This window comes from Cynocephalus volans, chromosome 7 (assembly GCF_027409185.1).
Source record: "Cynocephalus volans isolate mCynVol1 chromosome 7, mCynVol1.pri, whole genome shotgun sequence".
NCBI classification, from domain to species: domain Eukaryota; kingdom Metazoa; phylum Chordata; class Mammalia; order Dermoptera; family Cynocephalidae; genus Cynocephalus; species Cynocephalus volans.
Genome location: NC_084466.1, coordinates 129,105,420 through 129,176,252, shown reverse-complemented (window position 1 = coordinate 129,176,252; position 70,833 = coordinate 129,105,420). Strand labels below are relative to the sequence as shown.

Genomic DNA, 70,833 nt, shown 5'->3' with positions numbered 1-70,833 from the left:
GTTTCAGAACCTTGCTCCCAAGTAAGCCATGGCCCTGATTTCCTATTAAATTAGCCAGTCACGAGGTGGCCAAGTCCATGTGCAAATACTTCACTGAAAATGTGCTTAAAGGCAGGAAGCAAGGATGGCACCTTAGAGCACTCCAGCCTTCTCCCTCTAAAGTCCTTTGGCCTCAGCAGTCCAGTCACCGTCACCACAACCCAGAGGGGTGACCATCATGTCTTCTAGCTAGAGGGGTATAAGTAGAGGCCCAGGGAAGTTCAAGGACTTGCTCCAGGTCACACTGGTGGGGCCCGGACTCGAACCTTGGCTCCCAAGTGCATGCCCTTGCTTCTACCTGCAGAAGGAATTGTGCCCTCGTAGGCCGTCCTGCACGTGGGATGCAGGTGTGTGGAATTATTAGCCTGTAGCAATAGCTGGTCAATAGGGACAGGCATTTTAGTCAAATTTATTCAGGGAATAATTTGGTGGGGAGGCTAATGGTCAGCCTTTTCTTCAGAAAAAAACCCACTCTCAGGAGACAGCAGTCTTTAAGAGGAGCCAAGGTGAGAGCTGCCTCTCTCTCACCTATGTGTACCCTACAGACTGGCACAGAGTACAACTCTATGAGGTTGGATGAGAGAGGACATCGCTCCCCTTTGATGGGTTTTATTAAAAAGAAAGCCCGAAAAGGGACTCAATGACTGCAGAGGAGGGTCTGACGACGAGGGGTCTTTGTGCCCTCTGCCAGGAGAGCTTCAGCCGGCGGGTTGATGGTGACACAGGAAATTAGAAAGTCTGCAGTGGACACTGTTAGTGTCTCTCCTAAAGTTATTTCCTTCTCTTCACTGCTGCAGACCCTGGTTTTTATTCCAGTCCCGCAGATCAATCCCAGCCGGGCAAGGCTAACACAGGAGTCTCATTTGCTTTTCCCACGTTCTCATTCTCTCACTTTCCCTCGCATCACGACAGTTCCAGCCAAGGAGACGCAAAGACAAATCTGATAAAGGGCTCCTTGCTTCCTAAGAAAACAGACACTTAATGGAAGAAACTGCCCCTTCCTCCTTCCTGCCTTGAATATGGCTGAGTGAGGGCATGATGGCTGGGGCTGTGACAGCCACCTTGCCATCAAAAGGTAGCAAGCTTAAGAAAAGCAAGCGGTGAGGACGGCTGAGCAGAGAGATCAAAAGAGCCTGCATCCTCGTTGACATTTTTGATCTGCTCATCAACTGTGGACCAGACTTCTGAGACAATTTAGTGTCATTATGCTTTAAGCCCCTCTGTTGAGTCTTCTGTTACCTGCGCCCTACCTGACACAAAGACAGAGGCACAAAGACACAGGCTGCTGGATTCAGGTCACATGAATGAGACCAGGTAAGAAGCAGGGGCAGGCCAGTCAAAGACCGGAAGGGCAGCAGGGGGCAAAGCTCAGGGGCATCACCAGGCCAGGGAGCACTTTCTCAGCATTTCCTGGGCCATGTGGCTCACCAGCAGAAGCCTGAACATGCTACACTGGCTCACCGCTTTAATGGTATCCAGGTGTCTCTCATCGGTGATTACCCAGAGCTATGGCAAAAGAACTGTTGCTCTTTATAGCCACAGTTACATGGATCTGGGTTTTTGTCATATTGTAACCTTGGGCAGAGGAGTGAAGCTAAGCTGCTAGGCAGTGGGATCTCTTCAATCCAGCCCAATACTAAAAAAAAAAAAAGCTAGATTCATTGCAACTGAGGCCCACGCATTCATCGATAGGGCAGCTATGGCACTTCTTTGGGTTCTTTCCTGATAGCAAGTTATTTTAAACTTTTTATATTATAATAACCTGTTCAAGTCAGGAAGTATGCACAAAATCCACATGAATTAAAGATCAGACATGCGGCTTCAGATACCTTTCTCCCTTGGATCAGACTTGTCATCAGGGAGCTCTGGGGCAGAAACTGGAGAAGCTCCAACCCACAGCTGCGAGGAGCCCATCACCAGCAACGGGGCTGTATCCTCCAAGCCACTGACTGGGGCAGGTCACAAGGAGTGTCTCAAGATCTGCAAGCTGGGGAGTCCAAATTCATGGCCAGAAAAAAGCCAGAGTCTGGGGACCAGTTCAGGATCAATAGGAAGGCAGAAGTCTGGGTTCCAGGGTAGAGCTGAACCCTGAAATCCAGAACCATGTAGAGCAAGACCATAGCACAGGCAAAAAGAAACAAGTGTACTGGAGAGAGATCTTTGTTGAAGAGTTCTTCATACCTGAGCCCGGGCCCACAGAAGGAGGAAGGCACTTGGGCTGGTTAAGGACAGATGGCAGGGGTGTGGCTGCAGCCAGGGTCCTCACAGTGGGTCATGCCTCGAGAATAAGCATCAAGCACTTTCATGTGAAAGCTTGCCATGTGCCCAGCACCATGCTAAATGTCCTCAAATCCTCACAAAGCCCCCTGCTTTAGGCTCTATTATTATCCCCACTTAACAGATGAGGAAGCTGCGGCCAAGAGAGATTAAGTTGGTTTCCTAAGGTCTCACGGCTGGTAAGTGGTAGAGGCAGGTTTCAAAGCCCAGGCTCTTAATCACTCTGACTCCCGAGCTCCCCTTCCCCATCTCCACTCAGATCTCACCCTTCCGACTGATCTCAGCCTTCTCTCCCAGCATGTCGTGCTTATAACACTGTGGCTGGTGCTGAGTTATTTATCACTGCTGTGGTGACCTGACAAAACGTGGCTGTGCTCCTTGTCCCCCCAATAGCACCGTAAGTTCTTTAGGGACCATAAGCATTAGGTTATGCTTTTGGCTGCAGGTAGCAGAATACCCAACTAAAAGTAGCTCATGTAATAAGGACGCTTATTATCTTATACAAGATATGAGTCCCCTGCTTCCAGGGGACGTCCAGATTATGTTAATTCAGTGGCTCAACAAAATCAGGGTTTTGAATCACCCTCTCTGGCATTCTCTTGGCTTTACCCAGGATGGTCATAAGAGGCCTGTGACAGTGACAAACATCCCATGCTCACACAATAACACCCAAAGAAAGGAAGCGACCCTTACATCTCTTGTCTTAAGAGGCATTAAGGTTTTCCCAGGTGCTCCCCACCCCACAAAACACACTTCTCCTGATGTCTCATTGACCAACTGATAGGCTATTGAGCTCCTAACACATGCCCAGACCTATGGCAACCACTAGTAAGAGGACTGAAATTATGTGTAATCACAGGTAAGAATGACTGCTTTGGGCTAGTTAATATTTGGCCTTTGGAGCTGAAGAAGTGGTCATGAAACACATGGCTGCCCAACACCAGATCAAAATCAGATTCAGTCCACACAGGTTCTGATACAGGGCTCTCTACACCTGGGCATGTACCAGGTGCTCAACAAACACTCCTGGTGGTGCTGAATGGCATCAGTTGCTCCCAAGGATGGCTTAAAACTCCTCTCTGTCCCCAAGCAACAACAATTCCCATTACCTTACAGTATTTCAAATTAAAAATGTATTCCCTTTATATAAGGTGGCTATATTTGTGCATGTGTGTATATATACACACACATATATATACGTGTTAGGTGGGAGCAGTGTCGAGCTCTAAGAATAATGCAATAATCCTATTAACCAATATTTCTTTTGGCTGCTTACTATGTGCCTGCCTGGCCCTGTGTTAAGCAGCAGAGCTGGTATGGGCATGATTACTACATGGGAAGGCAGTATTTGGCATCATGACTAAGAATACAGGCAGCTCTGGGGTCGTATCCCTGCTCTACTACTTGCTGTGATGTGACTTCGGTGGGTCCTTAATGTGTCTTAGCCTCAGTTGCCCTGTCTGTAAAATGGGGTCATAATAGCACTCTGACTTTGGTGCTCTAGCCAACCTTGGGTCAAATCCCAGCTCTGGCACAAACTCATTACATAACCTTAGGAAAGTCTCCTCACGTCTTTGGGCCTACATATCCTCATCTTTAAAATGAGGATAATAACACCAATCTTATTGGGATGTTGAGAGGATTCAATGGGCATACATAGAAAGTTCACAGCACAGAGTCATCTCGAGAGAGCATCAGGAGAGCAAAGTGTCATAATAGGTTAAGGCTGGTCGAAAAATCCAAAGATCTTGATTTGACAGCAGACTTCAGATGTCTGAGGGGCTGCCATCTGGAGGAAGCATTGGGCTGGCTTTAGTGGGACACCAGAGCCATAGGGTAGAAATTCCAGGGAAAGAGATATAGCTTTAAGTAAGAAAGATTCACCCTTTTCCCCAGAAACAACAGCCTTGTATGTCGTGACTCTGGAGTCCTAGACACCAACAGGCAGAGGCCAGCTAAGCCAAGATCCCACTACCCCTGGGTGCTAAATGCATGAAATCCAATCAAGGACACCTAGCCCCAACTCCCCAAAATCTTAAGAAGCTTCTCTCTTATATAGTAATACTAGTCATCAAACTTTTACATGCATAAGAACCCTTGGGGAGCATGTCCAAAAATCTGATTCCAGGTCCCACTCCCAGAGAGTCACACTCGGTAGACCTGAGGTACAGATCTGCATTTCCAATAGGATGGTGCAGGCTCATGTGGGCCAAGGACCAAACTTGAGGACCCCTGACCTGAACTCCCAGCTGCTGCTGTTTCAGAGACCCAAGTGTTGGGGCCAAGCCCACTGTTTAAAATGCTGTACACAAAGAAAAACTTTGAGCTGAGAAGACAGGCTGGGGAATCATCCCCACACATGAAGGTGCCCAGAGAGATAACAAAGCAAGTGCTAATGAATTCTGGTCCTAAATCAGGAGGTGTGGCACGCAGGCACCTTGGAAGGAGAGAAGTTATTCAATGTGATCTCTGAAAGGTTGGGGATGAGACAGGGTGTCAGGTGCTCCTCACCAATGGGCACCCACAGAGCCAGCCCTCAGAGGGAGTCTTGGGGGAGGCCAGGAACCGGTAACCAGAAAGGGGGCAGGACCCCACTATAGGGGGTGCCACTTGCCTTGAGGTTTTTGTGAATGGCACCTCCTAGAGTAGCTCACTGCTGCACTCCCTGAGAATGAGGCTACAAATACAGAGTCCAAACCCTTCTGCAAAGCATTCAAAGCCCCTCAGAGTCTGGCCCCAACCCACCCTGCAGGCACCTTTCCCCCTGAGTGGCCCATCCTAGAGTGCCTTTATTTGCAAAAAAAACTGGGAATTCTGGGGGCAAACTGCAATCTCAAAGCATCCTGGGCCCCAGCCACATGGCTCTTGCTTGCTTCAAGACCTTTGTACAGGTGTGCCCTTCCCCAGCCCTGCCCCTGTTTGCCTTGGCAAATCCCATTCAGTATTCAAGACCCCATCCCACATCTCCTCTCACAGAAGCCTTTCCTAGAGCCCTGGACACGCACAGAGGCAGCAGTCTGGGCTCCCCAACACTGCATCATATTCAAGAGTGGAATTTAACACACTGCCACGTGGCACCTTAAAGGCAGGGACCTTTGTCTGTTTTGCTCACCATTGAATCCCACGTTTCTAGGAGAGTGCCCAGCACCTAGGAGGTGCTGTGTAAACATTTATTGAATGAATGAACTTTGCAGGACAGAGGCTGCCAGTCGCTTCAGCCAGGTGAGCCAGCAAGTCACCCTGGAACCGATATTCTCAGTTGGGGAAGAGACTCCTGGGAACCCCTCTTGGTTATGTGAAGGTAAGGCAGGCAGACATTCGTGCCCAGGGCCTCCAGGGCCTGACAAAGACCACTGCTCCCAATCTCCCTTGGTACACAGAAGTAATTACTGAGGAGCAGGTGGTTGAATTTGCAAAGGGTCCAGAAAGTCTCCTGGAAGCATGTCCTGCCCAAGCCCTGCACCCTTGAAGGTGAATGTGGTGAAAAGTTCTCCGGTGAGGTGGTTTGATGCTGACTGAGATCAACTTGCCAGAAATCACACCAACAGGCTCCCAGGGGAGGGCGTATGTGGATGCCCTGGGTCTAAGCCCTAATCCCCAGCCTTGAAGTCTCAGGGAAGGGGTACAGCTTGAGACTGAAGCCGATGACCTCTCAGGACCCAGCCCCTTGGGAGCTGGGTGACTGTGAACTGAAAGATTTAGAACTTTGAGAGGTAAGAATGGTCAGCACTGCGACCTGCATGCAAACTAGTCCAGAGCATCCCTAAGCAACAGGTGAGGAAGCACAGCATCACCCAGGACTGGGTCCAACAGCTAAACACCCGGAGCGGACGGGTCACCCCAGACATCTTCCCACTCTGCACTTCAAAGCCCCACTGAGCCCACTGGACTGAGTAAGGACCATGGATTCTTGGATCATTTAGGAGTAGAGAGAAGTCCTCACCAGGGGAAAACCAGCAAATGGATTTTTGGGGATGATTAATTGGAAAAATAAGAGCCATAATTGCATTTTGGCAAGCTGATAATTTAGCACCCATTCAAACCGTTGTAATTATGCAACACGTATTTAGCGAGGATGAGGAGAAATTGCTTTTCTCTCATAAAACTTGAATACCTTTCTTTAGGTTTAAAATAATGGATTTATTACATGCATTTATTATAGGCAATTTTCTAAACCAGACAGCTTCCTGGGACACATAGGCACCATTTAAATTTTAGCTGCTAAATAAATCACTTGTTCTGGTAAACTGCACTGCGCTGGCATTAATCAGTTTCACCGGCTCAGCTGACTGGAGCTATTACTGTGTGGTGACCTGCAGAGGGTGGGGCGCGGTGTGGGTGGTGTGGCTTGTATCCTGCAACCAGCAGCTACTCATCAAAAAAAAAAAGCAAAACAAAACCTACAGAAGTAGGTCAGCAGCAATGAGGAAGGGTTTGGTTTTCTTTTGTTTTGTTTTTTCCACTTGAGCACACTGTCTTCTTCAGTCTGAGCCAAACCAATTCATGTAGGCCAGGGATCACAAACTTTTTCTACAAAGGACTGGATAGTAAATATTTTAGGCTTTGTGGGCCGAGAGGCAAAAATCAAGCAACTGTTCTAGCTGAAGAACTATAGAGTCTTTTTTTACATTTTACATTTTAAAATGTGAAAATATATTCTTAGCTCTGGAGCCACACAAGACCAGGTGATGAGCTGGATTTGGTCTGTGGACCATAGTCTGCCAACTGCTGATTCAAATCAGGCAGTTATTGAAGGAGGATAGAAACCCCAGTGCCCAGACCCCAGGTGTACGACTTATTAAAGTGAAGTTTTGGTGCCTTTATTTGGGCAATTTCATGGCTGATAACTCCTTAAACAATTCTGAACAAAATAATTATACTACCTGATGTTTGCAGAGCACTTTTCAACTTTTTTCCCATCTTAATAAACACCACCATTGCCACCAAGCCAAAAACTCTGGAGTCATTCTTAATTCTCCTCGTGCCGTTCTTCCTTCTATCGGCAAGTTCTGACGGTCCTACTCTCCAAACCAATCACTGGACTCAGATACTTGCACACCATGTTCATAGCAGCACTATTCACAATAGCCAACATCTGAAAACAATCCAAATGTTCATCAACAAACGAATGAATGAACAAAATGTGGTACATCCATACAGTGGAATATACCATTCAGCCTTAAAAAGGAACGAAGTCCTGACACATGCCCCAACACGGAGGAACCTTGAAAACATTGTGCTAAGTGAAATAAGCCAGTCACAAAAGGACAAATACTGTATGATCCCACTTATATGAGGTACCTCGAGGAGCCAAATTCATAGAGACAGAAAGTAGAGTAGAGGTTCCCAGGGACTTCCAGGAGGGCAATAGGGAGTTATTGTTTAATGAGTACAGAGTTTTCGTTTGGGATGATGAAAAAGTTGTGCAGATGGATAGTGGTGATGGTTGTTCAACAGCGTGAATGTACATAATGCCACTTATACACTTAAAATTTACCATTTTAACTATTTTTAAGTTATGTATATTTTATAATTTTTAAAATTAGATTTTTTTTAAAAAACCGAACCGCCATCACCATCTCCCCAGCCACAGCTCTAACTCGAGTGACCATGATTTCCGGTCTCTTAACTGGTCTCCTCGTGTCCCTGCTTGTTCCCTAAAGAGTCACAGACATCAGGTAGCCACTTTTTTACTTAAAATTCTCCAGTGGTATATACCTGAGATCTTCAAAGTATGGGCGATGGTCCAGCCGCATCAGCATCTCCTGAGAGCGTGTCTGAAATGCAGATTCCAAGGCCCCAGCCCAGACTGATGCAGCCCGTGTCCTGTAAGTTGGAGAAGCGTGTGACACCAGCAGACGCCCCTGACTAACCCATGCCCATCCACCCCCAGCTCTCCTTCCAGCCTCCACCTCAGGGCCAGAAAAGTTCATTCCTACGCATGACTCCTTTCTCCAGCCTCCCTCACAGCTAAGAACAGTTCTGATTAACAAGAAGCAAACCGAATCTGCCTTGCACTTAGATGTTATGCCTAGAGCTACCGCAGCCACTTACAACCAGGGGAAAAGCCTGGAGAGTGGCAGAAATGTCATTCCAGTGTCAGCCTAAATATTGCCAAGCCACTGAACCAGTATCCACAGCTACCCGGCTCCAGTCTGCTTGTCAGATGAGAAAAACAAACTTCTATGTGCTCATGCCGCTGTTGGTCTAGTAGTTTTCTGCAACACACATATTTCTAACTTATACATCTAGGTTCCCATTACCTTAAGAATAAAATCCAAACTCCACCCCCCAAGTGTCCGCAAGATGAACACAGTGCCCCCGTGCCTCACTGTCTGTTTTCTCATACTGCTCTTCCCCCACCTGCTGGGCTCTGGCCACTGGTCAACCCTCCTCCCTATCCCTCTACCAGTATGTTCTTTGCATGGCTGGCTCCTGTATGTCAATGGGCTTCACCTCCAAGTGTCACCTGCTCAGATCACCTCTCTCTACCAATGCATCTGAGGTTGGTTGAGTCTCATCACCTGTCTTATTTTATTCAGAGCACTGATCATCATGTTTGTTCACTGGTCGGTCGATTGCCTGTCTCCCTGCCCCGTGCTACAGCTTAGATCCCATGAGAGCATGGATCTTGCCTGTTCTGTTTACTTCTGTATCTCTGGGCCCTAGAAGAGTGGCCGGCACAAGATAGGGGCTCCATATATCATCAATGATTAAATAATGAATGAACTTACAAATACTTGTCCCATCCCTCATTCAATTGATTCTAACTACTACCTTATGATATAATCAGGATAAAAGTACTTAAAACCATTCTGCCGATGAGCAAAAGGAAGTCCAGAGAGGCAGAGCAGCCACGGCTAATAGACAGCGTGTACAGTCATGACACGGCCTGTAACCGTGGAGTGGCCACAGAGGGATCCAGTCTCAGCCTCCACCCTTTACCTGCTGCGTGACCTTGAACATGTCACACGTCTTCATGGCTCAGTTTCCTCTTTGAAAACAGGACTAGTGGGGGCCAGCCCGTGGCTCACTCGGGAGAGTGTGGTGCTGATAACACCAAGGCCACGGGTTCGGATCCCGTATAGGCATGGCCGGTTAGCTCACTGGGTGAGCGTGGTGCTGACAACACCAAGTCAAGGGTTAAGATCCCCTTACCGGCCATCTTTAAAAAAAAAAAAAGAAGAAGAAGAAAACAGGACTAGTGGTACCTTCTCATAAGATTACTGGGAGGATTAAAGGAGACAGTTCACAAACAGCACTTGGCACAATGCCTGGCATGTAGCCAGCACTAAAAGAAGAGTTATTCTCATTATTAATTCACATTCACTATTCATCGACATCTATAACGATAACACCATAATTGTTATGTTAGCTTCAATATTACACTCAACAATAATGAATGCCAGAACCAGGACTGGCACTCGGTCTGAGGTCAGACCCCACACGTCTGCCCGAAGCCCCCGCTGGCCCCAGCCACCACCTTCAACCTTCCTCTTCACCCCAGTGGCCACTGAGCCAAGGCAAGCAGGAGCAGACCCTGTGCAGGGGACAAGAGGTGCCCCAACAGTGGTTCTGCTGCCTCGCCGTGTGGCTTCAGAACCCAGCCCTGCCTGCCAGCCTCTGAGAGTTGCTTCGTCCACACTGTGTGCGACTTACCCCAGCACGAGCAGGTTGGGACCCTGAGCTGCCGGCTAACTCAGAGAGCCCTCATGGGCACCCCCAAGCCTATCCCCCATGGCCTGGGTGGCTTCCTCTTCACTTCGGGCTGGGCCAACTCCTACCCAGCCCCAGGCACGCATCCCGACATGCAGCTGATGTCAACAACCCCGCAGTGTGTGCAGGCCTGCATGTCTGCATCTGTGTCTGCACCGGGGCAGGTGGCAGGGAGACGGCTCTTTCTGAGCCCCTAAATCTATGATGGGCACAGTGAGGCAGCGGGGGCTCAAGTGTCCACCCTGAGTGAAGCCCAGCTTGGCTCTGCTTGGCGTGTGGCCTCAGTTGGTCCATTCCCCGCTCCATCTGGCCCCATCTTCCTCTAAGGACACCCACATCCCTCACCCTCCTCATCTGCCCAGCCTGGTAAACATTCTGAAGCTTTCTGCACAAGAGCGGTGTGTCCTATGTCCCCTCCACACCTCTATCCCCTATCCTTCCCCACGCATCCCAGTGCCTGTAGGCAGAACAACCAGCCGCAAGGCTGCTACTTCAGATAGCCTGGAACCTTGGGCAAACTGTGTAAACCCTCTAAGCCACTCTGTATGCACCAGAATCTGGGGCCAAGAACAAAGAGAGAGCCCCCAGAACAGCAGTGACTACCACTTACTAAGTGCCAACTGTATGCCAAGCATGATTCTCTATACTCTACTGCATTGTCTCATTTAAGCCTCACACCAACCCTGTGGGATATGGACTATTTATTATCTCCATTTTGCAGATGAGAGAACAAACAAGACAGAAAGGTTAAGCAACTTGTCCCAAGTCACACAATCTATTAAGTGTCAGACCAGCTTTGAATCCAGGCAGCGTGACTCTTGTGGCACACACATCCTCCCCTCTGGCTCCATTAGAACCCACCAGGGTGAGCACAACATGACTCACCTAGTCCCCTCCCCTGGTGGGGACCAGGGCAGGAAGGGGCTGAGAGCCTGCAGGAGAGAGGGCAGCACCCCAGGGCAACAGCCCAGTCCTGAAGCATCCTGGTCCCGGGGTCCTTTGATCAGCCCCGCCAGAACTAGCATCTGCTGCCCCAAAGGTCAGGCAGGCCCCACTTATGAGGTCCTGCCAATGGACGTGGGAGCCATAATGAGGGCATCATGACAGATGAAGGCCAGCGTGCCAGCCTCTCAGGAGGGGACTCTCCTCCATCTGTCACACCAGGGGCACAGTGAAGGGCCTAGGGAGGGGCAGTGGGCCCCTGTTGGAACCAGGAGCTCTGGGTTCCTGCCTCCACTCCCTCCCATTCCTTGCAAAGTTCTGTCCTGGCCTCTTCCTTCCTTCTGTCCTTTCTCCTTCTCTGACCAACTGGAGACCAACCACCTTGACTCCCCCCAAAACCAAGGAGAACTGAAGAAGTAGACATTTGCATTCCTATCCTCTCCCCTCCCTTGCCCATTTGACAGATGAAATTACTGAGACCCAGGCATGACAACATGGAATACCACTGTTAGAAGGACTTTAGGATAGTCTGGTCCAAGGCTTCTCAACAGGGGTAGTATTGTCCCATGGGGGCAGGTAGATAAGGGTGGGTTTGTTTTGGTGGTCACAATGCCTAGGGAGCCTGCTGGCATTCAATTGGCAGGGTCCAGGGGGACTGAATGTCCTGCATGGCATAGGACAGTTCTGAACAGTGAAGAATTGTGCCACCCAAAATGCCAATAGTGCCTTACCACCACCACCAATTTCTGTAGATGAAGAATTGGAGTCCAGTGAGGAAAAGTGATTCAGTCAAGTTCACTGTGACAGAAACTACCAGTGGCCTACATTCTCCCTTTTCCTTGTCTTCCTTAGAAAAAGGACCCTACAAACAGCCCAGGGCCACCCAGCACAGATACTCCATTTCCCCACTTCCCGGCAGCTCCATGTGAGCCGTCCACAGGCCCCAGTCCATAAGAGTAAGCAGGTGTACTGACTGCACAGGACTGCCACCAAGTCACCTCGGGTGGGAGAGGTGCGCCCTCTTCCTGTCCTTCCTCCTTCTGCTGCCCGGAATGCAGATGCAGCTGGAGCAGCATGTCGGCCCACGGCGATGCATTAAGAAAAGAGAACCAGCAGGATGGAGTCGCCATCCCAGCCCTGGACTCCTGCCTTCAGGTGCCTGTTACATGAGAGAGAGAAATAAACACTCTGTTTGAAGGTATTGGTATCTTGGGGACTTTTCTAGTATTTGCAACTAAATCGCTATAGTCATGTAACTGGTTCAGATTAATATTCATCAAACATTTGTTGAGCATCTAAATGTGTCAAGCAGCGTGGTGGGGATTTTCACAAGTATTATTTTAGGAGATAACCTTAGGAAATCTGGTTCTTAATCCCATGTTGCAGATAAACTATTTCAAAAACTCAGCTAAAAGGGGAAGTTACGTTCTTCCCCAGGGCGAGAGATGAGCCATCAGCAAAGCCAGCACTGAGGCCACACACCCCATTGCTACTGCTGCTCATGGCGAGGGGCAGATCGGGGCCAAGAGAGTAACTCCCAGGGGATAGCACTCACACGCAGCACAGGGACTATGTCTGCACCCTCTGCTTTACCACCATAGAAGTGGAGGTGGCTCCCAAAGCAGGTCTTTTCTGCTGGCTCTCTTTGCTACACCTTCTCAAGTTGAAAGCCACAGCCCCTCACCTCAGACCCCTTGGATTCATGCCAGACATGGATCCCTGGGCGTCCCAAACTCCAGGAGACACTTATCAGTTTCCCCCAAGTGGTGTCCTTGAGGCCCATCTGATATAGGATGAATGTCCCTCCCAGGCTCACGTGGGAGCCTGATTCCCAGTGTGGCACTGTTGAGAGGTGGGTCCTTTAAGAGGTGATTGGAGCGTGAGGACAGTGTGCTCATGAATGGATCAACCCATTCATGGAGTAATGGGTTATCACAGCTGTGGACTGGTGGCCTTATAAGGAGAGCAAGTGAGCACGTGAAAATGCTCTTCCCTTCCTCACCACGTGACACCCTGCACCGCCACAGGACTCTGTAGAGACTCCCCACCAAGAAGAAAGCCTTTGCCGGATGTGCCCCCAGACCGTAGGCTTCCCAGACTCCAAAACTGTAAAAAATAAACCTCTTTTCTATACAAATTACTCAGTTTCAGGAATTATAAGCAACAGAAAACTGACTAATACACCATCTTAACAGGCTTGAGCTGAGGTGAAACCCTCTTTCTCTTTGGGGTTGGCACCCCAACGGCCCAAGGGGTGGAACTCACAGCACAGGTTTCTTCAAGAAATTCTCTCAAAATTCCCCCAAGTCTCGTCTCTGATCCTCCTAGTTTACCCTTGACACAGGGGAGCAGTCTCGCCGGTCCTCAGCCACAGTGCTCTGCCCCACGGCTCCTTCTGCATGGGATGTCCTTGTCTTTACGCCTCAGCCAGTACCGGACGAGGAAGGCTCATGACTTAATATCTCATTATATGTATCACTACAACTAACTAGAGAAAAAGTTCTAGAAAGAGATACCACAGAATGCTCACAATAGTAATTACCAGAAGTTGGGGTTATAGGTGAGTTTTGTTTATTTTACTTTAATTTTCATATTTTTAAAAAAGCATTATTTTACAAACAGAAAAAATAAAACTTATTATTTTTTAAAGAATGTGGCTGCTGGAGCAAACATCACTGGTTACCCACCCGACAGCCATTTCCTTGTTCTATCCTCACTTTTTTTTTCCCCCCACGGCTGGCTGGTACGAGGATCCAAACCCATGACCTTGGTGTTATAAGGCTGTGCTCTAACCAAGCGAGCCACCGGCCAGCCTGCCGCCCTTGCTAGATAACCCTGGCAAGAATTTCTTCATGTATTAGGTGGATGGAGCTTCAGTGGAGGCTGGACTCTCCCCTGCCCTGGGACTAACACTTGGTCACTCACAGTAATGTCTTTCCTCTTGCCAGTGACTGGCTCAGGAAAGAGCGTGTGACCTGACTCTGTCCAATGCAACATGACAGAAAGCTAGCTGGAGAAATGCTTCATTGCTCTTTAAAAAAATGACCCAGGAGGATAAATAAACTGTGGTACTCCCATACAATGCGATATTATTCAGCAAAAAAAAAAGAAATGAGCTTTCAAGCCATGAAAAGACATGGAGGAAATTTAAATGCATATTACTAAGTGAAAAGATTGCATTTGTATGATTCCAACTATATGACATTCTGGAAAAGGCAAAACTATGGAAACGGTAAAAAGATCAGTGGTTGCCAGGGGTTGGGGGAGGGAGGGATGAACAGGCGGAACATAGAGGATTTTTAGGGCACTGAAATTAGTCTGTATGACACTATAACAGTGGATACATGTCATTACACATTTGTCAAAACCCATTGAATACACAACACCAAGAGCGAGCCCTGATGAAAACTATGGACTCTGGGTGATCGTGATATGTTGGTGCAGATTCACTGATCGCAACAAATGTAGCACTCTGGTTGGGGGCTTTGATGAGGGGAGGCAGTGCCTGTGTGCAGGCAGGGGGCATATGGGAACTCTGTACATTCCACTCAGTTTTGCTGTGAACCTAAAACTGATCTAAAGTCTATTAAAAACAAAAAGTTTTAAAAAGACATGAGAAAAACAGTTCCTCTCCTGCCTGTTAACAAGGTCGTGTGAAATGGAACACAGCGTCCAGTGATGTGCTTCGGAAAGATGGGTACCTGGGTCGTTGGCAGCAGCGGGCCAAGAGCAGGACAGTGCACGTGGACGTGTCAGGTGCAGGCAGGATGGGGTGTGCTGGGAGAAAATTTAAAACATCAGTAAAAGAAACCAAAAATCAGTCTGCATTTTCTTATCACCAAGCAGCGATGGTAAACTGTATCAGTGATAAAATCGCCTTCCTTGAAAAGTCCTTCATTGGTCTGAATTCTTAACAAGTGCTGTAGTTACTTTAGGGCTTTAATACATGTTAATTTCCAATTAGAAAATTTTTATTATGTATTCTTTAATAAGCATCGAATTCTACATGACAGCTAATTCAGTTTGACACATGCAGGCTTAGCTACACATGTGGTATTTTTCTAATTAATAGAGCTCATTTTTTAGAGCAGTCTTAGATTTACAGAAAAATTGAGTGCACATAGTTTTCCGTATTATTAACATCTTACATTAGTGTGGTACAATTGGTACAGTTGTGCCAATATTGGTACAATAGTTGTACCAATATGATACACTGCTATTAACTAAAATCCTTAGTTTACATTAGGGTCCACTCTTTGGTTACACTCTATGGGTTTGGATAAATACATAATGATGTACACCCACCACTGTAGCATCATACAGAATAGTTTCACTGTCTTAAACGCCCTCTGTGCTCCTCCTGTTCATCCCTCCCTCTTCCCTAACCTCTGGCATCCAGTGATCTTTCTACTGCCTCCATAGCTTTGCCTTTTCCAGAATACCATATAATTGGAATTATACAGTATGGAGGCTTTTAAGATTGGTGTCTTTCCCTTAGTAATATGCATTTAAATTTCCTCCATGTCTTTTATAGCTTGATAGCTCATTCATTTCTCTTTCTTGCTGAATAATATTTCATTGTATGGCTGTACCACAGTTTATCCATTTGCCAGTTGAAGGGCTTCTTGCTTGCTTCCCACCTTCATGTTTCTAGGGCAAGTTCCTAACAGTTCAGAATCACTTAAGCTGGCTCAGGTGCAGTTTGTGTCCCTACATCCTATGGTACTACACATTCTGTATTAAAGAGCGAATTCAAAATAAAAATGATAGCCCACTGAGTATAAAAGCAAACTGAAAAAAACAGAACTTGAGTTTCTTCATTCTGTCATTCTATGGGGCCACTTGGAGGTTTGTTTTGTGTTTAAAATGGATAATTGATGTAGAGTGTGAACTGAGAAATGGAATGCTTTTGTCTGGCAAGCACAACTTTTGTTTATACATAACATATTTTTCTGAATTTAAACCATATCTTTAAAATTGACATTTCTTTTGTGTTTGTTTTCATAACAAATTATGAAAGTAATTCTTACTGATTATTACACGATTATTAGTGAGAATAATTTTGTCATACTGATCATTCTAAGATGGCCTCCAAGACTCCTATCCCCTGGTGTGACAGCCTACGTAATCCTCTCTTCTAGAGACTGGGCAGGACCAGTGAACATAATGGAATGTTATACTCGACTTTGAGCTAATAAAAAGAGAAATTATCCTGGGTGGGCCTGACCTAATCAGGTGGGCCTTTTTAAAGAATGTGACATGTCAGAGAGATCTCTCCAGCTGGCCTTGAAGATACAGCCTCCATGAGTCCTACAGCTGCAAGGAAATTAATTCTGCCAAAACCACAGGGATCTGAAAGACCCCAAGCCTCAAACTTGACACCTTGATTTCAGCTTTGTGAGACTCTGAGCAGAGGACCCAGCTAACCAGTGCCTGGACTCCCGACCCACAGAAACTGTGAAGCAATAAATATGTTGTTTTAAACCGCTAAATTTGTGGTCATTTGTTACAGCAGCAGTAGAAAACCAATACATGCGTGATCAAGGCCTCACAGCAGGCAAGAGGCAGAGCCAGGATTAACACATCACAGTCTTTACACCATGAAGGAATCCTTATCACCGCTTTGCTGATGCCAAAACAGATGATTTAAGATTCTTAGCCAAGGTCACACAGTAGGTGAGTGACTGAGCCAGGCTAGGAGCTAGGCCTGTCCGACCCCAGGTCCTCAGTGGGTTTGCTCTATGGATGATCTAGCAGGTGTGTGGTGGACTAAACATCTTCCCTGCTGTCATTGCCAGGTCCTTCTGATGATTTGTGATGATTTCTGGTGACAAAGGAGCCCACGGCTGAGCAGGTTATCACGGAGGAGGCAGTTCCCACTCACAGACTCACAGACTCACTCCACCTCAATCCCACCTGGCCTCCCAGGTGAGCGAGTGGAGATACAGGTCCCCAGTTCTTGCCTGTCTCAGCCCTCTGTTATTGCCTTCACACCACATTCGCAATTATTCCATTTATACATCTTGCCTCTCTGCCCAGCCTCCTCTATAATTCAGCCCCATGAGAGGCCACATGTGCCATGTACTCCTAGTGCTACTGTGTACCTGGCACACAGCAGGGACTCAATGACATTTGCTGAATGGAAAAATGATGACTTCTGTCCCTGCCCCTGGGACAGGATCTCAAGCCAAGGAAACTCCATCTTTTCTCTTCCTTTCCCTTGGCCCCATCTCCTGGGCTCTAAGGAGTTGAGATTAGTCTTTTGGGGGAAGGTCTGGGATGCAGCCCCCACCCTTGCCAACTCTGCCCCAAATCACCCCGCTCCAGGAAGGTCTGGGCTGAGGGCTTCCGGGACAAGAGCATGCCTGCCCGCACCTTCACTTGGAGCCTCTCAGGTTCCCAGACACAGCACCTGCTCCCTCTGCTGGCGGAAGCTGGCAAGTGCATACAGATTCCTCCACGCTGGAGCTACTGGGAAGGCAGGAGGGAGGGCTCCAGGGAGCTCCCAGCCAGGACCCCAAGTCCAGGAAAAGGCAGGGCGAAAAGTTTGGGGGGATGGGTAGCCTGGCCAAGTCCTGCCACAGCGAGTGGCCTCAGCCCTACCCACAGGGCTGGCAAAGCTGGGACGTGCTTTGGATGCTCCATCTTTGCTGAGCAAGGCCTGGATTGGGGTCCCCAGACAGGAAGTGGGGACACTGCTTCCACCCAGAGAACATATTACTCAGAGGAGGGCAGCCCTCTAGCAGCCCAGCCCTGATAATAACAGCCAGGACCGCACACCTCCTCCACACCTACCTCATCTGATTCTTCGCAGTCCTGCCAGGTGGATACTGTTGCCTCTGCGTATGGATGAGGAAACTGAGGCACAAAGGAATGGTGGAGTGAGAACCCGGACCCAGGTGAGCATGGCTTTGAAAGCCTTGCTCTTCTCGTGCCCTGCACCTCGAACATTATTCCTGCGACCAAGGAGCCCCTTACCCTGTCCTGTGTGGCTTCCAAGCCAAGGCTGGCTGGGGTGTGGCTGGAGTTGGGGTTGCCTGGGGTAGGGAATGGCCCAGTGCAGTGGAAGAGACAGGCCCTGGGACCAGACAGCACTATGGGCACCCCTGGTCTTGCACAAAGCACGTAACCCCTCTGAACCACTGTACTCTCACCCAGAAAAGAAACATAATTCCTGACTTGGAAGGTCGTGGTGGGGATTAGAGATAGCATGTGTCAAGTTGCCTCCACAGAGCACTGGGGGGCATAGGATCACTGTCATTGTCGCTGGTGGCTTTAGAATGTGCCCACTGTAGAATTCTCTGACACTTCTCCCTCCCCTGAGCGTGGGCTGGACACACTGACTTGCCTCTACTGGACAGAGGGGAGCAGAAGTGACAGTGGGCCACGTCAGAGAGCGGGCAACGCCAGGCACCGCACCTCTGCTGTCCCCACTCTCTCAGATCATTTACCACAGGGAAGCCAGCTGCCATGTTGTGAGGACACTCGAGCTGCCACGTGGCCTCCGGACAACAGCCATGCATTAGCCTTGAAATCAGCTCCTCCAGTTCTAACCCAGCCTTCGGTGGTCTGTGGCCCTGGCCAATGTCTTGATGGCAACCACATGAGATACCCTGAGTCAGGGCACCCATCAAAGCTCCTCCTAAATTCCTGATCCACAGAAACTGTTGAAGATAACAAATGTTGATCATTTTAAGTTTGTTGTTTATTAGTTATAAAAATATCACTAATATACTTTATGAACAGCATCCCTGGGCCAGCGATTGCTTTGAGGTTGAGTTGCCCTATCTCCTCCACAGCTGTGGTCACAGAGAATCTGCACTGAAGAGGGTCCAAGCCCTGGGGACCTGGCTGGGAAATAAATAATAATAATAACTAACATTTCCTGAGCACCTACCATCTGTCAGACTTGGAGCTAAGTGCTTTACGTTTATCTTTCTAGCAAAATCTCCCCAAATCACAAGGTAGATACTATTATCACACCTATTGTACAGATGGGGAAACTGAGGTGCCAGAGGTTGAGTAACCCACCCAGGATTACACAGGGGAGTGGAAGAGCTGGGATCTGAATCAAACCACCACTTCAGCACCCAGGTGCTTAACCAGTGTGCTACATGGGCCCCCTGAGGTGCACGGTGACTCAAGGGCACACTCCCCCTCCTCTCTCCCCAGACCCCACCACTGCTACCACCCACTTGCTCTCCTGAGAGGGTGACTAAGACAGGTACCAGAACAAATCCCATCCAACCATTGTCCCTTAGCCAAGGCAGTGCCTCTGCCCTCTTACACCCTCTGCCCCTCTCTCTGCAGAGAGAGAGGGATCTACCCCTCACCAACCCCTGTGCTGGCCACTGAGCACCTTTAAATATAGGGACCCTTCATGTTACCTAGTCCAATCCCCACTCTCCCTCCCCCGCCGCCATTTATTCAGATGTAGAAACAGAAGCCCAGAGAGGTGCAGTGACTTGTCTAAGAACACAGAGGAAGCACTGAGGCCAGAACCCCAGTCTCCTGGCTCCTCTCAATCCATCTTGCATGCTGTCTGTCCCTGCACATTGACTGCCCCAGTGCCCCATGTAAGCTCCACCCACCCTGTCTGGATACCTGGAATCAGCCAAACTTTGCAGCAACCTCCACTACCCCAGCCCTTGAGGAGCCAGAAGGAGGGGGCTTATCTCCACCTGTGATGTGGTTTTGCCTCAGCCCACCCCCACCCCTCCCTGCCAGGCAGCCTTGATTAATGGGCTAGTGCTATCTTATCTCCCAGCTGCAGCGGTTAGGGATTAATGGGTGGTGGCAGGGCCCAGAGAGAACACATTCTGGCCCCCAGATCAACCTGAGAGCTCCACAGGAAGGTGCAGAGCAGGAGGAGAGGGTTGCAAAGGGGTCTGTTCTCTAGCTGCCACCCTGAACTAACTACTGAGCCACCACAAATATGTAAAGCACCCAGGACAGAGTCTGGTACTTAACAGGGGCTTGATAGATGGCAGCCGTTGTTACTGTTGCTGTTGTCAGTTCTTGGAGTGCTGGGGCCAGTGTCCGCCTGGGACTGAACTTGCTAGCCAGAGGCAGGACCCCTGAACAGCCCATGGGGTAACTAGAAAGTCACCTCCCCATTCTAGCCTTGGGCAACCCATCTGTAATCAGGTTTGGGGCTTGGAAGTGGGATTGCAGAGTTGATTTTTTTTTTCTTTTAAGTTATTTTATTGAGTAACCTGAGAGTGGGTTTAGGGGGTCTACCCAGCTGTGAGGCTTTAGCAAATCTCTTTACACTCTGAGCCTCACTTTCCCATCTGTAAAAGGGGTGTGATAATCTCTACAGTGTCCTCTACACGGGGTTGTTAGGATGAGATAACTTCCAGAAAGCCCTTTAGGGACTATTCCATGTCATACTGGAGTGTGGGCTCTGGGATCCCATAGGGAGTCAGACACCAAACTCTGACCAAGAGGCTGACATTGATGTGTTTCTACTCACAGGACCAATCCCTAAACCCAGGCTCAGCTCTGGGAGAGGAAGGATGGCTGAGTCACAGGCCGTCCCATGGCTAGGGCTCAGGAAGGGTGACCAAGCGTTCCATTTTGCCCAGGACAGTCCCAGGTTATGTCTCTTTCCCATGTGTAGTCACTCCTATTGTTAGGAGTGACCTCTAGGCTGAAGAAATGAAGCTTTGTTTTTCCGTCAGGCACAGTGAGTCCCTCTGAGGACAGGCGTCTAACTGCGCCAAAGCCGTGCAGGGGCCCAGACTCAGAACCCCACAGCCGGGCTGGGTCCCCACGGCTGGGCCTGGTCCACACTGGAAGGGCCAGAGGACTCCCATCATTTTCTTCTCTAGCGTTCTCAAGAAACATGTGGTCTCTATATGGGGGGACAGAAAGACATGAAGGTGAATGAGGAATATTGTGGGAGAGAGGTGAAAGGAGGGTGGGAAAAAGGGAGGGGGGTCTTTCAGATGAATAAATAGAATAAGAGAAGAATAGATGGGTTAAATGAGAGAGGGAGGAAAGAAAAATGAATGGATGGATAAAAGGGCAGAATGGACAAAAGGAAGGATGGAAGGATGTTGAAAGGAAGGGATGAAGAGATGGATGGATGGATGGATGGACGGACGGACGGACAAAGGGAGGGATGAAGAGACATGGATGTGAGAGTCTTGCTGGTCCCCACCTCCCATCCCTTTAACAAGGAGCCCAGCAGAGGACTTTATTTCCAGAAGGACATACAGATTGACTCCTTGGGGCCCGAAGAAGCCATCTTCCCTCCCCCACTCCAAAGACGCTCCTAAGACCACTCCTTCCCCTTTGCTCTCCTTTGCCTCTTCCCAAAGGGCAAAGGGCAGCACAGCCAAGGAAAGCTATCTGCTATCAGCCCTGTTTATCCAGCCCTGTTTACTCTGGGTCGGCAATTAACAGAGTCTCCTTCCCAGATCAATTAATAGGCCTACGGAGGGCACCGGGAGCCCCAACAGGCCAGGTTACTCATTGGCAAACAATGGGGAGTTGATGGAGGCTGCTCCCTAATCCTGCTCCAAGGTGTCCCATCAGTCACCCCTTCCTGACCCTCAGAGAGGCCCCCAGGTCCCAGGCAATTCTTCGCTCGGAAAGGCTGGCATGAGATGGAGCTAGAAAACCCTGCCTCTAGGTGTGCAGTTGTGTGTATACAGCTGGGTCCTTGATGTGCCTTCACTGGGCAGCTTTGAGATCAAGCTTAAAAGACTGTGTAGCCGAGTGGTGAAGATCGTGGGCCTTGGGAAGTGACCAGACCCAGGTTCACAGACCCATCTCTTCCCACTTGCCAGCTGTGTGACCTTGAGCAAGCTACTTCATCACTCTGAGCCTCAGTCTCCCACTTTGTAAGACAGGGACGATGGCAGGACAGATCTACAACGAGAGGCTGCTATGAGATTGAGTGAGTCGACATATGTAACGCACGTGGCCCAGTGCTGGGCCTTAGTAAGGCCTCTAAACGCAGCAGATGTATGTCACTCATTGGCCAAAGCTTTGGGCTCCTTTGGGGAACCAGGGACACCCTTCTCGTCTTTTCATTCTCCAGCTCCTTCGACTCTCCCACGGGAGCCCCTCAAGTACCAGCAGGCACCTCCTGTTACCTCACTCACCCGGAAGGACACCAGAGGTTCCTGGTTGTCTGGTACAGTAGCCACCAGCCACATGTGGCTATTTAAACTTAAATCAATTAAAATTAAATAAAATGAATATTTTTTAGCCATTAAAAAGGAATGCAATATTGATACATGCTACAACATGGATGAACCTCAAAAACATGTTAAGTGAAAGAAGCCAGACACAAAAGGTCACATACTGTGTGATTCCATTTACATGAAATGTCCAAAACAGGCAAATCCATAGAGACAAAAAGTATCGTGGTAGTTGCCAGGGGCTGGGGGAGAAGGGGAAACAGGGAGAAACTGCTTAATGTGTACAGGGTTTCTTTTGGGAGTGACAAAAATGTTTAAAACTAGGTAGAAGTGATAGTTGCATGATATCATGAATGTATCAAATGCCACTGAGGTGTTCACTTTAACATGGTTAGTTTCATGTTACATGAATTTCACGTTTCTAAAACAACATCAAATTAAAAATTCAGTTCCTCAGTAACACTAGCCACATTTCGAGTGCTCAGTAGCCGCATGTGGCTAATGACTACTGAGTCAGGGAGCACAGATAAGGAACATCTCCATCACGGCAGAGACTCTACTAACAACACTGCCAAACCAACTTGACCTTAAGGTAGCCAAATAATTACAGTGATAAAACCTCTTCACCTGCATTATCTCACTCGATCCTCTCACCAGGACGGCATTATTATTTTCCTTTAAGAGATGGGGAAATTGGGACCCAGAGAGGGGAAGGGCAACCCCAACGTGGCCCAGGAAGTGGCAGGCCAGGGCTTACGCTGGGTCTCTAGGCATCAGTTCCAAGCTCTGTCTGCCTCCCTCAGAGATGGAAGTTGTCACCAAGCTCCTCTCTGGCTGTCTCACCCTCCTGCCCACACCCTGACTTTTGGTTTCCTATCAGGTCCACTTTCTCCTAACAGGGCTGGCACCAGTTTAGCAGGAAAGAGTGTGAAAGCATGTGGTCTGGAAGTTGAAGGGTGCTCAGTTCTTGTCTGCAAAAACTGTGGGGAAGAGAACTTATTGCCAAGTGATTTGGAATTTTAACAAAAATTCCAGGAAGCCAGAGGCTGGGTAATGTGAGCCGAGGGGAAAGAATGCACCTTTCCCTGACCCCAAGCTGCCTCGCCACAGAACTAGGTCAACAGGGCACAGACCTCTTTGTCTCCAGCAGACCCTGAGCTGTCTTCAGAGCCCTCCAGGGTGGGCTGGACTTTTTAGTTTTCCTGACTTGGGCACCATCTGGATTCGTGGGGCATGTGGAAAGCATAGAATCTCAGGAGAATCAGAGCTCTGTTCAATTCCTGCTCCATCATTTTCTGCCTGGGAGAATAAGTAAGCTTAACCTCTCTGAGCCTCAGTCTCCTCACCTGTAAAATGGGGACTGCTCATGCATGCCTCCCTCAGTTGTTGTAAGGATGAATCAAGATAACAGGTGGGACTCCCAAACACCCCATGAAGATGAGTTATCTTCATCAGGACCCCAGCAGTTCTCAGCTACTGTCCCCGTAGGGATCTCTCCTTAAGCACAAACCTCTGAGAAGTCTTAAGACTCAAGTCTTCATTAATAATAACACTAATATGAGCATCTTGCCAGACTTTCTGAAGGGTGATTATGAAAACCCTAACAGAAGCAAGGGCTGGCTGCCGTCCCTGCACTCAGCGTGTGTGTGGTGGAGTCGATCGACCTGGGAGACTCCCCACTGTGTGACCTTGGGCGACCTTGGGCCAGGGACTCAGTCACCTCTGATGTGCACCTGTAAAGGGGGATGACAGTAGTAAGACCTACCTCACAGCACTGTCAGGAGGGCTAAATGAGATGGTAAAGGACTCAGCACAGGGCCTGGACACACGAAGGGCTGCTAACACAGTTATTAATCAGATCCTATACTGGGTACCGGGGCGGAAAAGATGACCCCAACTAACCACACCAGACAGGGAATAAGGCACAGGAGGAAATTCCAAATTGTGTGGAGCCTCCAGAAGGGAAGAGTTCCCATTTCACCATGAAGGATGCGCACTAGCAGGGCCCTGGAGAGAGGCTGCGACCAGTGGGGGTGGGGGGGAGGGAGGAGGGAGACAGAGAAGCCAGCATTTCTCGTCTTGGTCCGAAGTCTCTTGCATCAAAATCTCCTGGGAGCAGCATGTGTTGAATTGGAACCCCTCTGAACCAGTTGGAGTAACAACTGGTACAGCACAGATACTGACCAATTTCAGCAGATGTCTGATCAATCAGAATAGACACCCACCAATCAGAACAGAGGTCTGACTAACCAGAACACCCAGAACAGCTGGATGAGGGCCTAGGGAGAGTTCCCACTGGACAGGGGCCGCTGCTGGGGGAGGGAGTGCTCGGTGGGTGGGGCTCTGGGCCCTGTGCCAGCCCTAACCACACGTGCCCCCTTCCATCCGTTTTATCTGTTGCGTTCCCACATGTCACAATCATCTGAAAACAGGATGGCTCTACTTTAAAAACAACAGTGGTGAAAAGCATGCTTCTCGACAGGGGCTCTACCAGCACTGGGGCAGGACAATTCTTGGTCATGCAGGGCTGTGCTGGTCATTGCAGGGATTTCGCAGCCCTGGCCCCTGCCCACTAAGTGCCAATAGCAGCCCCATTGGCCCTGACAACCAAGCCCATGCCCTCCCCAGGTGGGGGACCACTATCCACCCAGTTGAGAAGTATTTCTAACTCAACTCTCTGGCTTTGCAGGGGAGCCAGCAACGAGCCACAGAGCAGCTGGTAGAGTTGAAAACAGGAGAGCAACAGGAAGTGGGCTGAGCCCAGGTGTTGGAGACTAACCTAAACAGGAACCAGGTTTCCCAGAAGAGGGCAGAAGGGAAGTGGGGGCCCCTTTTCAGAGAGTCTTGTGTGAGCACCCACACCCTGAGCGGCCAGCTGCAAGAACAAGGACCAGGTAGCCCCTACTGGGGCCTGCACTCTCGGCAGCCAGCACAGAAGAGCCATTCTGGGCCAGGCAAGGAGGCCAGGACCACCTCAGTGGCCCCAAGGGCAAGCGTCCAGCTGTTCCCAGGCCCAGGCCCCAGCTCCCCCAAGCAGAGGACAATTGCTGCATTGGCTGGGGTGGAGGAGAAGAGGATCGGTCGACTACTTCCTCACCCGTGTGAGCTGTGGCCATGCCCAGCTCCTCCCCACCCGCACCCTCGCCTTAATGAGGCCATTGTTTGCCCACGGTTCCTTGACAGCTGGCCCCCACCCCTAGCACTCTTGCCCCAGGCTTCCCCTTCACAATCTTGCCCCCGGGGTCCTCCCGGGGGTTCCTGACTTCCTGCCCTGCACCCAGAGCTCAAAGTCCTCTGAGGCCTCCCTGACCTGCTGCCCTCGTGGGGCCAGTCACTGCCCCCTCCCAGCCTCTGTTTTTTATATTAATCAGAGCTGCATGGACTGCCAGTCAACTTCTGTTCAGCATGAGAGTAGTTCCGTCCTGAGAGCGTGTAATTCCAGCCAAAAGCAAAGAAATCTTCTGTTTGATTTACGGGCAAATGAACCATTCTGTGTTGATTTGGGGAAACATGGAGAATAGTTTATGAACCTTCGGTGCTGCTTTGCAGCCATGGTGGTCAGGAACCAGCAAAAGAAAGGACAGCTTCCACTTCAACATGTTATAAATCTGAGGTTCTTGGGGCCCCACATCACCGTAGCCAGGACTGACAGCGGAGGCCTGCACTGTCCACCTCCTGTGATTGTACAAAACCCTTCGAACACTTACACCATAGCAGTTGTAAGCACCTTCAGGTGCTTCTCATTTAAACTTCCCAACAAATCTGCAAAAAAATTCTTTCTGTCCCTATTTCACAGACGGAGAAACTGAGGCACAGGGAGTTGTGTCTTATCCAAGTTCCCACAGCCCGTAAGTGGTAAAGGCAAAAGCCTCATAGGCATAGGAGCCTTTGACTCTGCAATCCAATACTTTTTCCACTTTCCACAAAGAGGAGGCTCTGGAGCACCTCTCCACCCACCTACCGGGAAGTCACCCCACTACCTCTCTAGAATATGAGCACCCAGAGAGCTCCTTGAGTGCAGCAGCACAGCTAAGGAGAGTCAAACATGCTGCAGCCTCAGTGACTTGAGTGTCATCGAAGGGTCTACTCCTCTAGGGCCTTCCCCTGCAAGGCAGTTTGGATCAGTGTTCACCGGGATGGCACCCCCCAGTCACTTCTCACATGCCAGCAATCCACAGGCCCTAGAAGGAAGTCCTGCATTTGAGTCCTGGCCCTGCTTCTTGGCTGTGTGACTCTGGGCAAGTAAGGGGCCCTCTCTGAGCCTCAGTTTTCTCATATAAAATGGGGATAACAATACCTCTCTCACAGTGCTATTAAGATAATGAGATAATATATGGAAAAGCACAGAGCATAATACCAGGCACCCAGGAGACCCTAAACAAGTATTCAAGAGAGGAGGGAGAGGGAAGCCAAATGAGTTTAGAGGGCTGGTCCATCACTCCCCACCCCTCAGCAAGTATGGCAACCGACACATCACTCAAATTACTCCACTCGGTCCCCACCAGCTCCCCCACAGTCACCCTGTTAACCCTCCTGATCTTCCCTGGGCCTCCCAAAAATTCCAACAGAGCCCAAAAAGGTTCTGGGCTCCAGCCTGAATGTGACTCAAAGACTCCTTTCTTCTACCACTTTCTCCCAGCAAGTATTCATCCATCCATTCAGTCATTCATCTGTGCAACATTTATTGAGCACTTACTATGGGATTGACCATGGGCTGGGAGCAGGAGAAACTGTGATGAACAAGACAAGGTCTTGCCCTTGTGAGTAAGAATTTTATTCTAAGAACAATAGGAGCCATTGAAGGTCTTGAGCAGAAGAGTGAGGCCATCAGGTCTGCAGTTTGAAATGATCATGCCAGCTCCTGCAGAGTAGAAAACAAGGAGCCTGGAGAGGAGGTGAGGAGGGCGGCGAGAAAGGAAGAGTATGGGTAGATATAAGAGAAAGAAGTGAGGAGCTACAGAATCTGGTGACAGTCTCTAAAGACCACTGTCACACCACTGTTGGGTCATATTAACTAACAATTATACAGATGGCTCTTACTGTGTGCACTGTTCTAAGCAATTTTTTTAAAACTTACTCTAACCTTCTCAAGAATCCCATGAGGGATTATTGTTATTAATATCCCCATTTCACAAATGAGAAAACTGAAGCACAGAGAGGCAAATAACTTGCCTAAGGTCAAGTGGCATTGCCAAAAGTAGAGCCCAGTCTGGCTGCACAGTTCACGCTGGTAACCAAACATCTGACTGCCTCTCTGATGTGTTTCTAGGCAGGGGTGCCTACTAGCCACAGCCTAGGGACCCCACGTGTGCTGGGAACCCAGGGAGATAAGAAGAGCACTACTCAGCCTTCTCTCCACCCACAGCCCCATCTAGAGAATTTGAGCACTGCCCACCCTCTATCCCACTTGCTTTTGCACTTCAGATGGGCACACTTAGAGCTGGACCAAGCCCCAGGCCCAAGACAAGCCTAATCTCTGCTTTTGATCCCTGAGCCCTATGAAATCCAGGACAACCAGAGAACCTGTCAGTACCCAGGCTCATAGAAGAGAGGACTGAGATTCCTTTGATTCAGTGACCAGTAGCCCAGCTCAAGCCCCTCTATGACCAGCCCCCACTGCCACCAGGATGCCCAGAGATCCTGAGCAGGCCTTCCTGAGCTGCCCACCAGAACCTAAGCTGCTCAGCACAGAGGCCCTGCACAGCTGGGGACCTCTGAGACAGATGTTGATGTTGCAATTGACAAAGCTGAAAGGCTGGAAAATAAAACAGTGCTGGCAACGTAGTAGGAAGAGTCAGGAGGCCAAGTTTTAGTTTCCTCTTATAGAAAATTGTGGGGGACAGGGAAGGTGATGCTTGGGGATGATAGGTCCCTGCCAGCACTAATAATTCTATTAATTACACAGACCACGCATCCTGGCTTTTTGCTGAGCACTCAACAGCAGCTGCTATGAAGACAGTGTCCCAGCAGGGAAGCAGTGAGATGATAAAAGGCAGACGATTCCAGGAGACTGAAATAATGACAAGATTTTGTCTTACCACTTTAGGCATCCCAGACCTCCTGGGAGACAGCCCAGCCTGTGCTGGCAGGACCTCGATCCCTTCCTCAGCCTCACCTCCATTATCATCCCAAGTTCCTTCCCTTTCATTATCTCACTTGATCCTCAAGATAACCCCATGAGAATTCAGGGCAAAGTGGTGCTCCCCACTTCACAGATGAGGCAGTTAAGACTCAGGGTGTGGGAGGAACTTGCTAGGAAATTGAAAATGCATAACTCAGATCTTTTGAATCCAAGTATGGTGCACTTCCCACTGCCCCACACTGCCTCTCCTGGGGCCTTGTCAGGAGGCATGAATGGGGCAGATCTCCTGGCTCATGGCTCTGCTACAGCACTAATCACAGAGCTGCTTTACACGGGGCACTGTGCTGGTGTTTCTCTCATCCATTATCTCAGTAAGTCTTCACTAACATCCGGTAAATAGATGCTATTAGCCCTATTTTACAGATGAAGAAACTGAGGCTCAAAATCTGACAAATACCCAAGAACACATAGGTAGGAAGTAGTCAGAATTCACCACAGGTCAGTCTGACTCCAAAGCTCAGACTCTTCTTGCTACACTACAATGCCTCTAATGTTCTCCACGTGGACAAGGATCGAATCTCTTCCATGTCTATGCCACTTCATAGCAGATTTTAGTTAAGTGTTGGTTCATGGAATTATTATTCCCAAGATCTAAAGCATTAGAAGGAACAAAGAAGGATATTTCATGCAGATAGACGTTACAATCCAACCAGAAGATGTAATAATCATGAAGCTTTATGTGCCTAATAACATAGCTTCAAAATATATAAAGCAAAAAAAGGAAAAATTGGCTAACCCATGAGCACAGTAGATTTTATATACCTCTATCAGACATAGGCAGATTAAGTAGGTTCTCAGACATTTTGGTCTCAGAACCTCTTGGCACTCTTAAAAATTGAGAACCCCAAAGAGCTGTTGTGTGTGTTTATACCTATCATTATTCATAATATTTGAAATTTAAAATGAGAAAAAATTTAAATTTATCTATTCATTTGTTTAAAATAATAAATCATTATATGTTCACATAAACAAATTTTTATGAAAAATAATTAATTTTTCAAAAAAATTAGTGAGAAACGTGGCATTGGCTTACATTTTTGTAAATCTCTTTAATGTCTTGCTTAATAGAAGACACTGGATTCTTACATCTGTTTCTGCAGTCAGTCTGTTGCTATATGTAGTTTTGGTTTCACCTTAGACAGAAATGTAGTTGGAAAGGGAAAGAGTATTTTAATAACCTTTCAGATAAATCAGATAACTGTGAATATTCTTCTTTGATATGACCCAAAAAATTGATATATGGTAGTTTCTTAAATGTTCATAGCAATGTAGAATCTGAAACCACATCAATAAACTTCTCTTATTCTATTACCTTAAAATCCATTTGTCTATCTTGCACTTCAAATGGACCTTTGAATTATGTACAATTTTGACGTTGTAGACTCCCTGAAAGGGTGTTGGGAATCCCCTGGGATCACACTTTGAGAACCAGTGAAGTAGACTATAGAAAAGTAGAAAATTTTGGTAACATAATTAGCAAGTTTGATCTAAGAGTTATCTATATAGAACTTTGTTCACAACAAACCATGAATATACATTCTTCTGAACAAATGGTCTCCTCTGTCAGCTGAGAGAAGGTGTTGCCTGGACAGATTTCAGATGCTCCAAGATGGACAGAAGCCCAGCACACCAGGTGTTGTACTCAGCTGCCTAGGCCCTGGTTCAGCATCGTCAGGAAGGAGCACCACATCAGACAGCAGCCTCTCCAGCTCAGGGTGCAAGGCCAGGGTAATTGGTCACAGAGGGAGAGCTCTCTGATGACTACACCAGGGCACAGTCCTTGCCTAGGCTCAATTCCTTTGAAAGGATTCTCTCCTCATTCTCACCAAGGGTCCCATATCAAGGAGCCTTGGGGGTCCCCAAGATAGAGATGCCAGGTAAAGATTGTCCACTCTCCTCTTCCAGGGGTCTTCCAGCCTGGCCCCCCTTCCCTTTAGAGCCCTTGGAGCTGTCAGGTACAGACTCACTCAGCTCTCAGGCCATGTGCAGTTCTTACATAACCAGCAGCAGGAACAAAGCCCCGCTCTGTCCAGGCCAGGCACCAGGACGCCAAGAACAGCACAGCCTACCAGCTGTCCAAGGAGCCAGCACCTTGCACAACCACCTGGGGAGCTCCAACACCCCTGCCAGTGTCCAAGGCCACACCTCCCCTGGAGTGCAGAAGCCTGCCAAGCCCAGATGGGGTGGGGGGAGCCAGAGCACAGGAAGCAGAACTGCTGCTCTGAGCCCCAAACCAGAGCCAGGGTCAAGGTGTCCAAGGGGGTGTTCAGAATCACATTTTTACCCCAAAGTCACACATCCCTTGGGGATCTAACATTCCTAGGCACTCATTACATGCTGGCACTGTGCAGGGGACTTTCTGTCCATTCATTTTATTTGCCCCTCACAATAACTGCTGAGGAAGTTCCACTTTACAAACAAGGAAATTGAAGGTCAGAATCATTAAGTACAGGTACTTGGCCAAGGTCACACAGATAGGAAGTGGCTGGGATTTGAAGCAGGCTCTTCCTGTCTGCAGAGTCCAGGCTCTTGCAGCATTACTACGCCACACTGTCTGTCCTGCAGAGATCCTTCCTTCACCTTCTGAGTGGTCATCTGCAGGATCTCTTCATGCTGGGGGTTGGAAGAGGGAGAAGGGGGAAGAAGAGGCCCTCACTTGCTCTACCTGGACCCAATTAGGTCATCCTGGACATCAGAATACATCCTATCCCAGCCCTGGGGCTCTGTCTGCTGAATCTTCTTCTGCCTCCTCTGCCCTGCCTTGCATCCTTTTCTCACAACTAGATCAGATGAAACATGGCCATGCCTTTTGTACCTCTGTGTCCCCATCCACACCCCACCTTGCACATAGTAGGTGCTCTGTGTGTGTTCATGAGTGTTAAGGAGTGGTCCCTTGCCTCTCTCCACTACCACTGTAAGAACATACCTAGGGGAAGACAGGAGTCCTGGAAACATGGAGGCGGGGAGAGCGGGGGAGCAGGGGGAGGAAAAGAGGAGGGCAAATGCCCCAGTACTCCTGCTTCCCAGCAGAGCCTGCCCCCAGCTCCCCACGTTCTCCTCCCCATCAAAGGCTGGGAGGTCAGGTGTCAGTCTAGGCTCTCAAGGAGTCCCCCCATATACCCTCCCCTGAAGCCTCTCATCCAAGTTCCTCTCACAGGAAAGCCAGTGGAAGGCAGGGCCCAGATAGGGGAGAAAGACACCGAGCATGGAGTTTCTGAAAGCCGCCTCCTCTGATGCTTCCCTGGATGTCGATTCCTTCCTCCTCCCAAGCGGTTCCTGACCTGGATTGGAATTTATTTACCGCAGAGTGGTTAAGCCCTGGCCTTTGGAGTCAAACACCTGGATTCAAATCCTGGCTCCTTCACGTATGAGCTGTGTGGCCAAGGGCCGGTTACTTCACCTCTCTGAGCTTCCCACATCCTCCCCGTAGCCATTAGGCCCCCAGACTCAGAATCCAGACCTCTTGGCTGTTTCTGAGTTCTGATTCTGGAATCAAACTAGCTGGGCTCCAATCCCGGCTCTGATCCATACTGAACCTCTCTTCACCTCAGGTTTTTCTTTTTCTTTTTTCTTTTATTTCCTGACCGGTAAGGAGATCGCAACCCTCGGCATGGGGTGGTCCGCACCACGCTCAGCCAGTGAGCGCACCGGCCATCCCTATATAGGATCCGAACCCGCGGCCTCGGCACTCCCAGCGCCGCACTCTCCCGAGTGAGCCACGGGGTCAGCTGTGAAGTGAGAACAGTAGTTTCTACCCACCTTATAGCATTATTGTGAGAATTAGATGAGGTAATGTATGCAATGTGCTTACAACTGATTTGAACACAATGAGAACCCAAGTGTTAGCTATCATTGGAAACAGTAGTTGATAAGGTGGTAAAGTGCCTTGCCCGTCCCTGGCACTTAGTAAGGGATCAATACATAGAGCTATGATCACCTTCATCCCACAAGGCTGTGGCGTCCCCGGAGGTGGGCTCTGGGTCACGTCCGTCTCTGCTTCCCCAGCAGCCAGCACGGTGCGAGGGACTGAGCTCAGTGAAGCTTATGGACTGAAGGGTGAAGCCTGCCTGCTGGACCAGGAGGGTGTGGGCAGCCAGGAGCCAAGCGAGGTGTCAGGGAAGAGAAAACAGAGCGGAGGGGGAAAGGCCGAGTTGGAGAGATAAGCAAGTGAAGTGAGTGAGAAAAGGAGCAGAAGAGGCTGTGGCGGAGAGAGATAATGAGGAAGGGTGGAAAAGGCGAGGGGCGCGAGGCGAGGCCAGGGCAGTGGCAGGGGAGCCGGTGAGCCGCAGAGGGGCGCACGACCCGGCGCTGGGCGGGACGCGTGGAAACCAGGGAGGGGCTGAAGGGGCTCCACCCTGCCTCCCTGCCTCGGGATCGGGGCCGGGCAGCCGGAGATTGGCTGGGGCGCGCGGCAGGCCGGGGCTGAAGCCCCGAGGTGGGAGGCGCCAGGATCACTCGCGGCGCCCGGAGCGGAGAGGAGGCTGCCACCCACTTGGACGACCTCGGCGGCGGCTGCACCGGAGGGGACGCACGCCGAGGCACCTGGGGGCGCCGCGCAGCGAGCGGCGCGCACCTGGAGAGAGCGCGGCCATGCGGGCGGCGGCGGGGGGCGCGCGGGCGGCGGCGCTGGCGCTGCTGCTGGGGGCGCTGCACGGGGCGCCGGCGCGCGGCGAGGAGTACGACTACTACGGCTGGCAGGCCGAGCCGCTGCACGGCCGCTCCTACTCCAAGCCGCCGCAGTGCCTCGACATCCCCGCCGACCTGCCGCTGTGCCACACGGTGGGCTACAAGCGCATGCGGCTGCCCAACCTGCTGGAGCACGAGAGCATGGCCGAGGTGAAGCAGCAGGCGAGCAGCTGGCTGCCACTGCTGGCCAAGCGCTGCCACTCGGACACGCAGGTCTTCCTCTGCTCGCTCTTCGCGCCCGTCTGCCTCGACCGGCCCATCTACCCGTGCCGCTCGCTGTGCGAGGCGGTGCGCGCCGGCTGCGCGCCGCTCATGGAGGCCTACGGCTTCCCCTGGCCCGAGATGCTGCACTGCCACAAGTTTCCCCTGGACAACGACCTCTGCATCGCTGTACAGTTCGGGCACCTGCCTGCCACCGCGCCTCCAGGTAGCACCGCCGCCGCCGCCGCCGCCGCCCCCGAGCGCTCCGACGGCTCTGGGGGCCCACGAGCTGGGTTCCAGGCGGATGCAGCTCCCCTCAACCCCTTAGCACAGCTCTGCGAGCCCCTGAGAAGTGCCACCACCCCCCCATACACACGCACCCTGGCACACCGTCTTCACTCAGCCCTGCACCCTGGGAATTGTCTCCGCATCCTTCCCGCCTTCCGACCTCCCCATGGACTGCCAGGATAGTGCCTCCCGCGGCTCTGGACATTCCCATTGGTTCTCCCTGCTTCCACTCCTGAAAAATCCCCGGCGCCCCTCGAAAAGCTCACCTTCCCAAGCCACTGAATCCCTGGGACGTCCCCAGTGCTGCCCACCCCCCATCCTGGGACATCCCTGCAAATGCCTTATCGCCCCTCTCAGCCCAAGAATCCCCGGGGTCGCTAAACAAACTTCAGGGCACCCCTCCCGTGCTGGGACCTTGGGAAGGGAGGAGGGACGACAGAAGGGATGTAGCAAATGATCCTTAGGGGACTAAGACTGCTCCTGGGCTATGGTCCCCCTCCATTTCCTGCGCTTGGAACCCTAACTTCTCCACCCTCTTCCCTAATTCCCCAGTTTAGGAGTATTTGGGATGAGGCTACTACGTGCTGAAGGAAGAACAGATTAGTCAGGCTCTGCCACTAACTTCTCTGAGGCTCGGTTTCCCCATCCATAAAATAGGAAGCAACCCCAGATTCATGAAACCTATGAGGTCCTAAGTCCCTCCTTCAACCCGCACCCACAGTCCCATTACTCCTGATTTCCCCCCCGGCAGCAGACTCCGCTGCACTGTGCTGGTCCCCCAGCTCTTCCCAGGTTGGTTCCGCGCACCCTCCACCTTCCTCTGCTGTCTGCTGAATTTCTGGGCGTGTCTAAACACCCAGAACCCCAGCCAAGAGGATCGATGGTGGCACTGAGCAGAAAAGCCTTGCCTAGGTGGTTAGCATGGGAGCCTAAGGAGTCCCCAGATGCTAAGACTCCCCAAAGGGACAGCACCGCTCTCTCTTTTCCTGTCCTCACATTCCCCAAAAAGCAACTGGACCCACCATGCCCCACCATGCCCCACCCACCCTCTCCAGACTAACTTTACCAACATGGTCTGCCCAGTCCTACCAGCCCAGCCCGCTCCTGAGAGTCACTGTTGAGTGGGGGTCCTGTGACTGGGGAGCACTGAGAGAAGGGAAACCCCCTATGCTGGAGGTTGGAAATCCAACAGAGAAACAGGGAGAGACAGCCAGCTCAAGTCAGGAAGCCACTGTCCCCAGTGGGGATCCCTGCAGGGTTCCTTTTCTGGTGTTTTTGGAGCACAAACACTAACCGCCTAGTGCGCACAGAAATGCCAGGCTCAGAATCCCACCTGGCCCTGCCCTCCATAGTCACCCTCCCTCTTTGAGCCCCACTTTGCCCAGTGATGGGTGCCCATCTGGAGCCAGAGACATAGGAGAAGCTGAGCAGACATCAGGCACTGGGTGGTGGCCTGAGGACCAGAGGCAGTTTGCATGGCCCGCAGATAAAACTCAGAAGGTTTCACGTAGAAATTGAATCTTGGCTTCCCTTGAAAAATCAGAAGTTCTGGCAATACTAAGCTGCCCTCTTTAGAAGGGGGTGCTCCTCAGTTTACCACAGCCCGGCGCTGCCAGCTCCACTTATTTACCCACCTGCCTGGACCTGTTGGCATTTGTGATCCCAAAAAGACCCTGCAAACACCCCCACTACCTCTAAAAAGACTGAGTCACAGATCCTGAGTCAGGTTCTCACTAGCTTTGCAGACGTGAGTAACCACTCTGGGCCTCAGTTTCTTTGTCTCTCACATGGGAATAATAACACCTACTTCACAGGCTGAGGATTAGATAAGAGAAAATCTAGAACACAGGGCATTTCATGGTGGCAGCTGCCAGGGTCATGGGGCAATAATTGTGCCCACCTGGGCAGTTTTCTTCCTGCACAATCTTGTCTCTGGTGATTGTCACAACCACTCAGTGAGCAGGTGGTAGTGTTATTGCCATCATCTCATATCCTGATGAGAAGTGGAGGCTTGGAAGGGGGAGGTGGCTGGTCAGTGGGGGAGCCTGCACCCTAAGTGGCTCGTGGGACTCTGATCCCTTCACCAATATCCCCAACCCCACCCCTCCCTTCTCTCTTCAGTGACCAAGATCTGCGCCCAGTGTGAGATGGAGCACAGCGCCGACGGCCTCATGGAGCAGATGTGCTCCAGCGACTTCGGTGAGTGTGGGGTCCCCACGGCCACTGCCCCGGTGCCATCTCCATCCCCTCACTGACGAATACACAAACACGTGCACCCACATCCAGCACAGTGAACCTGACAGTTTTTGCATCATGGACCCCTTTTAGAACCTGATAATAACCATAAACTCTCTCCCAAGAGAAATACAGCTCTTTTTGCACATCATCTCAGGAGCTTCAGAAGCTCAACGTCCTGGTCCATGGGCCTCAGAAATCACCCCTGGCCAAGTCTCCTGCAGCCCGCCCATGGCGCAGTCCACAGCAAAGCCTCTGTGGCTGGATTGTTTGGAGGAATGCAGGCTTAGCCCAGAGATGGATGAGGCTGTAACAGGGAGAGGTGGGCTCCAGGATGGGCTCCTGGATGGGCTCCTTGTCCCTGGGCACCACTGCCCAGTACCAATGCACCTCTGGCAACAGGAGCTGTGGGTCACCTGTCCCCACAGCTTCATCCTGGAGCCTCTGCATTCCTGGGACAACTGAGCCAAGTTTAGTGAGGACCTTGCTCAAGTGTGGACTACATAGTCCAGCATGTGATCTTTGCCAAGTCAGTTTCCTGTTTTGTCTTAGCCTCCCTGTCTATAAAAAAAGAAAAAAAAAAGAAATAATAATGAAGTCCTTACTTCAGAGGAGTCTCTTATGTTGGTAGCCTGTTTGGAAAGAGAATACTTCTATTGCAAGGTGTATGTGTGTGGGTGTATCAGAGAGAAGTGGGAGAAGAGGAGAAAAAAAGAAGGAAACAGATTTTATGACAATTTCCTTACTAAGTGGGCAAAGTTATTCTCTGGCTTCTCCCTGGGAGCTCGCAGATATGAGGGCCCAGAGGCCTGAAGAAGGGAGAGTAGCCCAAGGGACCCATCCCCCACAAGCCCAGGACTCCTATCCCCAACTGCATTAGGCTCTCCGCGGCCACCTCAGTGACCTTGACCATGATTCTGGCCACAGACCCTGCATTCATCTACCTCCCCCGACAGCCCCCGGCCACTCCCCCACCTATACATACCGCAAACCCACTCTCATAGACAGAAACACTGCATACCCCCACCCACACTGCACAGTCTGTCATACACACAAATTACAGTGGCGTGATCACACCAACAAGAGCTGATTTGTGTACATCTCTTCCCAACTCCACGCCCAGTGATGTGGCCAGCTGTGATGGAAGCATTTACCCTGTGGACATCAGCAAATGCTACAGAGCAGGGCTCCCCCTCCCCAGAGCCAGCTGCTAAACATTCACCAGCCCACCTCTGCCCCAGCCATACTTACCACACACACAGTCACACTCACACTCACACACAGCCAGAAATCCCACTGGGAATCATCCCCAGAGATCATGAAGTCCAGCCACCCTCCATCACCAGGACTCCCCTCCAAGTGAGCAGCCCCACCCCCAATCCCCTCTTTGGGGAGCCCAACACCCTGCTGCACTCCCCGTCAAGAGCGCTCCACCCTGCATTTGGTGTCATGGAAAGGCTTAGGCTCTAGAGTTGGCCAGACCTTGGTTCAATCCAGACTCTACGATTCGGGCAGGTCACATCCTCTCCACACCTCATTTCCCTGCTCCTGTTCCTCAAGGATGAAATGTGATAATGTCTGTGGAAGTCCAGCACGTGGTAGGAGCTTCTTAAGTATTAAAGTGTATGTGTATAAGGTCCACCCCTCCAAGCCCTATGGAGCAGCAGCACCAACTCTGGAGCCACCGGCGGCCTGTGCAAACCTGACCATTCTCACGCTGCCCCTCTGCCCTCCCTCCCACAGTGGTCAAAATGCGCATCAAGGAGATCAAGATAGAGAATGGGGACCGGAAGCTGATTGGAGCCCAGAAAAAGAAGAAGCTGCTGAAGCCGGGCCCCCTGAAGCGCAAGGACACCAAGAGGCTGGTGCTGCACATGAAGAATGGGGCGGGCTGCCCCTGCCCGCAGCTGGACAGCCTGGCAGGCAGCTTCCTGGTCATGGGCCGCAAGGTGGACGGACAGCTGCTGCTCATGGCCGTCTACCGCTGGGACAAGAAGAATAAGGAGATGAAGTTCGCAGTCAAATTCATGTTCTCCTACCCCTGCTCCCTCTACTACCCCTTCTTCTACGGGGCCGCAGAACCCCACTGAAGGGCTCTCCTCCCTGCCCTGCCCAGCTGGCTGTGCCTTGCCCACTTCCTCGCCCACCTGGCCTCGCCCCCACTCCCAGGCTGACCTAGCCCCTGCCAGAGGGTCATTTCATGCAGATCGTTACTGGCACAGGCCCCAGGGATAGGTGTGGAGCCCGGGCTGTCCTTCTTGACCCTTGACCCAGGGGTCCTGAGGCCCCCGGGGTCTTGGGCATCCTCTCAGGAGCAGGGCTTTGTCATTTGGGAGAAAACCACAGGGTCTCAGAAAGTAGTCAGAGGGAAGAGAGAGCAAGGGGAGAGGAGGGGCTCAGAGCAGCCTGAGGAGCTGGTTTCCAGACTAGACAGCAGCGTCAGCTCCCCTCTCTTGGTGGACAGGGGAGTCTCAGTATCAGTTTGAGCTACTTGGGGGACAGTTCTCCTCCCCCACTGCCCCTTTATGTGTCCTTGTCATAGCCCCCCAGAGAAAAGGAGTTAGGGTCTCAATGCCCTCCAGCCACCACCCCTTGCCTTCCCCATCTCACCCATTCCCCTACCCGAGGCCTAGCACTCCCGCTGGACTGGAGAGCAAACCCAGCCCCGCCTCGGTGCAGACCCCTTCCCATGGGCTCGCTTCTTGGGAGTTCACTCCTCAGCCTCCGCTTCTCCCTTTTACCGCGATGATGAGTAAGTTATTGCTACTGCTGTGAGCCCCTAGGTACTAGATGACTGATACAGGTAGGGTTTGTTTTTTTAATTTTTTTAAAGTTTTTAATTAAATCAAAGAAAACAATAGTTGGTTTGGATCGGGTGATTTCTTTGTCAGCTGGTTCCAAAGAGGTGGGAGGAGAAGGAGGTTCAGAACAGACTTTTGGAAAGAGGCCCTATCTTAGCCCACGGCCTGTCCACATAGACCTACTTGGAATGCCTAAGAAAAGCAATGCCCGTGTTTTTGTAGGATCCCGAGAGCACACAGCAAGCATCCCCCTCTCATCCGGACCACTAAGTGAGGGATGGAGATGACCGTGCTTTTGTCCCTGACGAGGGAGAGAAGTGCCAAGTCCCCAGCCTGCTCCCACGGTCAGAAGACTCCCACAGTCCTGCAGCGTCTCCCCTACTTGGGCATTGCCTGTTCTTAGGAGCCCAAGAAGCCTGGGCCACAGGCAACTAAGCCTGAAGAGCCTGAAGCCTTAGACGTGTCACTGCTCTTGTTCAGCTTTCAAACACCCCTGGGCACTGGAGCCCAGCAGTACTCTGAGCATGGTCCCTGGACCAGCCACACCAGTATCACCTGGAAGCTGGTTAGAAATGCAGAATCTCAGGGCCCACCCCAGACCTGCTGTAACAGAATTTGCATTTTAACACAGAAACGTTAGAATCACCTAGGAAGCTTTTAAAAACTACGGGACCCCGCCCTAATGCAATCACATAGGAATCTCTATAAGGTACCCAGAAATCAGTATTTTTAGATGCTCCTGGGTGCAGTTCACAGAGTGAGAACCACTATCTAAATAAGCTAACAATGGAGGCAGGGAGAGGCTGAGGGGCTGAGGGGGGTCCTTCAGTGGGCTCAGAGCAGACGGAGGCGGCTACCTGGAGGTGGATGGGGCAGGGAGGGCAGGCTTGAAACAGAGGCAAGAATCTGCTCTGCTCACATGGCCAGCATTTGGAAGGGGTGGTGCCAGGAAAGCTTCTGGGAGTGGATGGGGGCACGTCAGCAGGTGTTGGGGGATGGGGCAGATATGCCCTGAGCAGGAGGCTGGGGGCACTCACTCAGGGGCTTTCCTTGCCCGTGGAGGTAGAGCTGGGATGCCAAGTCCAGTCAGGACCTGCTGCTCCTCCAAGACAAAGGAGCCGCATTTTCTTGAGGTGAGAAAAACCTTGTCCTCCGCATCTCTCAGGAGCACATCACCTCAGAGCAGTGAGGGAGGTGGCATCTCCAGAGAGGCCAGAGGCCCGAATTCTGTTGTGGGGCCAGTGTGAGCACACTGGGGTCTCACTAACAGGTGGTCTGACAGCCGACCCATAAATCAGCTCCCTGGGCAGACAGGTGGCCTCACCACAGGTCAGGAGCAGCAGAGGCCTGCTTGTTCCTCCTCGCCACTGAGGAAGAACTGCCGCCCACCCTCTCCCACACCCTGCCCAGCTCTCCTGTCTCCCTGAATCTGCCCCTTGTCTCCCAGCCTCCTACCCCGACCAAATATTTACGGACACTTCTATGGTCAACCAGGACCAAGGATTATTTTTCCACTGAACACACAGCACTGGGGCCTGCCTCTGGCTGAAGGACAATACTGACCTCTGTCAGGTGCTGGCAGCAGTGAGAGGCAGCAGGGTGGGGCAGGGGCTCCCTTAGCCTGTCCCGTGAAGCCCAGTAAGGCACTCCTCCCCACCCTCACAAAGGGGTCAGGGTCCTGCTCCACACATCTGCTCTGTCCCCCAAAATCTGCTGTCAGGCCCCCACCCCCACCCCAGGAATCTCTGTCCTCGGACCAAAAAGAATCCTCCCAAACACCAAGGGAGGGCAAGGCCTGAGCCCCACCCTTCACTCCCTTCAGTCACAAAGCTCCTTCCCTTTGTGCTGCACTGTCCTCCCTCACAGAGGCCTGCAGACCAGCCGCTGTGCACCCAGAGAGCATCAGTGCACAATGCACATCACTGTATCAGTGAACGATTGCCCAACCACATGGAACAGAAACCCCAAGAATGGTGGGGGCTTCTCCACACAGATGCCTGGAGGTGGACAGGTGGGAGGTCCATATCCCAGGCCCCTCTGCCTTCCTGCTCTGCCAGGAGGTGGCTTTAGTTCTCTTGGTTACAAGATGGTGCCTCCTTCCAACTTAACCACATTCCAGGCAGCAAGGCAGAGAAGGACTAAGGGCAGAAACAGCGTGTCAGCTGCTCTTGCCCCTTTGATCAAGAAAACAGTAATTTCCCAACCCACCCACCTGGTAGATTTCCACTTCTAGCTCACTGGCCAGAATTACATCACACAGCCATGCCTAGTTGCAAGACAGCAGGGGAAGTCAAGTTTCTCAGCTGGGTATAAAATCAGAGTTCTAATTAAGAACAGGAGGGATTTGGGGGTAGGCAACTACACATTCAGGCTTGGAGTGAGAACAGGCAGTATAGCCCAGTTCTGGGTTCCAATCCTGTGACTTAGTGACTGTGTGACATTGGGAACATTGCCCGGCTGTATAACGGAGCAATAATGTCTACTTCAGGAGGTTGCTGAGTGTTGAGTGGGAAAATGCATGAAAAGTACCTGGGAACAATGCACGGCATTTAGAAAATGTTCATTAAATGGTAATTAGTATTTTAATTAACCAAAAGCCATGACCTGGTAGTGCCTGCACATAGTAAGTGCTCAGTAAAATTCCTAATTGATTCATTAATCAACTAAGAAATACTACAGACAGGAAAACATGAAAAAACTGGAACTCTTATCTAAAAGCCAGAACTGTTACTTTCAGAAGGGGAACAGAACCTACATTTGGGGGTTTTGCTTCAGAAATACATCCCCAGGTGGTATGTAAGCCCATATTATGGAGAAAATATACTAGTACTCAACAAATATCAAGACCCTGCTGCACGCAGGCACGTCTCAAGACACTTCCACATTCTAATTTAAGTTTCCTATCAGCCCTTTGAGATAGTGGCATTTTAATGATGGTAGCTGATGCTCAGAGAAGCTGAGGAACTTGTTGGAGGTCACACAGCTTGTACATGGTGGTGCCTGGATTTGGCCCCATGCTCTTAACCACTGTACTACTGTCTGCAAGGGGCAAAGCCAAGGACAGGCCAGGGGCTACAGGCAGCTATGCTTCTGCCACCTGCCTCACAGGGAGATATTTCTGGGGGCGCTACTCCGATCCCACTCCAAGGGCCCTGACAGAGGAAGAGGAGCCAGTGGCTTTTCTCCTGATTCCCAGAGACAGCCCACCCCCACCCGTCCTCCCCTCTCAGCCCTGCCAGCATCCAGTCTCTTAGGTTCCTACAAAGGAAGCTCACATCCCACAACTGTTTAGTTGGCTGTAATCCTGGCTAAAGTTCGCTCCTTGGGAAATCTAACGTGGGGGGTGGCTGCTGCTGGAATGTGTGTGGCTGTGACCCAGTGTCCCAGCCCAGACAGCAGGCTCTGCTGGGGCCATGAAGAAAGCAGGCATCCAGGGGAATCCGGAATCCCCAGCCCCCAGCTGTGCCAGAGAATGGAATGTGCTGCTCTAGGGTGTTGAAACCTACCAGCCAAGGCAGGAGGTGGGGTTGCTGGGAGCTGGGGGGAGCTCCTGACCACAAGGCTGCCTCTGTTCTCCTGAAGGCTGAGCCCACTTTGCTGGGGGACGGGGCGGGGGGCAGGAAGGAGGTTGTGCTTAGTGGGCAGGCCCCCCCTTTTAGCTCGGTAGCCAGCTTCTGGAGCTGGGGAGGCCAGGCAGAACAGAAGGGAGGGAGACAGACAGGATTGCTGTTCATCCGAAGTTCTTCTCCTGAGGCCTCAACAAGCACCTGTGACACAACTCACACCCCAGCTCCATGGCTTACTAGCTACATGGCTTTGGGCAGGTTTCTTAACCTCCCCATGCCTCCATTTACTCATTGCTTAAGTGGAGTTAACAAGAGAGCCCAGTTTTGGGGACTGTCATGAGGTTTAAATGAGACAATGCATTCATGTTGACTGACACAAGTGTTCAATGAATGTAGGTATTATTGTTTTCCTGAGGGGATGCCGTGATGATTCCATAGAGACAAGGGGATGAAGATGGAGTTTTGTTTGGCTTCAGCTCCAAGGGCCAAAAATCCTGAAGACCCCAGAACCCTCTGCCAGTTCAAGGTCTACCAGGCATCACTGGAGAACGCTCAACACCATGACCAAACCACGGAAAGGGTCGACAGAATGCTGAACCCAAGCCAGGCTGTAGGAACTGCAGTCCCAGGTCTGCTCCAGCCAGCGCCAGGGCTATAGCAGAACCTGGCTACCCACCCCCGCCCCCAGGTGCCCGAGAACAAAGTGGGAGCAGTCTTTTAAACCAGGCAGCAATTCTACAACAGAATTTGTCTTCCAGGACATACATGTGTGGGTCCTCTCTGCACTGTTAACCCCAGCCAGCTGTAAAGCACAACCAATCCTCCCAGCAGTACCTGCACTTTAAGTTGTCTGTCCCTTGCCTGCTCTCACGTGCCCCTCAAAGAGACATGGAGGTGGCCCCCCAGCTTCCCCCTCTCTGAGGCTGCAGACCCCTGGGGATGAAAACCCATGTTTCTCACATCTCTGTAACCCACACCCCACAAGCCCAGGCTTCCTCAAGTCAATGCCTGTTATAGTCGGCATCTCACCAACACTAGGCATTGTTCTTATTTTCCAAAAACAAAATGATATGGACTCTACTTTTTCAAACTACACTCATGCCTCTCCCTGATATCCTTCTCTAAATAATTTAAAAAAAAAAAAAAAAATTCCTGCTCTAAGTCACCCAGGGCAGTGCTGCTTGTTCTCTTTGTGAAGGTTGTCAGATGGTGGTAAGAGTCAGCATTCATTGTGGGATTTTTTTTGCAGCTGGTCAGTAGGGCCCTTGACCTTGGTGTTCTCAGCACCACGCTCTCCTGAGTGAACTGGCCAGTCCTACTGAGTGTTTGCTGCATGCTCCACCCTCCCATGGACTATCCCGTGGAACCCTCACAGCAGCCCTACGAGGTGGACATCACTATCAGGCCCATTTGACAGATGAGGAAAGCAGCACAGAGACTGGGGGCAACACCCCTATGGCAACCAGCTCAAGCACTGCTCCAGTCACTGGGAACGTAGGGCCAAGGCTGGAGACAGCCCACAGCAGGTGCCCACCCTCTCTGCTGCTGGGACCTTCTCTGGGAAGACCAGTGTCTACCTCACAGGGTCGCCACAAGCACGAAATGAGATAACATGCATCAAGTGCTTACTTCAGTACCTGGCACCCAGTAACTGCCCAAACCACCCCACTCCCAGGGCACAGCGTGTACTTCCCATGTCACAGCCAATCCTCCTTCCTGCTGGCTCTCAGCCTCCCCGAGGGCTGACCCTTTGGGCTTTCTCAGAGGGATTAGCTAAAATCTTTCCATTCTAAAGCCTGCATTGTTTAGCCTTTACTAAGTTCTGGTCCCAGCCCCCTGCCCTGGGCCCTCACAATTTAGTCACAAGACAGAGCCTCAAGTCAATCCGACAAGCATGTGCTGAGCTCCTCCTGCGTGCAAGGCACAGCCTTCCTCCTCTCGGCCCTGAGCTCATGCCCAGACAAGACTGCAGCTCCCACATCCCTGCCACCAAGGGTGCCCAAAAGGCCTGTCCCCTCAACCTGGGCCTGCAAACTCAGGCGGTGCTGGGGAGATCTGGTCCTCCAGCCTTAGAGAGAGCATCAGCACAAACACAGGACAAAAACATAAGAAGCTTGAGGCCTTTTTATTGACAATTCTCATATACACAGAGATCCTTTTAGTTCCTCTCCAGTGTAAACAAAGCACAGGGTACTAAACTCTCATCTCTTAACAGGACAAAGGGGGTATACCAAGGCCTGCCTGGTTCCCCAGGGACTGGCATTTTGGCTGGCCTGGAGCAGGCCCCTGGCTGCTGAGCCATAGCTAAACTGCTTGGCCTGGTGAGAAAGCTGGCCTAAGATGAGTCCCTTATCTCCCAAACCTGCCTCCTTTGGCATAGCAACGTCTCAGCCACCTATGAGTTCTGGGTCCCAGGCAGCCCACTACTCCAGGGCAGAGTCCTAGGTAGGAGACCCCCCATCCTCTTCACCCCAATTCCTTGTGCTACATGTTCCCAGAAACCAAGCAATAAATAAATAAATACTTCAAAAAGGCAGGGCAGCTCCAGGGGAGGGGTGCCTGAGCCAGCTCACGGCTTAAGGACAGATGCTAAGCCCCTAAAAATCCAGAAATTAGCATGAAATTGTTTGAAAGAGGATGAGGACCCCAAGTGGCCTTATCACAAAACTGAAACTGTTCTCTGTGGAACAGCCTAGTAGAACCCAGCCCAGTGAGATCCTACACTTCCCAGGCCTGCAAGGGTCAAGGGCTTCAGGACCTCTGCTCCAATTAGCTGGCCTCACACTCCATGGGCAAGGGACAGGAGAAGGGAGACGTAGCGCTGGGCCACAGGAGCGTTGTCCTTGACTATGGACTGGGGAAGCAGAAGGAGTGATCTGAGTATCCCTGGTGGGGACACCAGGGTATTATGTGGGCCAAGATTCAGCAAGTCAAGGTCTCTGCAAGGAGGGGCAAAGGCCCTTCAAGCGCTGGGGCCACCCCATGCTTTGCTCTACTTAATACTGAAGGACTCGGCCAGCCCCTCCTATATACATTCTCCTCTGGGGGAACTTGGTAACTTCAACCCTGTTTCTAGAAGCACTCCTGGTCTTGTTAGCCCTGGTCACACCTTCTAATGGGGAAATGATCAGATCCTGGTGCCTGGAGGTCCATTCAAACAGTGGAGTTGGGGCATGGTACTCTCAAGCCCTTCTGCAGGAACTCTGAGGCTGAAAGCCAGTACCCCGCAGGGGAAGAACCTCTCTTCCCACCCTCAGGTCTTCTAGAATTCCCAGGCCCTGATCATCAGAGCCCAGAAGAGACCAGGCCTAACTTGCTGCTGCCCTCTAGTGGATACTCCCTGCCCAGCCCTGAGTGTGCTCACTCAGCCTAGGGCAGACGGGGCAAACCTACCAGGGGGCTTCTCTCCCCTCTGGGTTTGAGAGCAGCCACTGCTGGCCACCAGCAGGAGTGAGAAACAGCTCCAGAACCCAGCTAGAGACAGTAAGGGAAAGAATGGGAAGCCTACCTAGCATCCAGGCCACATGTGCCCAGCACAAGCCACAGGGGGCCAGGGGTAAGGAGGGGGGCGGTCTACTGCTGGCCCCAGGGACTGGCGCCCAGTTGGACCCTGGCCTCTCTGCTCACTTGCTCAAGGTCTGGTTACATGAGGCACACACAAACACAGTCTCTCTCTGGGCTTCAGGAGCTGAAAAGGAAGAACAACTCAGTGAGACATTCCCTCGTGCCCTTTGACTCAGAGCCCCAATTATTAGAACAACCCTCCCAAAAGTCCCATACAGACCACCCACCACCCAGCCCATCCCTTCCCTGATCCTGCTCCCTAGTCTGTCCTTACAGACTCCTCCTTCCACAGGGACCAGGGACTATGGCGGTGACAATGCCAGTGGCAGGCCTCTCCCAGGTGTTACAGAAATCAGAAATTATTTTGGCACCAACAGAACACGTTTAAAAATGTTTTTAAATAAAATACCAGTGGCTGGCCAATTAGCTCAGCTGGTCAGAGCACAGACTTGTAGCACCAAGGTCAAGGGTTCAGTTCCCCATACAGGCCAGCTGCTCCCCAAAAATAAAATACCAGAGAAAAATTTCCCAAAATGTTTTAACAGTGGTTATCTCTGGATGGTAAAATTACACAGGATTATTTTTCTCTTCCTTCTTCTTCTGTGTAGTAATTTCCAAATTTGGAGTTAATAATCAAGTGTTACTTGCTTGATCAGAAGGGGGAAAAAAACTTGATTTAGCATTATGCCACAAAGAAGTACATGAAACACGGTCACATTTTTCAAGAACACACATATGTATTTATCCCAAACGTGTGCTAATGACCGGGCAGCGTCCACACCCAACCATTCTCTGGGAGAGATTAGGAATGTTTTTCTTCCTTTTGCTTATCTATTTTTTGTTTTGCTTTTGCTTACAATAAGTATGTACAACTTTTATAAAAGGAAATGTTTGTTTTTTATTTTGTTAAGTGTTACCAAGGTAACGAGAAAAAATAAAATTCAGGACAGTGGTTTCCTCTGGGGAAGGCAGGAGTGGCGCTGAGGAGCCTGGGTGGTGTTGCTAGTGCTCTGCAGCAGAACTTTAGTGCATGGTCCCGGGTATCCATTCTGTTCTTATGCTTCCTAACTCACAGGTCCACTACATCTATTCTTGTACATGTAGCAAATGTTTCCATTTTTTGTTCCTTAAAGGAGATGGAGCAGAAGTGATGGCAGGCCTCAGACTAGGATCCCGAGTTCCCTGACCTCTCACCAACACCCTAACTCCCTTCCTGCAGTGCAGCACCTCCTTAGAGGGGGTGGGAGCCAGCCAAACCTCCTCTGCCCCCAGAGAGCCCTGACCCCTGCAGCCTACACCACTCACCTGTGGCCCCCATGGAGGACTTGGGCACCTTGAAGGAGCAACACCGAGAGCAGAAGCTGTTTCCACAGTTACTGCAGCTCCGCTGTGGACAAGAGCCAAGGTCAGTGGCAGATGGAGCCCCCAGCATCTCCCTCCTTTTCACCAGCTGATCCCCCACAAGGAAACCGGGACTGGGGAGGTTCCCAAGTGAGGCGAGAGTGAGATCAAGCAGAACAGCCCATGGGAAGGGAAGGCTGTTGAAGGCGTGCGCACAGGGCTGCAGGGGAGGACATGCTCACTTCCGCAAGCCACAGACACCAGGCCCAATGTGACCCAAGGAGTCAAACTTCATTGATGATTCCCTTCAACTCCCCACAGCCCAACAGTCACAAGCACACTGTCCCCGGCAAACACACACACAAAGAGACTTACCCTCTTCTTCAGCACTGAGAAGGTGGCAGAGCAGCCTGTACAGTTCCCTGAGAAACAGAGGCAGCAGCTCAGCCTCAATCCAGCCCAGGCCTCTCAACTCTCACCTGCTCCTGGCTCTTTTAGACAAGGACACTCAGGACACCAGCTCAGCCCAGCCCAGACCCTGGCTGAGCACTGTGAGCAAGGTAGCAATGTCCAGATGCCGAGCCAGAAGGAGAGACTCCAACTAAGAAGGAAAGGCTGATGGCCACTGGGAATCGATATTGCCAGGCCATACATAGCTACGGGTGCCTGCACCCACCCAGAGTTTAGTGGCTCCACCTGCAGGTTCAGCAGACCTTGCACACTATCCAGCAGAGTCTACTCCCAGGAAATTCAGTGAAGGGGTTGGGGACCTGACCACAGGCATCCTCAGATGAAACATACCTGACATGACCCCTTTCAAAGTGTCCCCTTACAAATACTCCACCCAAAGTGTAAAGACAGAAATGCCCTAAAAACCCTGTCTCCTGCTTTCTCTTGTCAGAAGATTCCAAGAGAGAAGCTCAGAACAAGGCAACTTCCAAGAAGACATGAAGGGCAGAATGCTCAAGCACTGTGAGCGGCGGGTGGGATGGGAGAGTTGGAGCCAGGAGAAAGACTCTGCCTACACAACCACAGGAGATGAGAGGACAGCACTCCAGACAATGGGAGACAGGGACAATGGCAGCTTAGAAAATGGCTGAGAGGAGGCAGAGGTGTAAGGAGAGATGAAGGATGGGGAAGGAGGTTGTTTCTGGGATGTGCAGCCCAAAGGCCAGAGCAACTATCTGCTTCAGGGAGCACTGCTCAGCTGCCCAGATCACCTGTCTGGCTGGGTACAGAGTATCGGGTCTCACCTTCACCAAAGGCCCCAAAGCTACACTGACAGCTACATGTGGTCCCTTCGTCTGTGTAGTCAGAACCACCAGCAGCTCTTGTAAAGGAGACTTCCTGGGTTCGAGGGAAGGAAGACCCTAGCTAGAGCCAGAAGAAACCTAAAGCCAAGGTGCTGATGGTAAATGCCTGCTGTCAGTCAGCTAGTGGCCCTAGGCAGAGGAGACAAGAGAGAAGAGCACAGCCAATGCCTGCTGGTGCTACCAAACCATGATACTGGCTGCTCCAAGACTGTCCCCTATACTAAGAATTTAGGGAAGGCAGCCTGCCCCCGCTTCTTCTTAGCTGGGGGGAAGGAGGCAGACGTGGAACATGATGGGGGGAAAGAAGCAACTCAAACACTGATGCTCTGGCCTGTGCCCAGGGATTCCTTTCAACTGGAGGGAATGCCAGAGCCAAGCACCCAAGGGCAGCCATGTGGTCTAGTGAAATAGCTGTGTACCCACACACAGGCCAAGGACAGGGAGGGCTCCAGGGCTGACACCAGCTCAGACAGGTGATGGAGGAAAGCACCCCTGCCTTCCAGCATCTCCTCTACACTCCCGCGCCCTAACTCACCATGCAATGATGCCGCAGAGGCAGGGAGAGCAGGGGGTGCTTGAGAGCAGTGACCATGGAGCCTCCAGACAGAGAGGGACCCCACAGGATTTTCCCACTCACAGGCCACAGAAAAGCTCCGGAGCAGCCTGTCCTCATCCCTCCCATGCGCCCCTCTCATCCATTGGCAACCAGAATGGCACAGCCCTGGTTCAGGTCCCCCCAAATTCATATGCTGAATCCTCATCTCCGAGCAATGGTATCAGAAGGTGGGGCCTGGTAAGAGATTAGTGATTAATGCCCTGGTAGGAGACCCCAGAGAATTGCCTTGTCCCTTCCACCACGTGAGGATGCAGAGAGAAGGTACCATCTATGAAGCAGAACCTGATCATGCTGGAGCCTTGATCTCGGACTTCAGCCTTCAGAATTATGAGAAATAAGCTTCGGTTGTTTAAAAGTTTAAAAGCCACCCAGTTTAGTATATTTTGTTATAGCTTAAGCTAGTCCCCACAGCAACTCATCTCACCCTGGCTTGAGGGACCCAGACATCTCAGGAACAGAGCCACTACACCCGCCCTCATGGCAAAGAGCTGAGAACATCTCAGGAAAGGGACGGAGCACAGTCTCGAAGGATGAGGAGTTAGAGGGACTTGGCAATACCTCAAGCATTTTCTGCCCTTGCCATCCTCGAAGGAACCTAAAAGGTCTTTGCCTATCCTAGCAGGGATTATCCAAACCAAAAACCAAATTAAAAAAGCAAGACAAACATAAAACAAGGGATTTCAGAAACCAGGGCAAAAGAAGAACGGAAAGGGAGGATGATGAGGTAGAAAGAACACAGGAGCTGAACTGGATGACCTGGATTTAAGCTCTGCCGTTCACTAGCTGAAGTCTTTGGGCAAATCACTTTTCACCTCAGGTTACTCATCTGTAAAATGGGAAATCTAACTGCCTTTACCTAAAATGCATAAACAAACTCTTTGCTGGACCAAAAGTAGTAATTCTTGTGTAGTATTATCTGGGACCTTTGGAACCTGGCTGCTTCTAAGCCCATAAGAACTGCCTGCTCCTGTCACATCTACCATGAGGATTAAATGAGATGGCACATATGGAAGTGCCCTGAGCACAGAGTGCTCTACAGAAGTCAGCAATCAGCATAAATAAAAGAAAGGGACCTTGTATGACTGGAAGACATCCACAGAGCAGGAGGAAACGGCTTTCCACGACCTCCAATCCTGAGAAAACAACTGCCCTGGTTGCGGCAGGGGTAAGAAGGCAGGTGCCTGGGTCAAATTCCTCAAGATAACCCCCAGGGGCTTCTCACAGGGCACAGACCATAGACCTCGCCACATGCCAGAACACAGAGTCCCACTGCCCCACCCTGCTCCCATCAGATGACATGAGGCAGAACCAAGGCTCTTCCTCTGGACCATGGTGGCTCCAGTCACTAGCTACTCTAGGCTTCCATCACAATCTCATGTGGCTCAGCTCCCAGTACTCCTGGTCTCAGCCAGGTTTCCAAGCTGTGTTAAGAGTGAAGTCCATCCTTCTCCAAAGCTGCCTTCCTTGGCCCACCCCAACCCCAGTAAAATAAGGACTATCCAGTCTACAAACGTGGCTGGGGAAAAGTGACCTCAAGGTTCTGTCGTGTCCAGAGAAAGATACCATTTGCTTCCACTTGCTTCCAGCTAGATCAGAAAGACTGAGACAGGCTCCTAGGAACCTGCAGGATGGGCCAGGGCCTCCGATATTAACAGCAGCCACTTATTAAGCACTGACTATGAACCAGTCAGGCAGTGTGCTAGCCCTTAATAAGAACTACTACCACATTTGAGACCTAAAACCACCCTACAAGGTAAGAACTATTATCCCCTTTTAGAGAAGGGAAAACTGAGGCACAGGGGTGTGAAACAATTTCCTCAAGTATACCCAGTTGAGCTGGGACTGGCACCAGGCAGTTGGACTGCACTGTTCTTAGCCATTATGCTACACTGCTTTCCGAGAGTCTATCATGTATCAGGATTACAGCCTTCTGCAGTCCTGGAGTGGCATTTCCCAAATTGAGTTTCCTGCTTTCTCAAAAGCTACTGTTCAATAAGGACAGAGGAACAGGAAGAAACCCACATTCACTCCCTCAAAAGTCCCAATGGGTGTTTGCTAATTTCCCAGGGTCCCATGGACATACCTTTAATCCTTGTTCTTGTCACAAAACAGTACCCACAATTCTGGGACTCTAGCCCCCAAACTCTGGTTTCTTCTTTTCAGATCACCTAAGTCTTTCACCTTTTACCAAGACTCTGCCCCTGTGGCCGGAGAGCCCACCTTCCAACACATGGTCCCATCAGTCCCTCCTGGCCACCCTTCCCCCCCATCCCTCTTCCAGGGCCTTACCAAAGTTGTTGGTAGGGTAGCGCTTCCGGAGCCGCTCTGTGAGCCGGGACACCTTGCTGCGCAGTACCTCATTCTTGCTCAGGAACCCGTTGTCCTGCAGGGCCAGCTCATCCTCTGCCGGGCACGGGGCACCCTCATCATCCTCCTGTGGGAACAGTTCCTTCCAGTCCTGCCCACCTCTTGGCAAGGCTCTAGGACCTGCGTGCAGAGGCACCCGACACAGCAGGCTGTGGCAACAGCTGGCCCAGCCACCCCACCGCAGCCCAGCCCCTGCCCACCTTACCAATGCTCCTACTTACCAGCACCACCAAGTGGGTCTCCTGCCTCCCGAGGTGCGGGGGAGAAAGAAAGAAAACAGAGAGAGAGGCAGAGAGATAGCAAGAAAGAAGCAGCTAGAAGCAGGAACCTCCAAGCAAAAAGAAGCACAGAAGAGCTACTCCGAGTTACAAGTACTTTCCAAAGGGTGATGTTAATAGATGCCCCCCATAAAAGGATCCCAGCATCAACCAAGCTTGGCTACTACTGTTTTTCACACTGAGTAAAATAAACTCAGTGGGTCATTATTTGAATAAAATAGAACAGAACAGAGCAGAAAAGATCCCTTACAATGTATTTGCAGGAAACTTTTGTTTCACTCAAGTTTTATGTCTTTTATAGACACAAATGTGAACCGGGTCAAGACACAAAATGTGCTCATTACTGTGAATCATGAACAAAAATGCTTGAAAGCCCCTGCTATACATTCCTCTCCCCTCTTCCCCCACCAAGAGTCACAGTCTTCAATCATATATCAAAATCTTGCAGAAATCTTTTAGCAGTTGAAAACTCGAGTGCTGGCATGGACTGAGCTGATGTAAGAGTGAAGTGGGCTAGGTATAAATCACAGGCCTGTGAAATTCACAAGACCCCCACTTCTTACATCTCAATTTTCCACTTTACAAAGAGACATAAAGAGAAATAAATTCCTACTCTAAGAAAAACGATAGTGCACATGTGACAATAAATGGCAACCACCATAGCCTCAGTAACCAGAGATGGCAGGGAGTGTCAGGGACTACATGTAACCACAGCATGTCACCTGTCTAAAGGGGACAGTCGCTCCTCAGCTACACTGACTGCTGCAGATTTAGGGATACCAGAGATACTGGAGATCTATGGTTCTAACTAAAATCTCCCCATGTCTAATTGGCCCCCAAAATAATTTTAAAACCTTGTATGCCAAATAAAACACTTCTGCAAACTACCAGTTTGAACCACTACCCTAAAATCAAGAAGACTGTTTAACGTTCCCTGCCCTAGCTTTTGGCGATACAACCACCTCCTCCACCCTCCCCTCCCTGCTCCCCAAAGGGACACCTCGCAGAACTCAACCTGCAGGAGAACAGAGACCTAGGGCAGTGGCCTCCTCCAAATCTGCCTTCCCTACATCAAAGGCAACAAGCCCACTGTTTCCAGGAAAGGTGAGAAATCATCCAACCCCCCCCAGCAGGACATTTTCCAGAGGCTTCCAGAGCCATTCCTGCCCTAGGCACTCAGGACAGGTGACTGAACCAGCAATAGGACGGGGCTCCCTTTCAACTAGTGAATGCCAGCTCAGAGCAAATTTTGGCTTCTCATTTGAACATATGAGAATAATTAATAAAAAATATAAACATGGCTCCAGGACCACCCAACTTGTGGCCTGGTCAGTAGAGGGTTCTGGGGTAGGGCCACCCACCTCAATGGCATCTTTGAACTCCTCATCTGGTTCAGCCTCTTCTGCCTCCTCCACGCTGCCTGGCGTGAGGTCCTGAGAAGAGAGACTCTATGACAGAAGGACAAAGATGGCAGCCCTGCTCCCTGAAGCAGAGGGCCAAATCCCCTGAGCCAGCATCCAGACTTCCCAAAATACCTGTTACTGCCCCGAAGGAAAAGGCACAACTGCAAGAAAGAAAGAAGCCATGGGAAAGATAGCAACCTCTAACCCAGCAGGGACAGGAGATGGCACAAGATCACGACTGGACCTATGGTTGCCATATGGCACAGGGGTCAAGAGCACGGACTCTAGAACCAAAGGGCCTGGCTCTAGACCCAGCCCCACCACTTACTAGCCATGAGGCCTTGGCCAGCCACTCTGCACCTCAGCTTTCTCCTCTGCCAATGACAATAATCTCATTCTCAGAAATAATCTATACCCCACGGGGTTAATATCTGTAAAGTACCTGACAGCATCTGACACAGAGTAAGCACTCAGTAAAGCACACAATAGCTACTTTTATTACATTTATTTTTATTAAGCACTTCAGAGGCGATCACGCTTGGAAAGAAGCAGGTACCACAAGAGAGGCCAGCTCAGGAGCTCTGTGGTATGAACAAGCTGGTAACAGGAGGGATCACAACCTGCCCACAGCAGGCTCGGCCCTGATGGCTGGGGGCACTCACCTCCGTGGGTGTGGGGGCAGGCGTACTGTCCAGCAGTGCACCCTTCCCCCCAGCATCCGACGGTGGCAGACTCTCGAAGGCACACGCTTCCTGCTTGGGGTTCATACGCCGCTGCAGAGACACCCTATACTCAGATACCACTACCCAGGGTAAGGAGAATGGGGAGGCAGAAGTGAGACAGATGAGTGGCATTTGGGGGTACCCACTTCCACAGCTGGCTGGCCTCTTCCTCTAGCACCCTACCCTCTGCTACAGGAAAGAGTCACCTTCCTAACTCTGGGCAAGTCACGTAAGCCTCATAAACTAAACAGAGATACTACCAGCTACTGCCCCAGATTGCTAGAGAGAGCACATGTAGTAAGTGCTCAATAAATTATGGCTTCTGTAATTAATTATGCTACCACAGGGAGGAAAATAAATATAGCGATCACCCAAACAAATGTGAAGCCCAGGCCTCTGTGACTCAGGGCCTCTCCAGACTGCCTTGGTGCTTCAGAAGCCAAACGGCAGATGGGGACTCTGGGATCACACAGAGATGTGGCAACAATTCTAGATGGATGCAGCCCAGGGGACGGCTGGCAGCTTTGGGAAACATCCTTCCCTTGTCTCCCAGAAGCTGTAGCAGCCTCCCCTGGTGAGAGTCAGCCTCCCCTAACATCTCATAGATGCAGAGCCCATGAGAGCGCCCTCTGAGGGAGGACCCTAGCGTGGTGCTGCCCTCTTGTGTAAGACACAGCAAACACATGATTCATTGCAGAGACAGATGAACCCAGGAGCTGAATCTAGCCTCAGAGCCCACCAGGGCACCCAGCTCTGTCTCTGACAGGCTTTCTAGGGCTTACCTCGGAAAAAGTCCACATTCCCCAGAAAGAGTGTGCTGTTTAAAAGGGCAAGGACCCAGCAGAGCGGCAGCAGATACAGCATGCACACAGTGCCCAGAAGAGCCCCAAAGAACCTGGATGAGAGGGGAACCACAAGGTCAGAACTTGATAAGATCAGAGGGACACAGGCTTGGAGCACACCCACACAGGGGAACAGGTGAGAAATAGTATTAGTAAAGAAAAGCAAAAATTGACTAAACATATAACAGAATGGTTCCATAAATTATAATATATTCACCATCAATATTAGTCTGGTATTACAAATAATTCCAAAGGCTATGTAACAACAAATAACACCACTTATGATATAATGATTAAGTTAAAAAAGAAAAAAAAATCTCACATACCCTATGAAGCTATACATCTTAAAGGATACGCATATGACAAACTCTAGAAGGCAAACATGAGATCAGCTACTATATCAGGGTGGTAGATTACATGATTATTTTTCTATCATTAAAATAGTTTTCTCACACATTAAAGTGCCTAAACAAAAGCAGTGGATTACAGCCCACAAGCGTATGTGCAGATCTACACACTGGAGCCTAGGAGGCACTCTTCCCCTGAGGCAGGAGGGGCAGGGGCCCTCTCAGGGCAGCTGGCTTTGTTTGGGGCCCAAGCTGCAAACTCCTATAGGGGAGTGGTGTTGGGGGGCGAGCGGCCACTCACTGTGAGGACACGGTGGGGTTCTCCCAATGCAGCACGCGGTAGACAGCTTCACAGGTACAGCACAGGCGGCTCAACAAGGCCTCCAGCTGGATCAGGCTGCAGACAAGGGTACTTCTGTGAGTGGGCAGGCCAGGAGCTCTGGAGAAGCAGAGCTGGGCCCTGGCAGGCACAGTTTGTGAGGGATGGCCAATCTCTTCTAACACACTGAGGGGTCTAGAGGGCATGGGAGAAAAGGACCTAGCCACGCCACCCCAGATATATCACAGTCCCCTTTCTGGAGCCCCTTGCTGAGGTGGGAACAGAATAAAGGTTCCTGCTTTGGTCTCTTCCTAGCTGTTGGTGTCAGGAGGCTACTTAATTTTCCCAGGGCTGCAGCTTCCTCATCTATAAAATGATGATCAGAGTACCCACTTCATGGGTACACAGCAGCTGTGAGGATAAATGGCAGATGCAGATTGATGTTCCTCTATCTGGGATGTAAAGTAGACCTACTGGGGGAATTTTGGGTTTTTTTGGTTTTTTTTTTAAAAACATGGATGCACTCCAAAAGCCATGAGTGTATCCTGCACTCAAATCTGGGTTTCTGAAGAGTTCCTTGGAGAAAAGGCTGATTCTAGGACTGGGGCAGGCAAAGTATAAGATGAATTTGAACTATAAAGTAAGGAAGCACTGACAAATGAAGGGGACATATTGAAAAAACACAGGAGTCAGCTCAAAAGAGCTCCTACCGGCCAAATCTATGAGAATTTGAGATCAAAATAAATAACGACAGTAATAGATTATAACCCACTGAATAAAATAAAAATCTATGAGTTCATACTGATAATAAATAAGAGATTTCTTATAATACAATGCCCCCTAATAAATGTAGATGGAATAATTAGAAAGTCACCTTTGCTACCATCATAGTAACTAACAACTTCATATTAACTAACAACTTCAGTGGCAGCTGGCATTTACTGATTCCTTTCCTTATGGCAAGACCCATCAATGGATTTCAAAGCAGTGGATGAACATTTGATGAGGAACAAGAGATTTACATAGTCTCAGAGTATCTCCCCTCTGATTACTAACAAAATGAAGGGTAAAATGATAACTTACAGTGGAGAAACCTTAACCAAGTGATCAAAGTTAGTACTTCCTGACACCATGTGCCTCCTGATAGGGATGCAGAGATGGCACACATACTTACCATATCCCTGCCAAAAATGTATAACCTGCATCTAACCACAAGGAACCAAACAACCCAAAATTGAGGGAGACTCTACAAAATAATAAGCTTATACTATTCAAAAACATCAGTCATGAGACTAAGTAAGGAACTGCTCCAGGTTAAAGGAGACTAAAGAGACACAAAAAATAAATGTAATGTATGATCCTGGATTAGATCCTGGATCAGGGAAGACTGACATAAAGAACTTTATTAATACAACTGGTAAAATTTGATCATGAATTATATATTAAATAATAGTATTAATGTTAATGTTTTCAACGTTAAATTTCCTGATTTTGAATACAGTACTATGGATATATAAGAGAATGTTCTTATTCTTAGGAAATACATGCTGAAGTATTTGGGGTAAACTGGCATAATGTTTGCAACTTACTTTCAAATGGTTGGGGAAAAGAAAATAATGTGTATAGACAGAGAGAGAGATGAAGCCAAAGTGGCAAAATATTAATATTTATTCTATCTGGATAAGGGGTATATGAGAGTTCTTTATGTTATTCTTGCACCTCTTCTGTAAGTTTAAAATTATTTCAAAGTAAAAAAGTTTTTTAAAAAACCAAATACCCAGACCCCAATCCAGGTAACTGACTCAGAATATCCAGGGTGAGGCCCAGGCATCCATTTGTTTATAATTTTTCTTACCCTGCTATGTGTCAAAACCCTACATAGAGCCCGGTCCAGGGAAAGAATCAGTAAATGCCAGCTGCCACTGAAGTTGTTAGTTAATATTATTCAACAGTCTTAAGATGCTTCCTCAGAAGTACCAGCTCTGTCATGTTTAGGAAGTTTCTCCACAGTACAGTGGTGATGACTCACAGGTACTGAACACTTCCTGGGTACCAGACACTCCTTTAATCTACAGAACCACCTTAGGAGTAAGCCCTATTATCATCCCATTTCACAAATGAGGAACCTAAGGCACAGGGAGGCTAAGCAACTTGCCCCATGTCACACAGCAAGTAGATGGAAGAGCTGGGATTTGAACCCAGGCAGCAGCTCATGCATGCACGTGCTTCATCAAGACCCTAAACTGTCTCATTAGAACAAAGACCACAAGCTGTAAAATCAGCTAGATCTGGATTCTCACGCCAGCATGATCACTTTCTAGCTATGTGAGCCTTTTTCTTCATCTGTAAATAGAGGATAACAATAGTAGGTATCTTCCAGAACAGTTAAAAGATGAAATGAAATAACGCCTGTGGTCTGCCTGATACAATGTCCAGTGCACACAGCAAGCACTCGGTGCAGCGGCTGCTGTTACTGTTGTAACAGGCTTGTTCCCCACCTCCTGGCCTCCCTTCCATACTCACAAGCTCTTCACCTCAGCCACGGCCTCAGGGCGAGACAGGCGAACTCTCTGTAGGTCCTCCTGCCTCACGCTGTGATACTTCCTCCGCATCAACTCAGACTCTGGCAGCCGAGCCCGGCAAACCTCCTGAAGGTAGCCCAGCAGGGCGGGCACTGAAATCATCAGGGCACCTACCGAGTACCATGCACCTATGGGATCAAGAAAGCTGCAGGTAACACAGATAAGCAAGGACCAGGAGCCTGTCCCCAGATGGCCGTTCCTCACCTCCGCCCTGATCAGCCTGTATGACACAGTATCTCACCCCTACTCTCCAGCCCCCTTAACCCGGCTTTATTTTTCCTCACAGACCTTATCACCACTTGACAGATTATAGGCATCTTGTCTCCTCCACAAAGGTAAGCTCTTGAGGGCTGTGACTTTGTCTGTTTGGTCACTGATACAGCCCTAGTTGTGTTTTAATACACTGCTAGCACACAGTAGGCAGCTCATGCTGGAGTCTGGTTGTTAGGAGCTCCCAATGACTGACACTCGGACCTTTGGGCCACTAAGGCAGATTAGAAGCCTCTCCTTTGGCTGTCAGTACACCACAGACAACTGTGGATTGAGAAATGGTGAGGCTGAGATAAAACTCAAAGATAGAACTTCCATGTAACATGGCACCTCAACAGCGAGTGAACAGAGCAGTAGGACAATGTCATATGAACTGATTTTGGAAATATATTCAGAAAAATCTAGCATCCTGGGAAGTTTTGATCAGACAAAGAAGAGTCCAACTAAGAAACAGAAGATGAGATCTTGTGTGAACTTGGTTTATTTTCAACCCACTGAATTCATATCTCCATAAGAAACAAAGGAGACCCTTGAGAAATATGACTTTAATATGAGAAAGAATACTTGAATAAAGGACCAGCTCCTCAGAACATTCTGTCCCAGACCCTTCACTCATTTCCCCCAAGGATTTCTGCTTCTTCTGCAGCCACCTGCCAGTTCCAACCAGGGAAAGGGCTGGATCACAGCATTCATTGTAATAAAAGGTCCACAGGAGACGTCACCATCCCTTCTGTCCACACTTCTATCTCCAAGGCTTCATGCCACCCCTCACTGCTGTGACTGCCCAGCTGAACCAGAGGAAACCAACAGATATGGCAAAAATCCCTTATCAGTTCATCTTTCCTAGTACCTTTACCCCATGCCATGTCCCTAAATGATCCTTGAGTCAGTTTGGAAACCAAAACGGAAAAAGGTCAATGCATCAGCAATCAGTCAAAAAGGAAACAATAATAGTAATAGCAGCTGTCAAGTATTTTTTTCTTTTCATTTGCCATTCTTTAGCAGCTGTCATGTATTGGCTGTTTATTCTGTGGCAGGCACTGTGCTCAATGTTATACATAGACTATTTTATTCCTCACAAATACCCTATGAGAAAAGCAATATTATTATCCTCCCTTTAGAAAAGAGGAAAATCAGGCCTTAACAGACAGGTCAATAATTTGCCCAAGGTCACATGGCAGCTCAGCCTGGATTGTCTCTGGGGAACCTTTGTTCTGACACCAAGCCGGCACAGCAGAAAGCCAGTTCCAGGGCAAGAGGAGCCAGGGCCTTCTCAGTATTCCTCCCCCACATTCATTCACAAAAAAACTGCTAGCCCCTGGAAGTAGTTCTTACCCTCATTCAAAGTGAGGAACAAGATGTTGAGGCCCAGGCAGGTCAGCAAGGAACACATAGGCGTCTGCCACCTACAACACAGAGAGTCCTGATCACTACGGACAGCCACTCCTCCAACCAGGGAGGGGAGACAAGGTGGCACAGAGGGGACTTCAAAACCAGGACAGGAGGAGGCCTGGAACACAGAGGATCAAGGAGAAATGACAAATGGGCCTCTCCCGGGGACAGGTGACCAGGAAAGGAGTTAAGAGGTCACACTTTAGCCTCTGTGGTGAGAAAACTTGAGACCTGTAGAACTTTCTCCCAGAAGGAATAAGAATTTCTAAAATAGCTGTTAAGAAACCCAGATAATAACGTTTAACCTGTGTTTTGTAAGGCTGTATTCTCCTTAAGAGGTGAAGCTGACAAACATTCTTCTTTAATATTTTCCCTTTTTCTTTCTTACAATTTTATAAAAACATATAATGATTGCACAAAATTCATCGAATATAGAAATCAAGAAAGAACAAAGTGTGGACTACTTTGACCTTATTTGCAACTTTATATTCTTATGTCTGTAATTTTGAGAGTTTGAGAGTTTATTTTGAACATGTATTAATTCAAAAGGAGAAAAAAAAATCATATTTTATTTTAATAGATTCAAAAATAAAGACAAAACTAGGGAGCAACATTCAGTCAGCAAACACACCCTAAGTGAACTGAACGGACCAAAGCAAACACAAATGCAGCCCCATCACCACCACCAAATGGCAGTGCGGAAGCTCCCAAAGAGGAAAGAAAGACCAGAGCCTTGGGTTGCTGAAGACAAGCAAATGCTGCTGGCTTAGTCCCTGATAAGGGACATTTAGTAGGGAAAGAGGACCGCAGATGTGATAACGAAGTCACTGACACCCAAATTCTAAAGACAGTGTCAGTATATGTAAAGTGAGCCATCAGAGGACAGAGACAAATATCAGGAAAATTAACAGGTAAATTGCTAGCAAACAACGCATTCAGAACTTAAAGGCACAAGTGTACTTCAAAAAGTGTGTGGAAAAATAGAACGGAAAGATAATATGAAGCTTTCCATGAAACTTTGAAGTACGCTTGTATTTTCTTATGCTCTAATTGGAGTATTTCAGGGTTACTAAGTGAGGTTAACTAATTTCTGTGGGATTTTTACTTTCTAATAAAAATTATGAATGAGGGAATGAAATGACCTCTATTTGCCTTTCTCCTGCAATTCAACACAAATTAGGCCTCAGAACCTTTGGTGGCAGCTACCAGGGTAAAAGCAAAATAAATGCCAGGTCTAAAGCCAATCCGGTTTCAGAAATAAAAACATCACACCGACACTGAAGTCACTTTCATTTTAAAGCCTCTCCCCTTCTAGCTAATGTCTTTACTGGCACTTTGGTCCCGGGAGACCCACCTAGTGGAGCAGTTGATCCCAGAAGAGAGTCTTTTAAAAATTTACTGCAGCTCTAGGTTTCAGACCTAATAGCCAAAGCCCAAGATTAGGTCCCTCTTCAAAGTCAAATCCTCTTTACTAAGAAAAGAACAATCAAAAGCACAAACTAATCTGACAGCCACTTTCACAGACCAGTGCTCCCTCTCCCAGTAGCATAAAGACCACAGACTCCTAGGGACTTTTTAGGTCCAATGCTCCTCCTCCATCAAGCTTTAACCAATTCTACCACATGCTCAGACTTCTAATCCCATAAAATGTTAAATCCCTAACATGTTAGTGTGCCAAGAAGCCCTATAGACGAGTGGAGGAACATAAGGCAGGGTATATTTAACTTTTGTGCTTTGCCACAAAAGGACACACACCTACACGCACACACAAGGGAAAACACCACAAAGCACAGCACCATGGTCTCTAGAGTCCACCTCCCACCCTAAGGAAGACCAAAGTTTATATCAGCTAGTTGGTCATGCTGGGACTGCAAAATGAGAAAACAGCCCCCCCTCATACCATCTCCCTACCCCTTGTGCCAAGAGCTCAGTATCTTACAGTAGAAAACATCGCTCTGGAACACTGGCTCATTTCTAGGGATACTGCCATAAATTAAAGGGGTGAACAAGAAAAATTTAGGGCCTTGGTCAGAGAGTTATTAATAAATTGCCCACTATTTCCAGACTGAGGCAAGGACAAATCTCAATAACACCCTTAGCGGTTAACCTAACTGCACTCCCCCTCCTCCTACCAGTCTCCCTCAGGCATTTTAGAGGGTTGAAGGTCTTTATAAGAATCTGATGAAAACTAGAAGCCTTTCCCTAGAAATGTACATGTGTGCACACACATAATTTTACATGCAGTTTCAGGGGACTCACTAACCCCCAAAACCCACCCACAGGCTCCAAGTTAAGAACCTCTGTTCTTTAGGACAACCCGGTTTAATGTGACTCCTGATGTGATTCAATACTAGGGACACAACATTTACCTTTACCCAAAAAAATCTTTTTTAACTTGAATCTAATCCAACCTTTAAATCTAACATCCAGTTTGCACCACGAGGAAACAACCAGACAAATTTACATATGAAATTCTCCAGGACAGTCAGTTCAGTCTTTTCAGTGAGCCAGCGTCATGAAAGAAGAGATTGTTTTAGATTAAAAAAGGCTTAAGGGTCATCTTACCACATACAACACCCAGTCCTGGATTGGAACCTGATTTGGCCAAAATGACTGTATGTGACATTCTTGGGAAAACTGAAGAAACCTGAATATGAACTGGGTAAAGGATGATATCAAGGAATTATCATTAATTTTGTTAGGTCTGATGTTACTCCAATTATGAAAGAAAATGTCCTTAATTATTTACAGACACAAAATGAAGTATTTAGGGAATGGAATGCCATATATCTATAATTTAAAGTACTTTTAATATAACAAATAAAATGAGCAGAAATGAGAAAAAAGAAAATTACTGAGAATGAAAAACAAAGCAGAATAGGAAAAATATTTGAGATCCATATTCCCAAAGGATTAGTGAAAATGATACCTGCTTTTTCACAGGTACTTGTATTTCTTTAGCTTTTCTTTTTATACCTTAACTTTAATATGAGTTAATGCTAACATTGGGGGAGAAGGAAAAAAACTACGCCTGTTCTCAGTTGTAAAAGGCCCGATGTTCAAGGCTAACAGTCCTGAAGTTAGAGCTTATTCAGTCACAAAAGAAGCCCTCTGTTGAAAGGTCAAATCACTGCCATTACCTGCCTATCCTGGGCTGGGCCCAAGACAAAGGGTGAGTCTGGATAAATCCAAAAGCCGAACCTACCAGAACTACTTCTCACTAGGACAGCCCAGCCACTGTCTAAATGGCAAGTGCTAGTACATAGCAGGAAAGCAGAAGGCCCAGCAGGCCAGAGCAACTCCACAAAGTTTGTACCTGAGCAAGTATCGAACACCGTCACCTGCATCCATCAGGGGTTCCAGGTAGATCTCCAGCCTCTTGTAGGAGAGAACCAAGTTGAAAAGATCAAACGCTGGAGACTTGGTAGGGGCAGGTGGAGACTCTGGGGGAGCCTCAGGCATCACGCTGGGGCTCACTTCTGGCCCACCTCCCTCACGCTCTGATGTCTGCATCCTGTAACCATAATAATTCCAGACATTTGCATTGTACCTGTGACATATGCGGGGGCTACATGTGGAATGCCCATTTCACAGAGGAGTAAACTGAAGTTCAGCAAGGTGAATTACTCAGATATCAAATCTTGTTCTTCAGACTCCCCATCCACTGCTCCTCTCCTCAGAGCCATCCAGACTATAAACCATAAAGACCAAGCACACATGGTTGCTGGGAGCAGACTGCCCTCAGACAGGTCTCGAGAGAAATGATGTCCTGGAATATTTTTCTCCCACTCTTTACCTAGTTAATTCCTACTCATCTTTCAAGTAACACTTTAAACATCACTCCCTTGCTCTGAGAAGTCTTTGCCAGTGTCAGCATTCTGGACAAGAAGACCCTCCCCAACGCTCCCAAAGAATCATGTACTCACCCTAACAGAGCACTTATCATACCAAACTAAAGCTCCCTGTTTTCTTCCCTGTCTCCCCCTCTTAACTTTGAGTTGGCCTCCATTCACCAGTTTCTGTACACAGTGAGTGCTTAATAAATGCTTGATGAATGAGTGAACGAACTCCCACCCTCCAGGACTCCCGCGCTCTCTCCTGCCCTGCCCCATCTTCTAATCCTTCCCTCTCCCTTCCGTTCCGACAACTTCCTGGGACATCACTGCTCCTGCGGCAGTCGTCACTCTCCGTAATACCCCATCCCATCACCCCTCTCTGATGAGGAGAGCCACAGGAATGCCCAAGCTCTTTCCTAATTTAAAAGTCTTACCCAGAACGCTAAGCAGCAAACGAGGGGGCGGAACCTCAACAAACAGCAACATAAACCAGTCCCTGGCAATGAGCTGAGACGGGACGAACGGGGGGGGGGGTGACAAAGGCGAAAGGACCCAAGGTGCGCGCAAGGTAGGAGCCCAGGAAGGTGTGAAGCAGGTCAGCGCCGGCAGGGGCCTTGACCGCGGGGCCTGCAAGGGAGGCCACGCCCAAGGTCGCTGGGCCAGCAGGTGGCGGCCCCCGCGGCGTCCAGGCGTCCAACTCCGCACAGACGGCGGAAACACAGGGGCGGGGGGAGGGGCTGGTGGCACCTCGCCTACCCGGTCGCTGGCTTGGTGGGGGAAGGGGCAGGGACGGCCAGGTGGCACCGGTAGGGCCACTAGGCCCCGGAGCGTTTCCTTAGGCCCGCCCCACCCCGACGTCGCGCCTCCTCCCAAGGCCGTTCTAAAGTTGCAGGTTTGAGCTCCCCACCTCCTCCTCCTCTGCGGCCGCTTCCGGGACGCGAATTGCGCGGCAGCGGCGTTCCCGTGACGTCATCGCGCCCGCCCCGCCTCCGGCCCCGCTCCGGCCTTAGCTCCGCCCACTCCAGCACAGGTGAGCGCCTTCCTCAGCACAGCGCCTGCGCGCCTTTCCCTCCTCAGCCCGGCAGAGTTCCGTGTCCTCCCGACAGCGATTCGCAAAATCCTGCGGAGCCCTGGGAGCACGGCCCCGGGGACCCTGCCCTTCGCTGTCCCGCCTCGCCCTGAAAGATTCCGGCAGGGAACAGCTGGAGAGAAGCTAAACTGAAGAATTTACTTCTTCATCCTCTTCTCCCCCAACTTTGGCACTTACGTGGCTAACTGTCACCCCTGGGGACAGAGAGCCCAGGAAAGGCAGAAGCAACATCTTGTATGCCCCATGCCTAGCAGAGAATGCCGTTCAGTGTTTCCTGAGTAGCTACTGTGCACAAGGTCCTGTGCAGGACTTTCCCAGCTCAATCTACTTTACACCGCGTGACCAGTTAATCTCCTTTAAAGCACCCATCCGATGGCTTTGTATTAACGATGAAGGTTAGCACTTATGTACTGAGGCTCTGGGCACTGGACCTTCGTCTCTATAGGCATCATCTTATCTAGTCCTCTTCCAACAACCCTGTCAGGGTTATTGCCATTTTACAGATGAGAAATCTGAGACGTGTAAAGAAACGTCTTAATGACACAGCTGAAAAGCCACCGGGAGCTGCAATTTGAACCTCATGTGTCATCTGACTCTATCGCCCCCAACCATACCCACCTTAGTCCGTATTTACTGGCTTCGTCCCCTGCTACTCTCCAGGAGCCTCTTAACTTTGGCCAACCTAACCCCTCCATTGTTACCGTCAAACGCCCCTTATACTCCTGTCTCCTTTCATTGTGCTGTGAGCACGGAGGAATGCCCTTCTCCCACCCTTGCTTCTGCCCAAATCCAACCCACTCGTCTAAGTAGGAGCCACATGTCTGTACGCCTTCCCTGATTGCCCCAGCTGGAAATAATCACTTTCCTCTCCAAACAGCCAGAGAACTTCGTCTGCATCTCATCCTCCAACGATCTTCTTTCAGAAAAAAAGGCGCCCAGCCTGGAATTTGAGCTGTGCTTCTGTCCCATGGGCCCTGAAATCCTCACTTCACTCTCGCTGACTCTTACTCCTCGTGACAAAATCCATGGAAAATTTCTCCTTTGACCTTACTTTACCCCCCCTTCCTTTCTCTAGCTGGAAGCTTTGCTATACTCTCTACCTCTGCTTCCTCACCCAACTCACTCCTCACTGCACTGTGGTCCGGCTTCCCTCCATACCACTTGCCTGCTCACCTGTGATGTCCTGGCTACTAAATCCAATGGACATTCTCCTCCCCCCTCCCCCAAAGGTGGTTCTGCAGCACTAGACACTTCACTACTCTTTCTTCTTGGCACTATTATTCACCTAAGCTTTCATGACACCACTCTCTTCTGCTCTTCTTTCTACCTGCAAAGTCTCCTTAGACTTTTCTTCCTGCCCATCAACGGCTGGGGTTCCTGTCTGCCACCCTGGGATCTCACTCACTCTCATGGCTTCAGTCAGCTAATGTTTCCCATATCTATGTCTCTAGTGCCTGGAGCAGTACCTGGCACATAGTGGGCATTCTGTAAAACAGGGTTGTAAGATGTTACCATTGGGGGACAGTATATGGGATCTCTGTATTATTTTAATAACAAATGCATATACATTTATAATTATCTCAAAATAAAATTAAATGCTTATATAGCTTATATATATATATATATATATTTATAGCTCCCTGCTTTAGTTGGCTTTTTTCAGTTATCTGTCATGTGCCAGTCCCAACATGAGTAAGGTAGGAGGGTTCTCCTCAGATGAGTTGCTTGGTTGGTTTTTCCAACTATAAAATGGGGATAATCATAGTAGCAACTTCACAGGGTTGTGGTAAGAATTAAATGAGCTAAAGGATATGAAATTCCTGGCATGTTATAAGTGTCAAAAATTACCAGTCATTATTATTTTTATTTTTACTCAAAGCCCTGCCACCACCATCCTCAGCCCAGAAATCAGACAAGAATCCATGAAAGGTCAGAATGTAGACAGACCCAAATCCCACACACACCCCTAAGCTGTATTCAGAACTCCCCCCCACCCCCCACTCCCTACCCTCCCCCACACCCCCAACCCCCATCCTTTAGAGGAATGGGCTCAGCTTTGTGGCTGGGCCAGGCTTGTCTGCTGGACTCTGCCTCTCCTGTCTTAGGATGAGTCTTCTCCCAGAACTTTCCTTGGTCTCTCATGCTTCTGAAGGCCCCACTTCTCCATCTCCTGACCCAGCCCCAGGTCTGAATTCCGGGGGAGGCCACCTCCACTCCCCGCCCCCTGCCCTCCACTCTCATCCCTCCTGCCCCTCTTTGTCCTACTCAGACCACTCTCCTGCTGGTAAGTTTCCAGTGGCAGCCTGTGAACTCCAGGATAAAGCCAAAGGCCTGGTATATTCAACTTCAGAAGTTTCCCAAATGCACCACACCTTCTCCCATTACTGTGCCTTTCTATAGACTTTCTTCCCCACGTTCTTTACTTGGCCAACTCTTATTCTTCCTTTAGAACTCAGCTCAGATATCATCCCTTTGGGAAGACTTCTCTGACACCTCCCCCATCAGCAGCCACAATCTGGATTAGGTGCCCTTCCATTTCGGTTCCGTGTGCTTGCTCCACCTCAGCACTTGGCATAGGCAAAGTCACTGTCTGTTTACTTGGCACCTCCTCCTCTCTCTAGACTGTGAGAGTCCTGAGAGAACTAACTTTAACTTCCGTGTGTCCAGCATCTAGCACAAAGTAGGTACCCAACAAATGCTCATTGAATGAATGCATGCATGTCTATTTCTTTCTGGAGGGCAGAATCCACATCTTTCAACATACGACCCAGCACAATGTCCATTTTTTAAAATAATGACTGTGAAACGGCATCATGATGAACAAGGTGGACTCTCTTAGTTCAACAGGAATGCTGACTTGCCTCGGCCATAATACAAAGCAGTGAGTCCTGTTGTGAAAGCAGGAGAAAAGAGAAATGATAGATTTAATCTAGAAGAAAGGAGAGAGAAAGTTTTCTGGACAATGTAGTACTTGAGCTAAGAAGGCCCCTCTCTTAGAAAAAAGAAAACAATTTTTTCAAAGTCTACCAGAAATTCCACCATCAGTAATTTATTCCAAAGGCACATTTCAGTTTCTTAGCAATTCTCCCTCCCTGGGTCTTTCTGGGCCACCAGCCTGAGGCTGGCTGTGGCTAGTAGTAGTGTTGGTTTTTTCTTCTAGCTCTGTAGAATTGAGGGATGTTATTCCAGAACTCCTAGACCTTATTTGGGAGGAATATTGAGGATATAAGAAGGCTCTAAAGATTGGAAAAGGACAACAGTCATGGCTGACATCAATGAACAAAGGCCTCCCCTGGTAAATTAGAAAATGGCCAGCTGGAGTCTGCTTCCTGGGGTGTAAGTCTGATTTGTTATAATCAAGTTCTAGCTCTTTCTTTCCCTTCTCCAGCATTCTGCATCTTCACTCTGCCTCAAATCCTGGTGCCTCTGATGTTTTCCCTGGGTAGCAGATGGAAAAGACTAAGGGAGAAAACAAAATAATCAAAGAAGATGATTAATATCTTGACCTGACATTTTTCACAGGTTAGCCTTTGCATCTATAAGCAAGTGTGTTTACAGTCGTCGTAATTGACTCATAAACCTCATTGTGGCCCCTGGAGAAACACTAGGTGGAAATGCTGAGTAGAACAAGCTGGAGAAATGGGAATGGGAAGAGAAGGGAATTGCTAGGCACACGTTTGGCCACCAGATGGCTCCCTTGCCCACTCTTACTGAGAACCCTGGGGTTTCAGAGCATCTCTAAGCTTCAAGTTTCTGGCTATGACCTCTCATGCCAGCCCCAATGAATTTCTCCCCATTTCCACAATTCGCCAGATATTTTCCTGCTGTAGCTCTATTGTTTATCTCTTGCTGTATAACAAAATATTTCAAAATGTAATGGCTTACAAAAAAACATAATAAACAATAAACATGTATTATTTCACACTGTTTTTTGGGTTTTGGGTGGTTTGGGTCAGGAAATTGAGAGCAGTTTGGTGGCCAGTTTTGGCTCAGGGCTTTCACAAGGTTGCAGTCAGATGCTGGCTAGGACTGCAGTCATCTTGAAGGCTCAATGGGGCTGAAACACTGCCTTCCAAGGTGGCTTCCTTGCATGGCTGACAGGTTGATGCTGGCACCTTCACACTGACAAACTGGTGGAAGGTTCCAGTTCCTCTCCCCTTGGACTCTCCTGAGGCCTTCTTGAATATTCTCATGACATGGTACCAACTCCCACAGAGAGCAAGGCAAGAATCCCAAAGTATTTTATGATGTATCTTCTGAAGTCACACACTGACGTTTTCACAGTATCCTACTGGTTTTATGGGTCTCTCCTATTCAATATGTGGGAGGATTATATGAGAGCATGAATTCCAGGGGGTGAGAATGGTTGGGGCCATCCTGCAAGCCATCTTGGAAGCTGGCTACTATGTGCTGCTCTGTCAGCCTAGAATACCCCTTGCCCCTCCACCTAGCCACCTCCCACTCACCTTTTAACATCCAGCTTGAAAGTCAGGTCCTTTGTGAAGCCTTCCCTAAGAAATCCCTCGTGTCTTGCTCTGCATTCACACAGAACTCTGTTCCATCTCTGTTAGGCACCTATTACCTTGCATTTCAATCTATCTCTTAAACAAGACTGTTTCCCCCGTTGTTCCCTGAGTTCCTAGAAGCAGGGAGATTGAGACTTAACACCCTGGCAGCCCCAGTTTCTGCCAACTATAGAGTCTTGCTATACTAGATACTCATGAATGCTTGTTTAAAAATGAATGAATAAAACAGAAAATAACAAGTTTTGGTGAGGATGTGGAGAAAGTGGAACCCTTGTGCACTGTTGGCAGAAAACAGTATGTCAGTTCCTCAAAAAATTTAAAATAGAATTACCATATGATCCAGAAATTCCAATTCTGGGCATATACCCAAAAGAATTGAAAGCAGGGTCTCAGTAAGATATTTCTGCACCCATGCTTACAGAAGCATTATTTACAATAACCAAAAGGTGGAAGTAACCCATGTGTCCATCAACAGATGAATGCATAAGCAAAATGTGGTATATCCATACCATGGAACAGTAGTCAGCCTTTAAAAGGAAGGGAATTCCTACATATGCTACAGCATGGATGAACCTTGACAATACTATAAGTGAAATAGGCCAGTCACAAAAAGAAAAACACTGTATGATTCCACATATATGAGGTACCGAAAGTAGTCAAATTCACAGAGACAGAAAGAAGAACAGTGGTTACCAGGGGCTGAGGGAGAGAATGGGGATTCATTGTTCAATGGGTTCAGAGTTCCGGTTCTGCAAAATGAGAAGAGTTCCAAAGATGGATGGTGTGATACTTGCACAACAATATGAATGGAGTCAATGCTATGGAGCCGTATACTTGAAAATGGCAAATTTAATATTATGTGTATTTTGCCACAATTAAAAAAATTTTTTTAATGAATGATTGATGGATAAACAAAGTGTAGTCTATCCATTCAATGGAATATTATTCACCATAAAAAGGAATGAAGTACTGATACATGCTGCAACATGGATGAACCTTGAAAACATTATGCTAAGTGAAAGGAACCATATGCAAAGGCCTCATATTGATGCCATTTATATAAAATGTACAGAATAGACAAATCTATAGAGATAAAATAGATTCGTGGTTGCCAGAGACTGCTGGGGGGGAGGAAGGAACAGGGAGTCACTGCTAATAGGCATAGGGTTTCTTTTTGGGGTGATAGAAATGTTCTGGAATTGGATAGTGATGATGACCACACAGTCTGGTAAATACACTAAAAATCGCTGAGGTGTACACTTTAAAACTTGGAATTTGTATGTTACATTATGCAAAATTATATATTATATGAATGACGTTTCAATTAAAAAATGAATGGATAAATAAAAGAAATATTTGACTGATATGTATTTTTACATTGTCTTTAATATTTGAATTTTCTCCAGTATTTGAACTTAATATTTGACCAGTGTATATTTTGAGGCTAATAGTACAGTGCCATTGCCCTAAAAAGTGTTCAATAAATACATCTTTATGTTCTTGTACCTGAGAAAGAAGTACTCATGAGTAACGAGTTTTCCAGCTGTGTGTCAGCGAGTTGTTGGACAAACACAGCAAGGAAATGAATGTCTGCAGTTACGTTCTTGCTCAACAGCTCTTGGCAGCCATGAAAACAACCATTCATCAAACACTGGAATAAAAAAAGGCTTACAGAGCAAAGCAATGAAAAACTCAGCAATAAAACCTTGTGCCTCCTATGAAAGAGACAGTTAACTGTCCACCAAAAAGTCTTGTTCCCCCTTCCATGGTATATAGATGTTGTTGGGTAGTAGCTGCCCAAGCAGAGACTGCATTTCCCAGCCCCCTTTGCATATAGGTCAGGTCATGTAACTCCCAAGGACATGAGTGGGAGTTTTGAGTGTCACTTACAGACCAAGGCATGTGAAAGTCAGGAACCTGTTCCTGCCTCTCTTCCCCAACCTGCCAGCTCAATGCAGAGGGTATGGCTGAGCCACAGG

General features: G+C 49.3%; 2 protein-coding genes across 6 annotated transcripts; one reads left to right on the top strand and one right to left on the bottom strand.

The window, feature by feature from the left end:
- Positions 1-32,859: 32,859 nt before the first annotated feature.
- SFRP5 (secreted frizzled related protein 5) lies at positions 32,860-37,769 on the top strand. Its single transcript, XM_063103492.1, has 3 exons — positions 32,860-33,382; positions 35,566-35,643; positions 37,423-37,769. Exons 1-3 carry the CDS (start codon positions 32,860-32,862, stop codon positions 37,767-37,769), a joined length of 948 nt encoding a protein of 315 aa, XP_062959562.1.
- Positions 37,770-44,189: 6,420 nt separating this feature from the next.
- Positions 44,190-64,166, bottom strand: ZFYVE27 (zinc finger FYVE-type containing 27). 5 transcript variants are annotated; one of them, XM_063101932.1, is made up of 12 exons: positions 64,146-64,166; positions 62,719-62,916; positions 59,346-59,416; positions 57,682-57,868; positions 55,141-55,236; positions 54,433-54,545; positions 53,591-53,730; positions 52,887-52,973; positions 51,170-51,314; positions 47,327-47,373; positions 46,916-46,997; positions 44,190-45,734 (listed from the first exon to the last, which is right to left on the bottom strand). In XM_063101932.1, the coding sequence occupies exons 2-12, from the start codon at positions 62,913-62,915 to the stop codon at positions 45,670-45,672; spliced, it is 1,230 nt and encodes a 409-aa protein (XP_062958002.1). In that variant the 5' UTR covers position 62,916; positions 64,146-64,166; the 3' UTR covers positions 44,190-45,669. The 5 variants fall into 5 exon arrangements, with proteins under 5 accessions (XP_062958002.1, XP_062958001.1, XP_062958003.1 ...); XM_063101931.1 differs by lacking the exon at positions 64,146-64,166 and adding an exon at positions 63,995-64,103; XM_063101933.1 differs by lacking the exon at positions 64,146-64,166 and adding an exon at positions 63,995-64,103 and having other exon boundaries at positions 52,887-52,958.
- Positions 64,167-70,833: the final 6,667 nt, after the last annotated feature.

Excerpts from the sequence above, each read along its gene's own strand:
- ZFYVE27 (XM_063101932.1), bottom strand. The coding sequence starts at position 62,915 with ATGCAGACATCAGAGCGTGAGGGAGGTGGGCCAGAAGTGAGCCCCAGC. Across the intron at positions 54,546-55,140 it reads AACCCCACCGTGTCCTCACA|GTTCTTTGGGGCTCTTCTGG; the intron begins GTGAGTGGCCGC and ends CCTCTCATCCAG. Across the intron at positions 51,315-52,886 it reads AGTTCAAAGATGCCATTGAG|GAGGATGATGAGGGTGCCCC; the intron begins GTGGGTGGCCCT and ends CTGTTCCCACAG.
- SFRP5 (XM_063103492.1), top strand. The coding sequence starts at position 32,860 with ATGCGGGCGGCGGCGGGGGGCGCGCGGGCGGCGGCGCTGGCGCTGCTG. Across the intron at positions 33,383-35,565 it reads GCCTGCCACCGCGCCTCCAG|TGACCAAGATCTGCGCCCAG; the intron begins GTAGCACCGCCG and ends TTCTCTCTTCAG. Across the intron at positions 35,644-37,422 it reads GATGTGCTCCAGCGACTTCG|TGGTCAAAATGCGCATCAAG; the intron begins GTGAGTGTGGGG and ends TCCCTCCCACAG.